This window comes from Sinocyclocheilus grahami, unplaced genomic scaffold, assembly GCF_001515645.1.
Source record: "Sinocyclocheilus grahami isolate Dianchi unplaced genomic scaffold, SAMN03320097.WGS_v1.1 scaffold55.1, whole genome shotgun sequence".
Lineage (NCBI taxonomy): Eukaryota > Metazoa > Chordata > Actinopteri > Cypriniformes > Cyprinidae > Sinocyclocheilus > Sinocyclocheilus grahami.
The window spans coordinates 3,055,224-3,126,106 of record NW_015505234.1 but is presented as its reverse complement, the minus strand read 5'-3'; the positions used below and the strand labels follow the sequence as shown (position 1 = coordinate 3,126,106).

Genomic DNA, 70,883 nt, shown 5'->3' with positions numbered 1-70,883 from the left:
GATTTTAGCAATCCTATAAAATCATTGCAAATCACATTGTGCGACATGGATCTGATAAACTTGGGTACGACATATGCAGACTGTACGATGATGACACCTGGTGACTCGTAGGCTTCGACGCATGTTACTATAGAAGAAAAATGTAATCAGCATGCGCTAGTGGTAAACAAAAAGAGCATAATGAATCACATTTTGGCAGTTGTAGTTTTTATGTGTGCTGAAAAAAATTGGAAGCGGCAAAAGAGGAAGGGATAAGAGCTTGAGGTAAGCAGTTTTATGTTTTAGCGCCATGTCGCGTTGATTTCATGTCGCATTTTTATCGGCTGTACTGTAAACATGGGTCGTAGCAGCAAACACACTGCGATTGTAATGTAGGGAGGTGTGACAACGCAGTAGTGGATCCAAGTGCAGACTTTATTCCAAGAGTGGTGAAAACAAGCAGGGTCAAACAACAAAAGAATATTCCAATAAACAGGCGAAGGTCAGGGCAGGCAGCAAACAATCAGAAACCAGGAAACAGTCCAGGGATCAAACAACAAGGCAAGGCAACAAGGAAACTGGGAAACACGGGAACTAGGTAACGCTACAAGCTAACACTACTGAGCACTGAATGTGTGAAAAAACAGGCTTTAAATAGGGTAAGACTGACAGAGGTAACAAGACACAAGTGAATGCAAGACGTGATGAGTCTGGCAAAGGATTATGAGAAATATAGTCTGTGAGAGTGGCAAGAGTCAGGGGTGGAGTGCCCTCTGGTAGAGTTCATGGGCACTCCAGCTGGAGATCATGCTGAATTTCTGACACTGTCAGAAAATGATCGTAGGCTATCTTTGATCGAAAGACTGTGACAACGGCCGTCTTTGAACCTCTCTCACTGTATGATATAGGACCACAATTTAGAAGCCACGAAAACAGAAATCGCCACGATTGTTTCACTATGCCAGTCTTTCGTCGGCTGAAATTGGTCACTTGTTCACAGAGTTAGTATTTTGTGTATGGTGAATGGCACGTAGTGCACTATATAGGGGATAGGGAACGATTCAGACAGTGTAAATATGCTTTCCATTGAGGCAAAATAAGTGTGGTTTCGCACTGTATCAAGCGAACCGCCGCAGCGTGCACACAGTCTGTGGTCCAGAGACATGATAGCACAGAGCGGATCATATGCGTGAATCGGCGCAGACCACAAAACGTATTAGACCGATATGAATTCAACACAGCATGCTATATTTTATAGCGATATGGATGAGATTAGGAGGAGAAAAGGTTAGACAAACAGCACTAACGTGTAGAAGAGATAACACCGGTGCAATATAGCAACAGCAATGTTTAGTAACATTGAATTCATATTGAATCTAAAGGGGTAATCTGTTAGACTGCGGCTGTCATAAACTGTCAAATGTGGCTTTACCAAGCTGTGATATAAACAAAACGCTATTGGCTATTTAAAAAAGGGGGCAGGGCTGCTCAATATGTCCTGCCCTGTCTTCCTGTTTCAGTTGAAATTACGTCAGCTTATAGAATAACGCTGCACGTTTCAAGGCACTTCAGTGGATCTTTAACAATATCAATAATGATGCTAAATGATGTCCGGTATAATATGAGTTAAAAGGAGCACTTTTGTGGTTTTATGTTGATATATAGATATTATGAGTCTTACTGAAGGGCCAGTTTATGTCTTACTGAAGGGCTGTGTACATAAGATTGGGAAACATTGATCTAAATTATTGATTATCCAAATGCTGTAAGAGACGAGGCCATTTCTGCAGCCTGTATGAGAAGAACAATACGATCATCATTTTTTTTAAAGATTTATTTTGGCTTCATTTGTATAATACAGAACAGACAGCAAGCAATGTGGGAGAGCGGGGAACAGGATCAAAAAAGACCACAAGTCGGGATTCAAACTAGGAATTGTGTCGAAGCGCTGCCCGCCATCTCTGAATGATAAGCTTTGTGACAATTAAGCTTTGTCACACATCAGTTGTTGTTTTTTACACAGTTTTTTTTTTCTCTCAGAATCGAAAGAGAGAAGTTTGACATTTCTGGACAATCACTCAGCCACACCCATCAAAATGTACAGGTGACATTTAACATAAGTGACCCTGGACCACAAAACCAGTCATAAGGGTCAATTTTTCGAAATTGAGATTTATATATCATCTGAAAGCTGAATGAATACGCTTTCCATTGATGTATGGTTTGTTAGGATAGGACAATATTTGGCAGAGATACAACTATTTGAAAATCTGTAATCTGAGGGAGCAAAAAAAGTTCTTAGCAATGCATATTACTAATCAAAAATTAAGTTTTAATATATTTACAGTAGGAAATTTACAAAATATATTTATGGAACATGATCTTTACTTAATATCCTAATGATTTTTGGCATGAAAGAAAAATCTATTATTTTGACCCATACAGTGTTTTTTTGGCTATTGCTACAAATATACCCCAGCGACTTAAGACTGGTTTTGTGGTCCAGGGTCACATAATGTGTCTTGTTGGTAGCAACTGGATGATGTCCTCAATTACTTCTGACCATAAAAGATAGAGGTATTTTCATTTGTTTGAATGTTATCAATGAAGATAGAAAATTGTCTTTTGACTCCTCAAGTCGTGTAATGATCCACTTGGTTTTCGCTTCTTGAAGGTTCGAAGTCGTCTACCCCCACCCATCTTTTCCTCTGCTTATCTCTTCTCCTTCTATTTCTCACTGACTCTATCCCTCCTCCACCTCTCCATCGTCTTTTTTGTCAGACATATTTTTGTGGTGGGCCTGCCAGAGTGCGGCTCAGCTCTTACTGGAAGTGCACTTACTGCCTGGCACTTTCCTCACCTTCCTCCCTGCCTGAATGTGTGTGTGGCTGAAAATCTCTTTAGCATTTTCAGAACAACTCTGATTGACTCTTAAGGGCTATGAGATTTAATATCTCCCTTTTGTTGAACTTGTGTAACTGCTCTTCCATTTATCATCTTCATTCTCGTGATGTATCTCCGCCGTTGCAGTCTCCAATTGAAAAGACGTTCAGAATCGCATTAAACCCTCTACTGAATAAAACAAAGATGCTGCAGGTGCCGTGCCCAGAATTGAACCATTACATTTGTGCCGAGACATCCAGATGTGCATGGACTCTGCGAGGTGGTGGCAGAGTGTATAAATTGTATATTGTGTGTGCTCCATAAGGCTCCCGAGCTGCCTGCCTGCCTGAAGACAAAGGAAATGCATGCTGCTGATGAGGCGTAGTCTCTTGCCTTTCTCTCGCCTTCTGCGTTTGCGTGTGTGGGAAAACGTGCAGCCTTCTACAACCTACATGTTTCCTTTATAAAATCTACATAAAATAATTTTTAATTTTAACATCACAACAGTAAGGTGAACAAAAGCAGGGATGTTTTAGGTGCTTATATTCTGTAGATGAAAAAGCAAACACTTTAAATGATGGACTGGAAGGAGATGCACTACCCGAGCAAAATGACGCAGAATCGGATGATGTATCTCATCTTTTTCTTTAACTCTCACTTCCGCTTACTTCTGTCTTTCCCGCACCATGCCTTCGCACTAGAGTGTATTATCTAAGCGCACACAACAGTAGGTGCAGGATACGTGTAAATAGCTCTACGTGAGGAGTCTGATCTCTGGTCAGTGCACTCTGCTCATTAATTAAACATGACTCTTAAGAGGATCATTAGCCCAGTTTCTGGACAGGATGTCGAAAGCCATCAGGAGAGTATGTGTGTGGTGGTGGTGGGGGTCCATTACCATAATTGCATTGCGCTAGCACAAGAGGAAAAAGGAAGGATGCAGAGATGTTTAAAAAAAGGAAGAAATGAGTGAGAGTGAAAGAGGAGGCTGGCAGGGATGCTGGAGGAGAGATGAGGAGGAGGGGTGGACGACTGATGGTGAACAAGCACATGGATCAGGTTGAATAATGACTTCTCCTCAGATTCCCCCCCGTGTCTCTGGGCCAACTTGGTACGCTCCGCCTCCGACAATAAAGCAGCCCACAGTAACCCTGCTCGTGGCTCATATCTAGGTTCAGACCACTGGGCCGCCTTGAGGTAAAGAAGAGTGCATGTGGCAGAGACAGTGTGGGCCTCTGGTGAAGGAAATCAGAAACGCCCTAAAAATGCACTGGCTCGCTTCTGCAAGACAAGGAAGACGGAGATGGCATGGGCAGTGGATGGACACTCTGCTCCCAGACACTTTCACCTCTCAGCAGCACTTTCCCAGCAGGTTAAACCAGAGCATAAGTGAGTATCGCCTACATGCACATGCATTGGACAGGCTCGCTATAGTATGTATGCCTCAGGTCAGTCAGTTTAGCCCAAAAGATGAGACTGTCACCTTCTCCAAAGGGATGATGAAGATGGCGAGGAGGAGGATGAAGGCTTGTCTGTCACACAGGAAGTGGTGGGGTTAGGGTGGGGTTCCTTCACTCCTTCTCATTGTTCAGAAGTATAGGAAAGGAAAAAGATGGATGTATAGATCTAGAGGGGGGGTGTTTGAGTTTAAATGAAATGCTGTGGGTTCGGTTAGCGCATGTATGCATGTCTTTTGTACAGCTTGCATTCAATACAGCGTGCATTCGATGCCAATCCATGTCATATTTCCTGCTATATGTTGCTAAAAATGCATTATACCTGATTTCAAAATGTATGTAAATCAACAAGAAGGTGTGTGCATCATGAACATGTATGAATTCTATATTGTTGCATACATTACAATGTCTTTACTGAACATGTATGTGCTTCCTATAGTAATGACGTCTTTTGCTCATCGTGATGCACCGTTTTTATCCAAATCAAACTCGCTCAATATTTGCTGCACCTTAAATCTTCCAGAAATACACGGTGCTTAATTGTATGGGATACTGAAACCTCCCCTTTCAACCTATGTTATCTGCACTTTATCTAGCTGCTTTATTGGCAGCCTTTAGTCACACATTTATTTTGCTGTGGTCAGATGATTCAAAAGATTCATCAGAAAAGATATACACGTAGTTTGGTATGAATTGCACATCTGATCTCTTCTGAGAAGTTTTTTTCTATTCGATGTGACAAATAATGTTAAAAAATGCCAAATGTGATGACACACTTCACAGTATGTAGTAAGCATGTTCTTTGTTAAGGCATGACCCAAATGCATCCATGTAAAATGTGTTCCTTTTGTCAGCTAGTTTATCTTGGGTACTTGATGCAGAGCGTGGATGCCTGAAGGGGACGCTGTTCTGTAGCTAGCAGTTGGAGGAAGGGTGACTGAGCAAGAAATAGTGCTGCTAAGTATAAAATGTTGGCTGCTCCCACACCTTAAACTCCCCCCATCCACCCACTTTCCATTTCCGTATCCATCAGCTCGGCTCTTTCATTCAGATGCGTCATTTAGACGTCTCGTTGCCCAAATCAGAATAAATCAATCCTCATTTACAGCTGTCAGTCAGAGTGTGAATGGGGTGATGGGGGTCGTGTAATCTCTGAGGGGGAAGGAAAGGAGCAAGGAGTCATTGGGGGGAAGGGAGGGCAGGCTTCAACTTGATCCTGAAGACTTGGATAAAAAAAAGGGTGTAAATGATGATCTGGATCTAAATTTTAAAAATAAAACAATTTTATTATGAAATTCAAGGAAACATCTCAAATCTATGTTCATTCTTTGACGATAACGTGGTGTGTTTTTCACGACATGACCTTATTCAGTAAAAATCAAACCTGGAAAATGTGCCTGATGCTTTTTTGACTCCATCTTTGTAATAATAAAAGCCAGTGGTTGCAGGTTCCAGTTCAGAAGTCGCATTTCTCTCCATCCTACAAATATTGGCTTTTGAGCGTTATGATGATCCTCCAAACCCATCAGAACCAGCTTCCCCTTCCATCAGTACCACTCCCTATCCCAACCCCCACTAAATGTGTGTGTGTTGCACGTCATTCCAGTGACTTCTCTGTGCTCAGGATCAGCTGCTGGATCTTTCTGTTCTGTGTTTAATCAAAACAAATGCGGGTGTGTGTGAGTGTTCGTTACCCAGCTGTACATCAAGTATGATCACTCCTAGTTAAATTCAATTCAATTAGTTGCAAAGCAACTTTTCAGCAAATTTAAGTTTCTACAATATTTAGTGGTAGCTTATCAGTGGTGACTGTCAGTTCTCCTAGTGCATTCATATAGGTTATTCGAGCTGCACACTCGGCATCCAGTCAGATAATGTAGCTTGTGTATCCGTGGAGGTTACTGATGTGTGCATTTTCCATCTGTGATCGAAAAAAAGATGACGTTTTAGTTGTTTATGGTCCATAATTAGATATAAGCAGCTGCTGGCTTTATGATTTCCAGTGGGTAACATTCTAGTCAGGGTTTAGTCTGGTTTTAACGGTCAGTGTCCTAGAGAGTAGTCCGAGAGCGGTAGATGGGTGGAAACCAAGCAGTTTGAAACACATTTTCCATACCTGTCCATGGACTTCTGTGTGAAGAAATGTGGTTCACAAAGTGTTTGCATGAATGTGGTGTTTCTTAAATGCGCAGTATATTTAGTACACTCGAGAACGTAGTGAACCAAAGCTTTGCTGATCCAGCTCTGACCAGTCGAGAGCGGCCATTTTGGGCGAGTGTTCTTGCACAGAGTCGATTCTAAGCATATTTTTAGCAGCGATTTCAATAATGATGTCAATTCTCCATCTCTGGCCTGTGGCGTTTGCGCCTTGGAGGAAGTATAGAGGCAAGGAGAGAGAAAGGAAGAGAGGGCATGTGCTCTGCATGCAGAAAAGAGGAAAGTAGGTTGCAGTACGTTTAACCTCCATGCCGTGTCTCTTGTTCCAGGGCTTTCTGAAGAACGAGAGAGACAATGCACTGCTGTCAGCCATCGAGGAATCACGCCGCAGGGTGAGCATCATCTTTTACCTCTCTATATCCTTTTACATCCATTTATTTAGACATTCATTAACCATGTCTTTTTGTCCAGTTTAGAGAAAATGAACAGGATTTTTAACAACATAAACTTCAGTGCAACTACATCCCATATTGGCCAGACATTTCAAATTTGCACAATTCATCTGAAAGCTCCTTTAAAACAGTCTCCTACTGAGAGTTGCCAAAGGTTGTAGCTCTTTTGGTTTTAGGTCAAATCCCATTTTCCCCTTGTTGCCTCTTCAGCCTCTGTCAGTGAGGTAAAGACAGGCTCTTTCACCGGTTATTATCCATTTCTCAGCAGCGAGCTGCTCTCTGCTAGGTTAATAATCTCCCATCTATCTATCCTCTCAGTCTAGTCATCAAACCTCTTAGGAGGAGGAATGTCAGCAAAGAGTTGGACAGAGGATAATTTGCTCACGAAAGAAGAGGTGTTACACTCACGACACAGATGGCCTGTGTGACAACATGTCTCTGGTGAAAGCTTTGGGTTATCCATTTCTCAGCAGCGAGCTGCTCTCTGCTAGGTTAATAATCTCCCATCTATCTATCCTCTCAGTCTAGTCATCAAACCTCTTAGGAGGAGGAATGTCAGCAAAGAGTTGGACAGAGGATAATTTGCTCACGAAAGAAGAGGTGTTACACTCACGACACAGATGGCCTGTGTGACAACATGTCTGAAAGCTTTGGGTCCTCAAGCACTACAGGAACATTTAGATTCCTCACTAGCAGGGTCAAAAACAACTTTTTGCAATACACTTTGTTTTTAAAATGATCTCTCTCTCTCTCTCTCTCTCTCTCTCTCTCTCTCTCTCTCTCTATATATATATATATATATATATATATATATATATATATGGGAATATTTCTTACAGGCCACTAAACTATGTTTTGCATGATTTATATATTTAGAATTTTATAACTTCAGTGAAATTATTTAGTTTCATATTTAGTCATATTTCTGATACAGCCAGTCACCATCTATAATGGTACCTGTCAGAAAAACAGATTATTTCCTGTTTTTGTGTTTTAATATGAGGAATATTCCATATATGTGACATTTTATTCTTTAGGATATATCTGTCACGCATAGAGAGCTGGGCAAAATCTAGGCTTAGCAACCTGAAGTTTTCTTTAGCAGACCATTTATACGGTTTTGGTTGGAATCTTGCATGTCACTTACATCAGCATGTGTCAAACAATCATTCTTAAAATTTGGCATAAACCATTTGAAACTGCAGTTCTTAATAAAGTTACCGTCCAACTGGCGAGTAATTCCTTCACTCTGCTCTCCAAAGCCAATTTTTTACTTGCATTTGTTTTTTTTGTTTTTTTTATTATGAGTGTTAATTTTAAACCCAAGTGAGAGTGAAGTAAATTGCTGGATGATTAATGGCTTTTTTGACCTAGCTAAATCATCTGGAGTACAGTTAGTTCCTGAAGTGCTTATAAAGCCATACACTATTGCTTTCCCCCAACACAAAAAATCCCTAAGTTTTTTCCTCTTGAAATTTTACCCGATTCACATTAACTTCAGCACGTCATACTGATAATATCTCACTCCCTCCATCATTACACTTGATTCCAAAATCTCTTCCTCCAGAGTTCAGAAGCCTTTTTAATTAGAATGCTCGCAATTATCACATGTCGATCCGCCGGGGCCGAGTAAAATAGACGAAAGGTCTTCGGATTCAATCAGGGTACGAGCTAAATCGGTAGTAGGCGTGAAGACAGACCCAGATAGCGGCACAGTTCCATTAGCGAGGCCTCCACGCATCCAGGCTTTAGCAGGCCAGACCCAGTTTGAGTCTCCCCAGGCCCAGCTCTCGTTCCTTGTCCCTTGGAGGTGGGATTGGGGGAGGGGTGAAGATAGTGATGGCCGTTAGCTTATTGTGCACAGCATGTTTCCCAGATCCAGGCTGCTCCCTTCTTACTCCGCTTGCTATTTTTAATGCGTCACGTGTTGAGTAACCTATATATTTGCTGAAGGCTTTGTAGTTTCAACTCGTTTTACTCTCATTGACCACATGCTTTTTTATGTGTGATTTGTACCTTGTCCCCGCTATTTCACTTGTTCTGTCTTTCTTGCAGACATTTCTTCTAGCGGAGGAGTACCACAGAGACTCTATGTTGGTGCAGTGGGAGCAGGTGAAGCAGAGAGTGTTGCACACCCTGCTGGGAGCTGGAGAGGATGCACTGGACTTCAGCCAGGAAGTGGAGGTCTGAGGAACAACATGCCACATGAAACACAATGCACACGCATGATAGATATGATATAACTCCCTTGTATGATATGTAATAGCTCACACTCACCTCACTTCACGCGTGGCGTATCCGTGAAATACACATGTTCTCATTTAGCATCTAAGGAGCTTTTTCAGATCTGTTGGTATGATACACCCAGCCTGTGGCTACATTTGGCCTGAATCTGAGTGTCAGTGAAATCTTATATCACTTCACTCCATTAGGTGATGGAGATTTACCGCTGATTACAGAATGGCTTTACTGACAAGATGCGCATTAAATATCGCATGCGATTTATCGTGCAGCCCTAATATTTTTATACTTTTGTACTTTATACATGTATATATATATATAGAGAGAGAGAGTTAGCTTTTTAAAAATTTATATAATATATTTTTAGCTTTAAATCTCTTATGTTATATTCATATGCTCACAGCATACTAAAGTAAAAAAAAAATCCATTAGGTGATGGAGATTTACCGCTGATTACAGAATGGCTTTACTGACAAGATGCGCATTAAATATCGCATGCGATTTATCGTGCAGCCCTAATATTTTTATACTTTTGTACTTTATACATGTATATATATATATAGAGAGAGAGAGAGTTAGCTTTTTAAAAATTTATATAATATATTTTTAGCTTTAAATCTCTTATGTTATATTCATATGCTCACAGCATACTAAAGTAAAAAAATTAAAAAAATTTTTTAAAAAGTCAGTCATGTGACAGTAAGATGGGATGACATTGGCTGCTTTTAGAGGGTATTATTCATAAAATAGATGCTCTTTTGGCAGCATTGCTCACTTCTCTGCTGTCACAAAATGGAGAGGTGAGTAAGAGGGAAGGATGTAGAAAACATCAAACATTGACGATGACAAGCACTCCTCTTCTAAATAATATATACCAAAAACCCCCGCATGTTTCACTTTTATGTCCTTAAGAGGAACAATAGTCTGTCTACGGCAAACAAAGACCGTCTTTTTGAGATGGTGAAACCTTAGAATATGCTTTTGTCTTTCCTTTTCTTTTTCTATAAAGGATTCAGGAAGAATGTTGTGTTTGTGTGAATTTGGACACAAACGCATGTATGTTTGTTCTCTAGGAGATTTTTGACTGCTGTCCTGCTACTTTAATTATTAAACAGCAGTTAAATTTTCCATGTGTGACCTGCTGTTCACTTCCTATGCCAGGAGCTCACTCTTCCTTGTACCACCAGCCTGGGTCGCCCCCTCCCCGCTACATAGTCACACAAACTACAACGCCTCAGTGGCTTTCTTGCCAGGCTGTTCATGGAATTTGCTACTGTGGATTGTGTTTGCGTGTGTGTGTGAGAGAGAGAGAAAGTGTTGAAAATCATTTCAATTAAAGCACCATATGCTTTATCTGTGTCAAATCTTTCTCAGTACATGTGACATTTTTCTTTGGAAGAGATAAATTCATGTCCACGTATGCAATTTAAGGTTTTTCTGTGTATGTCTCTCTCTCTCTCTCTCTCTGTGTATTTACAGTACTGAGCTGTGTGCTCTCAAGCGTGAGTTATGTTCTTCACAATAGCTTCACGCTACATTGATCGCTGCATTTAGATTAAAACAACTCTCCGAGATAAACGCAGCTTGTGCACTTGTCAAACCCACACTTTTACAGGCGCACAAATGCACACCTACACATGTATAGAATATTAATTAGGTCTTGTTGTGTAGACATCCTTGTTTGTGCCTTAACGACGGTTGCTATGTGCCCCACAGCCCAGTTTCGTGAGCGAGGTCGGAGTTCCAGGACGCAGTGCACTGGACAGTGTGGAAGCTGCCTACAGCCGACAGGTTTGTAGAAAGCCATACGTATATACAACATAAGCACACATATAATGAAAAATAAAAATAAAACAAATTAAAAATATCTATAAATAATAATAAATAACTTAATCAACATAACTATAATCTTTAAAAGAAAGTACTTTTGAAACATCACACAGAGGAGGAATTGGACAACATCAATCTGGTCACTAATAAATCAGCAATCTTAGTTATAAGACATGTTTAAAAAAGACTGGCTCATAGTTACTCAGAATACCTTTTTTGTTTAGTTAAGCTTAGCTTTTCTTTCAGTCAGTTAACTAGACACCAGAATAAATGTGTTGTGTTTTGCAAGCCTAGCTCGATTGATTGAAAAAATTGATTGACTGGAAAGCAGCATGATGGGTAAGCTCCCAATCTATCCATAAAAGGGAGGGCTGTCTCTCACTCTCTCCTCCTTTGTTCTCTTTTTTTGTCAGATCTCTCTTTTATTGCCTTTGTACTTTTTTTTCTAATCATGTGTCGCTACATCGCCTGCGGAGTCATCTTCCTGATCTTTGTGCTCTTTTTCGAAGACCTTCTAAACATTTTCATCCTGTTTGTTTTGTTTTTCATCATCCTACACTTCACTTCCAGATCGTAGCGGATACACCTATGGAGAACTCCGCCTTAGACAGCAATCAGTCTTTGACCTTCATTCTCCATTTGCATTTTTCCTCTTTCGTTTAGATCTATATCTTCAATGAGAAGATAGTAAATGGGCATCTTCAGCCCAACCTGGGAGATCTCTGTGCCTCAGTAGCCGAAAGCCTGGATGATAAGGTATGTCGCATTCGGCCTGGTTTCAGTGTGTGTTCCTTACTGTGCTTTTTGTCTCAGAAATATAGGGGAGTTATTGCTTTAATAGCGATTCTGTAAAGTTGTTTGTGCATGTGCTTGCAGAATGTGTCAGACATGTGGCTCATGGTGAAGCAGATGACAGACGTTCTGTTGGTGCCGGCAAAGGACACGCTGAAGAGTCGAGTGTCTGTGGACATGCAGATGGCCTTCGTCAGACAAGCCCTGCAATTCCTGGAGAACAGGTGAGAGAAAGAAAGTCTTTGATTAGAGAGATAATATTGACACAAACTAATTTTAAGTAGGGATGTAGCAATGTTGAAATTACCAGTATAGACGAAAATAGTTTTTATGCTATTGTCAGTTTTGTGATTGTCAGTGTTTTTCAACAGATTACAGAGTTTTCAGTTATTTAATTAATATTCTAATAATTATTGATTTTAAATAAATTGACATTTAAATGAAAAATAATGATTTAAAAAAAGATTTAAATAAAAACGATAACGCTTTTAATTTACTGTGTTTAGAGACTTTCAGTTTATTGTGGAAATTGGTTGTACAATTCAGAATATGCTTTTGCAAAGCAGTATTATCAGCACCCATTACTCCAGTCTTCAGTGTCACATGATTTAAAAAAAAATTTATTCTAATATGCTGATTTGCTGCTTTATAAACATTTCTTATTATCAATTTTAGCATTATTATTAATGTTGAAAACAGTTGTGCTGCTTAATATATTTGTGGGAACCATTATATATTTTTTCTTTGATAGGATTCTTTGATGAATAGAAAGTTCAAAAGAACAGCTTCTATGCATTCTATTATTCTATGCATCCTTGCTGAATAAAAGTCTTACTGACCCCACATTTTTGAATGGTAGTGTATGTTCAGGGTTCCCATGGTCATGGAAAACCTGGAAATATCATGGAAATTAATACAATTAATTTCAGGGAAATTTGTGCTTATCAATTCTATGCTCTCCTCTAACATTTTTAATGGGTTAGATTTTGCTGTTATGTTGATTAAAACTTGGTTACGGGACAGTGAGTTCAGGTTTGTGAACTAATCATTTTTTAGTCAATTTATTTGAATGAGTCGGTCAAACAGCTTCACAAATCAGTCAGAATTGACTCATTAGTGAGTCACTCTGAATCAAAACTATCATTATTTAAAAAAACTAAAACTTATTTAGTTGTCTATAACAGGGTTATAGGATAAACATTTAAATTCACTGGGCAGAAAGTTAGTAAACCCAGTATGCACTTTTATCCACTAGAAAAATGGACTGCTTGTGTCTCTCTTCTGCAGCTATAAAAATTACACTATGGTCACTGTATTTGGGAATCTGCACCAGGCTCAGCTGGGTGGAGTACCTGGCACTTATCAGCTCGTATGCAGCTTACTGAACATCAAGCTGCCGACTCCGCTGCCAGGCATGCAGGTACTGCAGTAGAACGTGTCCACACCACACAGCACAGGCAGCACTACATCATACAGACTAGATGCCTTCACTGCAGATACTCTCGAATGAACTGCACAGAGTGTGGCTTGCCATAGTTTAGATAACAGCAGTGGATTCTCCCTGCATGGGCCAATAAGCTGCTTATTCCAGACTTGAAAGTAAAAAGGGGGTAAGTGGACGCAGTGTGACCCAATGATAAACCCTGCTGTGTGTGTATGTGTGTAACAGGACGGCGAGGTGGAGGGACATCCAGTGTGGGCTCTGATCTATTTCTGCCTGCGTTGCGGAGACCTGTCTGCCGCCATGCAGGTGGTGAACAGGGCACAGCATCAGCTGGGCGACTTTAAGATCTGGTTTCAGGAGTACATGAACAGCCCCGACCGACGGTGAGACACCGACATAGACACACCCCAAAAACTAGATCACATCCTAAGAGGACTATTTCTCCTCTGTTTTTGGTAGCTACTTCTCTCTCTTGTGCGTTTGACCCAGCTTGCTCCCTTTTCGTCTCTCATGCACAAGTTTATCTTAAAACTGAATAATTCAGTACATTTCTTTAAGGATTCAATATATATTTATTCAACTGCACCATTTTTCTCAGTTTGTCTCCAGCTACAGAGAATAAACTGCGACTTCATTACCGACGTGTGCTGAGGAACAGTGCCGACCCCTACAAGCGTGCAGTCTACTGCCTTATCGGCAAATGCGACATCGGCGACAATCATGGAGAGGTGGCCGATAAGACAGAAGACTATCTGTGGCTCAAGGTCAGATATAGTGACAGATACAGACTTTATTGTATATCAGAGTTTATGTTATAGTTCATATTTTTTACTAATGTTTTGAGCAATGTTCTGTGTCCACTACCAGCTGAATCAAGTGTGTTTTGATGAGGACGGGAGCAGTTCCCCTCAGGACAGAATGACTCTAGCCCAACTTCAAAAACAGCTGCTGGAGGACTATGGTGAGGCTCAGAGTCACCATACATACATAAATATATATATATATATGTTTTCTTTTAAGTGTATAAAATATACTCAGTCAAAACTGATTTATAACAAAAAAGATTGTAAGATGTTCTGTGACAGACAGATTTCAGCTGGATTTGATCAGATTCAGAGAAAACAAAAAATTGTGTGCCACAAGGGAATCCTAACAACTTCTATTAAACTGGATTAAGTTGACTATACTTGTAAATAATATTATAGTTACAAAATCCAGGCAATATATCTTAAAAACTCAGGTCAAATTATTCCATACAGCCAATAAATCATCCCACTTATCTTTAGATTCACTCCAGTCCTAAAGGAAGATATTTAAATGGGCATTTGAAAGACTAGGAAGTTAGTCAGCATGCAAAACCCCCCTATTTAGTCTCTGCCAGTGTGCCTAGCCCAGATAAAAGTGTATGTCATTGTGCTGCTTTCTCGTGGCTTAAACTTCTCCTCGCCCAGTTTTAAAAAGGCATCCGCTTAGTTTCTTCCACCTGCCTGATGAGTCAGTCTTATCTCGCTGGCGCTCCTGCAGTACACCATATTAAAGACTCCCTCTATTGCTGATAAGACTCCTTCACTCCCAGCTGTGCTGCCATTACGCTCTATGCAAAGTCGCAGCAGGTCTTTTCAATGCCGTTTTAAGACGTCAGTTTTAACGGCAATTTAAATGAGAGGGGATTATTTCAACTCATGCAAATGGAAATGAAACAGCCTATTTAAGCACTTCACAGCTGAGGAAGATTTATGTGGAACATATTACTCGCTTAAAGAAGCATTCAAATTCCTTAAGTTACAAATCCTTACTGGCTGCATTTGCATGTGCACATTCCCAATATGTCGTTTATATTGTTCTGTAAGTGGTTTTGGATTATCCCAATTGCTCATAAAGGTGTTTGACATTATTTGAATTGTTTTCTGCAGGTGAGTCCCATTTCTCGGCCAGCCACCAGCCATTCCTGTACTTCCAGGTGCTTTTCCTGACTGCACAGTTTGAGGCGGCCATAGCATTCCTTTTCCGAGTGGAGCGTCTGCGCAGCCATGCTGTTCATGTAGCTCTGGTGCTGTATGAACTCAAACTGCTGCTCAAATCATCAGGGCAGAGTGCACAACTCTGTAAGTGCTGATCAATGTGTGATAATTAAAAATTGTATCCGGTTTCTGTTCTAAATAGGTTTCTGGTCTCTTCTCAGTGAGTCAAGAGGCTGGAGATCCTCCAATGGTGCGACGGCTCAACTTCATCAGGCTGCTTATGCTCTACACCCGCAAGTTTGAGTCTACAGACCCACGAGAGGCCCTGCAGTACTTCTACTTCCTCCGGTAATGGTTGACCTAACCCCAGCTGATGCTATTGGGTCATTTAGTGTAACATGCTGAAAGAACTGATCTCAAATCAGTCACGTTGAACAGCTCTTGAGCAAATCTGTACTTCAACACACAACACCTGTTCAAAAATCAGCTTGTTTCCTGTTTGATCAGTGGCTGAACTGTGGGTCATGTCTTTTTCTCTGAAAATACTGAGAGAAATCCCTCTCTGAGAAGAGATTAAAGTGTCATGAATAACTCAGAACCTTCCACGAATGATCCATGAATAATTAAACCTGTTCCATTCACACTGAATTCTATGCTAACTCGACCCATTGTTTTAAGAGACCTCACAGGCACCATTACAAAAAGGAAGCGATTGATCTTCTAAAGGCCTTTTATCTTGGGGTTTGCATGAGTATCACAAAGCAAACACGTTCCTTTGCATGTCCAAGTGCTTTCGTGCTACAAATGGCATAATCGCTGTACTTTACTGAGTGAAAACTCACAATCACTGTTCTCTGGTTGGCCACAGGAATGAGAAGGACAGTCAAGGAGAAAACATGTTCATGCGCTGTGTCAGCGAGCTAGTCATCGAGAGTCGGGAGGTAAGAAACTAGCTCATTGGAGGAAGCGTTTCTGCACACTAATTGCTATTATCATTACATAATTTCTGTTAATACTTAACTCTCTTCCTGTAGTTCGATATGCTTCTTGGAAGACTTGAGAAAGATGGAAGCAGAAAGGTATGTTGGAGGCTTTTGTTGTAATATCGCCTGACACCTGAGAAAACGAATGTGCCACTGTTCTTTCTCGCTAACTCATTGTGCACACGCTCGTTCGTTATTTTGTTTGTTCAGCCTTGCAGGGTTGTGTAGAATGTGCTATTGTCTCAAAGGCCTTTAAATCACAGTCTGGCCTTTCATGCTCAAAGCAATTTGACAACATTGTGCATTCAGAGTCTTCCTCAGCTCTAAGCAGTGTTTGTTTGAATCCCTTCAGCCCGGCGTGATTGACAAGTTTGCCGGAGACACGCGGGCCATCATTACCAAGGTGGCATCGGAGGCCGAGAACAAGGGGCTGTTTGAGGAGGCCGTCAAACTGTACGAGTTAGCCAGGGTAAGATCAGTTGTAATGTGCTGTTGGTTTCATTAATCTCGAGATGATTGTGCCTAAAGCATCTTTTCTTTCTTGCATCAGAATGCTGACAAGGTTCTGGAGCTGATGAACAAATTGTTGAGTCCAGTTATCGCTCAAGTCAGCGAGCCCCAGTCCAACAAAGAGCGACTCAAAAACATGGCAGTGGCTATTGCTGAACGGTGAGCATTTTGTACACAGATCTCTTTAAATTATGAAAGCCCTTTTCTGCCTAAAGTATGAAAAAAAAAATGTATCTAGCAATTGCAACTTTACTTCTCATAATTGATCATAATCCCGATGTCTATTACTACTTTGCCTCTCAATTACTACGTTGTCTCCTAATTGCAACTTTATACAGTATCTCAAAATTGTGACTAGATCTCTCAATTGTGACTTTATATTTTGCAGTTGCAACGTTGTTTCTTGTAGTAGTGATTTATATCTTCCAAATGTAACTTTATTTCCTTTTTTAAATGTTATCTGACAATAACTTTAATTTTGAGACAGAAACGTAATGAACCTCCATCATGGGTATTTTTGGTCTTGTAGATTGTGGTTTCATTGAACACCAAATGGTTTCTTGTATTTCTTGAGCACAGGTATCGTACTAATGGTATAGCTGGGGAGAAGACTGTGGACAGCACCTTCTACCTGCTTCTGGACCTCATGACGTTCTTTGATGAGTACCACACTGGCCACATAGACCGAGCCTACGATGTAAGTCACCTATAAGACCCCTGCTGACCTTGGGCACATGCTGCCAGGCATTAATCTTAATTTTTGTGCCATTCTGTGTCAGGTGATTGAGAGGCTAAAGCTGGTTCCCTTAAGTCAGGAGAGTGTTGAAGAACGGGTTGCAGCCTTCAGAAACTTCAGCGACGAGGTAAGAGATCTGAAAGCATTAGCATAAATTATCTACTTGCTGTTATTTCAAATCCTGAGCTGTTGTCGTTTCAGGTGACCCCAAATGTTAATACCTCTTTTCAAATCTTTGCTTTTTGGTTGAGTTGACTAAAATGTAGCCTGTATAATTTTAAACATTTAATTTTTTTTTTAATGACCAGAATAGAGACCTTTGTTCTCATGACATTCTCTCCATTGTGTCCTAATCTTTCCACAGATAAGACATAATTTGTCAGAGGTTCTGCTGGCCACAATGAATATCCTGTTCACACAATACAAGCGTCTAAAGGGGGCTGCAGCAGGTACGCCAGGAAGACCTCAGCGTACCCTAGAGGACAGAGACATGGTAAGACACATTTTCTAAGATAAAATGATTGGTTAATCAACTATAAAGCTAATAGTCCATTATTCACTGGACACACACTATGATGATACATGTTAATCCTGATTAGCTCTTCTCAAGTGTGTGTGACCACCTGCGGTTGCATTTGTCTACTTTCTCTGCAGCTGCTGCGCAGTCAAGCCCGGGCTCTGATCACGTTTGCGGGAATGATTCCATACCGGATGGCTGGAGATACCAATGCCAGACTGGTTCAGATGGAGGTCCTAATGAACTGAAACTCTCCACTTCACCCTTCTCCAGCAGCGGTCTTTCATTGTCCTCATTCCATCATTACTTTTGTCAACTTATACTTGTTTGTTTTTTCCATTGTTTGAAATAAAAAAAAAAGAAATTCAGTTTTGTTTCATTTTAATTTCTTTTATCATAAACCTCTTTTTTTCAGTTCTTTAATTTGATGTGACATTTTGTCCTGCATTTTCCGTTTTAGTTGATTAAATCTCAGTTGCATATCAATTTCATTTTAAAAGTTATAGTCTCCTTTAAAAGGCTATATGAAATTAATCAAATACACTATTACAGTTTATCCCTCATGAAATCCAAGATCAATCCAATACGAAATCCAGTGCAAACAATCATTGTGCACATCTCATGACAATTATATTCTTTATTATATTAAGAGAGATTAGTCACTTTGGTGAATTTGGTGGCAACCAACAATCTGTACTATATATACAGGGTTCTCACAGAAAAAGGTTCCGGGGCTGGAAAAGGCATGGAAATTGAATTAAAGTCAGAGATTTCTATAGTGACTATACATTTGACTAATTACAAGTTATGAAATATTTTATTGGCTACGCATTGTTGTTGTTAGAGCTTGTGTAGTGTAAAACTCAGAAACTATAGTGTTTTGTGAGCAAATCGTTCTTTTAAGGGGAACACTTTACAATAAGTTCCCATTAGTTAATGCATTAACTGACACGGAGCAATTATTTTGTTATTGTTAGTTTATAAAAATACAACTTTTGATTTTAATAATGTATTAGTAAATGTTGAAATTAAGATTAATAAATGCTTGAGGAATATTTTTCAATGTTAGTTCATTTTAAGTAAATGTATTTCAAATATTGTATTCTTTTATATTGTTTAAATCGTTCAAACTATTTTTTTTTAATATAAATGAATTTACAAATTAAGATGATTTCATTTACAAATCAGTCTGAATCAAAATTATTTTTAAAAATCTATTTTTAAATGACAAAGGTCATTGAAATGAATTGATCAAAATCTGTGGGAGCCCTGTATGTTTCTTGTCTATGTTTTGGTTGGGTCATGCTTTATTCATTAAAATGTATGTTGTGTAACAAACCTACTGTACAAACAAGTGGCTGGACAGGGAATGTTTAAAGCCCTATCAGAGAGTTATGAGAGCAGGAATGTGTCTGTGTGACATTGATTCTCTCAGCAGATGGTGGGTTATGGAGGAAATGCCCGTAGAGCACACAGATGGACATGTTGGCTTTGTCACGGCTGGCTGCAGTGTCTGCTCCAGCTCCCTCTAAGCTCTGCTTTGCATTTTTAACCATTAGCATCTGGAGCTGCTGCATTAATATTAGAGTGCACTGTCCTAAATTCAAGGTACTGGAAGCACAACAATCGGGCTGTTTCAACTCTATTTCACCCTTTGAACAATCTGGTCCTTGCATAATTTGTATGAAGTCTTCCAGCATCAGTACATCACATGTGTCAAATGGGAACTCTGTTTTGTTTGGAGCCTGGAGAAGACCTGGAGAGAAAAGATTCATCTCGACACCTCATGGACTGGTGTGAGAGGTGTGTGTGCTGCAGCTGGTGTTGTGAATCAGGCCGATGTCACACGTCCGCGATAACCCGGCTATTTCACAACACCAGGGTGGCACCACACCGCTGCCAACAAAGGAGCTCTACCTAAGAGATCATTCATCCCTCTCACAGACCTTACATCAATGTACATACGTACAGTAATGCATTATCCTCACTAACAATACAGAAGTTGTTCTTGAAATAAAACATTGTAACTAAGATGAAGTTTCTCATTTTTATTGCAGGAAATATTGCTACTGTTTAAAGTAACTCTTTTCTATTTTTATACATTTTAGAATATAATTTATTTCTGTAATGGCAACGCTGAATATTCAGCAGCCATTACTCCAGTCTTCAGTGTCACATTATCCTTCAGAAATCATTCTAATATGCTGATTTGGTGCTCAAGAAACATTTCTTCTCAATGTTGAAAACAGGATTGATTGATTGATTGATTGATTGATTGATTGGAAACCATGATTCATTTTTAAGGATACCTTGATGAGTAGAAAGTTCAAAAGTACAGCATTTATTTCAAATAAAAATGTTGTTTACTGTCACTTTTGATCAATTAAATGCATCCTTGCTGAATTAAAATATTCTTTCAAAAAAAAAGTAGTGTGTATATAATATTTAGCATTTTTTCTTAGTTGATGTTTATTCATTACAAATTATTATCATTATAAGAGGAGTGTCTATCTTATTTTATATGTATGTGCAATTGTTAAACATTACAATTGGTTTTATCAGATTAAATCTGTCTTTTGATGTAATTAAGAACGATTTTATGTAATATGACATTATGTCTGTGTTTCCTACAGTAGACTCATTGCAATTTCAATTTAAACCACTTTATACAGTCTTCTGCTCCTTGTTCTGACAGCTCCCCTCCGGGAGCATGAGGATTTCAAAATGACCATTTAGTAACTGTTTTTTTGCTTAAGCTCTCAGTGTCTAATAATAGAAATTTAATCAAAAAAATAGTTTCAAAGGAGAGCACCTGTGGTCTGCACTAATTACACTGAAAAGGCTCCCCCTTTGGGGCTTCCAGACCAATTTCTGCAGAAATAATCACTTAACCCGATGCTGCTCCCTGGGTCACATGCATTGGCGGACATCGGCCTTTTAGTTAATGAGGAACTGTTTCTGCAATGATCAGTCAATGCTTAAGGCAAAAGGCTGTCAGTTGGAACGACTGTGAGCTGCTGGCGAGTTAAAGAGACTAAAATGAAGGTCACTACAGGTTGGAAAATTCTCTGATCAAGACAAACGTGACCCTGGATCACAAAACCAGTCTTAAGTCGCTGGGGTATATAGCCAAAAATACACTGTATGGGTCAAAATGATTGATTTTTTTTAATGCCAAAAATCATTGATATTTTGTAAATTTCCTACTGTAAATATATTAAAACTTATTTTTTTATTAGTAATATGCATTGCTAAGAACTTCATTTGGACAACTTTAAAGGCGATTTTCTCAATATTTCAATTTTTTTTCACCCTCAGATTACATATTTTCAAATAGTTGTATCTTGGCCAAATATTGTCCGATCCTAACAAACCATACATCAATGGAAAGCTTATTTATCCATGATGTATAAATCTCAATTTCGAAAAATTGACCCTTATGACTGGTTTTGTGGTCCAGGGTCACAAATAAACGGTCTCTGTCAATACCATTTCTCATTACACTTTATTTTATTCTTGTTACATTGTAATTATACATTTAAGCACTGTTAATTAACAACATGTACTTATTATAGGGTTAGTATTAGAGTTTGGTTTAGGGTTAGTTGCATGTAATTATTCATAATTGTGTAACATGGACACTGTAAATTAAAGCATGGCCCATTTGTATCTGAACCAAATATTTAGAAGCTATTGTTCAGAAAGTTTTGCTAGTATTGTATTTTGTCCTGATTGCTATCAGATCAAAAATAAATAAATTTACCTAATAGAATAAAAAAAATTTAAATTATTTTTTATTAAACCAGAGAAATATATTGTTTCTTATGCATGACACAGGACTCTGAAAATTTGCAGTTGTCCTTGAGAACCAGTGTCAAGGATATCTGACATGAGATCTGAGTCATTACAGGTACTGATGATGTTTACAAGCCCCAGTACAAGCAAAAGGCCCTGCAGCAACAATTAAGAATTAATGACCGTTACAAAAGCTCCTGAATATGTTCTCACACTAATCATATGAATCATACGTCGATAAATGGTTCCTTCCGGCTCAGGTATAATATAACCCACAGACAGCTGTTGATTCAGTTGTGTTGGAGGTAGCCTACTGCAGGCCAATGAAGGGATGAACCTCTCAGCTGTCAGAAGCCCTTTCTCAGTCTCTTCATTGAGCAATGGAGATGACCGTAAATTCAGTCTGGGGGGATGTAGCAGTTATGATACCGACAGCGTAGCCTCCCGCAGCTCTGGTGTTTTTTCTGGATATGACACATTGGATATTCCGCCAAGTTATGACTTCTATACCAACACTGAGGTTTTTGGCAGAGCAAAGAAGTCAAGACCTTCTCTTTTTCAGCTTCACTCCAACCCACAGGTAGGAATGACATAAAACGAATCTTTTTTCCTTAGAAATTTCACAAATAAACGTATTAACGATGCTGATGAATGTCAAGGAGTTCTTTCAGATAAAATGAAACGTTGATGAGCTTCATTAGGATTATATAGGATAAGATTTATTCTAAATACATGCAAATAAATAAATCTTCAATCCAGGAATCCATTAAGAACTAGTCATGTTTTCCACTAGTTCATATAAGTTTTCTCTCAGGACGACCCTTCTCCACCTCCTCTGTATGAGGAGTCGAGTGTGGACAAACAAAGTCCAGATGAAGATGAACCCACTGAACCTCCTCCAGAACCAGCCCGCTTTGGATGGGCTCAGGGAGTCATGGTAAAGTCTGGGACACACTAGACGATTTTCAAATCTTAACCGATTTTAAAACCATGGGAGATCACAGATATGATGACAGTTTCAACCAATTTTTAGCCTTATAATCCTCTGAACGCGCACACACGAGTGCAGAACACGAGACCACCACACAAGTGTGATATTTATGATTTAAGTTCGGGGACGCTCCATCTCGATTGGGAGCAGTTAAATAATCGTAATGACATCACACAATAGATTTTTTTTTTTGGACAAAAAAACGTTTAGGACAAGCCTCGAATCGGGCCACACCCCCGATTGTTCAGGGGTGCAAATCGGGCTTTAAATCGGCCTTAAAAAATTCAAGTGAGTGGCAAGCCTAGGAATATTTAAGATTAGCACAAAAAAAGAAACACACCAGATATGTAAATGATATTAAAAACCAGTGATACCAAAAGGTGTTTTCCACACTTGAAAATGTATGAATGTAACTGAGTTAAATACAAAATATATAATTATGACATCTGCAAACAAATACTTTTGTATTTTTTTTTAAACTTTTTTTTTTGTTCTTTTGCATACAAATGACCTTTCTCAGAACAAACTTTTTTGGAAATATCTCCTCAAGTTCACATCATGAACATGTTCTACTAATTTGACACTCAAAAAGTACCCAAATATTGCCTTAAGTTTGAACAATATTTTTTTGTTTAAAATTTTTTTGTGCTACTGTGCTATTTCTTATATATGAATAATAAATATATGTAAGATATGATTATATATTTCATATTACACATATCATATCATAAAATACCATTTTAAAAGTAGAAGAATATTGTCTTATATTGCAAAGACATTCATACTTTTTGAAGTGTTTTAAAGTATGTCTTTTTCTGCATATGGGTACAAACATACTCATGTGAATCAAAGCAAGCAGAAAGCATTTGTGTTCCTCTGAATGGATTCTCCCTGTAGATCCGCTGTATGCTGAATATCTGGGGTGTTATTCTGTACCTGAGGCTTCCCTGGATCACAGCGCAGGCAGGGATTGGTATGTCAGTCTCTGTTGCTATATGTCTTGATCTCTTTTTGTGAGTGTGTGTGTTTACTGCTAAATTCCCATTTGAATTTTTGTAAAACCCCTTGGGGCTATTAAGTTACATATCACTGCACTGTGATGTATACTGGTGTGTCAGTGCTTCCTATTAAAATAAATGTTCCTCTTGACTTTAAAGGTCTGACTTGGATTATAATCTTGGTCTCCTCCTCTATAACGGGCATCACTGGCTTGTCCACATCGGCCATTGCCACTAATGGAAAGGTTAAAGGAGGTAAAGATAAACATTACACGTATATGCTGAATAGATCTGACTAACATGAGTAAAGAAACCATTATCAGACTTCTTTCCAGGATGCAATATTGGCTATATAGTAATGTTATTTAATAACCATAAGATATCAGCACTGATATGTTTGTGTTCTTTGTATTTCTTTCTCCAGGTGGAACATATTTTCTGATCTCTCGTAGTTTGGGTCCAGAACTAGGGGGCTCGATTGGGCTTATATTTGCTTTTGCTAATGCAGTAGCTGTAGCCATGCACACTGTGGGCTTTGCTGAAACGGTACAGGTGCTCATGCAGGTGGGTAATATGGACTAGTATACCAAAATACACTGAAAATCAAAGAAAAAATAACTAATTAATTATTAATTAGTTTTAATTATTAATACACAGAAGTTTATGGGTTTAAAGCAACATCAGTGTCAGTAAATGATGACAGGATTTTCATTTTTGGTTAAACTGTTCCTTTAATTAACTACTTTCCATGTTTGAACCATGATTTTGACATGTTTTTTCTGATGCCCATCAGGAGAGTGATGTTAGCATGGTAGACCGTCTAAATGATATCCGTATCATAGGAGTGATTACTGTCACCTGTCTGCTGGCCATCTCAATGGCTGGAATGGAATGGGAGTCCAAGGTACGTTTCTCAAACAGAGCAATTTTAAGCAATTTTGTCTGGTTCAGCTTCTAACAGTTTGCACTGGTTTTGTTCTTCTTCCAGGCCCAGGTCTTGTTCTTCTTTGTCATCATGATCTCCTTCGCCAGTTACATTGTGGGAACCATCATACCAGCCACTCCAGAGAAACAAGCCAAAGGATTTTTCAGCTACCGAGGTCAGAGAGCAATGCAGTCAATATGTTCCACAAATGTGATAATCATAACACTTCATCCTCATTTTCTCATTGCTAATCAGATTACACTACCATATGTTCCTCATAAAGTGTCTCATTTTGTGCCCAATAGCTGATATTTTTGCAACAAACTTTGTGCCCGGCTGGCGTGGACCGGAGGGCAGTTTCTTTGGCATGTTTTCCATCTTCTTCCCCTCAGCTACAGGCATCCTTGCGGGGGCTAATATCTCTGGAGATCTGAAGGCAAGTTGAGCTCCCGGTCTTAGTGATGTTTCTTCCAATAAAAAGATTTTTATTTGTGGGAACTCAAGCCTCTAAAAGCTTGTTTTTCTGTCTGTTGTTTTCACACGCACAACCTCCCATAGGATCCAAATGTTGCTATACCCCGTGGTACAATGTTGGCCATTTTTTGGACCACTATATCATATCTCTTTATCTCAGCTACTATTGGTGAGTATCAGAAATGCCTAACAAGTCCATGATAATGTCTGTTGATTATTATTTTATTCCTTTCTATTCATTTACCGTATGTGGGTCTTTTTAAAATTGTCAAATTGTATGAAATTTGCAAATGAGGCCCATTGTATCACACTTACAGCTGTGTTATTTCCCTGTTGTTCTCTTTAAATGTACTCCAGGCTCCTGTGCTTTGCGTGATGCTTCTGGTAATATTAATGACAACATATCGTCTTTGTCTGGGGAGTGTTTGGGAGTGGGCTGCAACTATGGCTGGAACTTCACTGATTGTATGACCAACAAGACCTGTACCTATGGAATCAGCAATTATTACCAGGTGACCATTATGCCTAAACGGTCACTGAGTAGCATTGTCAACAATGTGTCACTGAAAACATGTAAAATATGTCTCCTAAATATTGTATAACATTATTCCAGTCCCTAAAAATGAAATGTTCCATGACATCAGTCCAATATTAACCCTCTGATGATCACTGGTCATTTTAGACTGAATTTTTTTTTCAACTTCCATCAGAATGGTACAAAACTTGTACCAGTCAGTTGTGGACACAAAAGGATAAATGGTCTTAAAAAAATAGTCACACTTGTGATCTTTGAAGTGAAAAATGACCACCATAATAAAAAATACAATGAAAAACTAAAGAAAATAAAAAAGACAAAAATTACTGCAGTAACATTAATGGAATGTCCATTCAGAGTTATCTGGGCTTTAATAATGGTCTCAAGATGTTAGTACAAAAACAATAGTTATACATTGATGAGTGAGGAATACCAGAGGGTTAACAGAAATTATATGTTCTTCTGTCATGTATCACTTCAGAGTATGAGCATGGTGTCTGCGTTTGCTCCTCTGATCTCTGCTGGCATTTTTGGAGCCACACTTTCCTCAGCCCTGGCCTGTCTGGTGTCAGCTCCTAAGGTTTTCCAGGTAACGAATGAGCCCCTTAACATCTTTATACCTCTATTATAGAGTGCAAAACCATCTTCAGTGTTATTTACTAAATTAAACACTATTCTTACATAACTTCCATCCATTCCCCTTCTTGTTTTCTTCCATCTCTTTATAGTGCCTTTGCAAGGACAAGCTGTATCCAGGCATTGGATTTTTCGGGAAGGGTTATGGGAAGAATAATGAACCACTGAGAAGCTATCTGCTAGCCTACATCATCGCTATATGCTTCATTCTTATTGGTAAACCACCAAAATCAAAATTTACCCATGCAAGTTGTGAATGCTCTCAAAAAAAATTTCTTGATATACAAATGTTCTAATGTTTATTTCAGCTGAGTTGAACACCATTGCTCCCATCATCTCCAACTTTTTCCTCTGCTCCTACGCTCTCATCAACTTCAGCTGCTTCCATGCCTCCATCACTAACTCACCAGGTGAGTTACATCAAGCCACAATGCGTTAAACTAACATTTTATGAAGCAATATTTGTGTTTTTTAATGGTGGTTTCCAAATTGGTTTAATGGTGCATACTGTAACCACCGCAGGGTTGTTTTCTTGAGATAATGTATGATAACATGACAAATGCAAACAAAATATGTTTTACGGAAATAATTTAATACTCTATTTCAGCCATTTGTATTCTCATTACGCTCCATGCTACTGTAAATTCACAGGTTTCAAAAAATCCATATTCACATTGATGCTCACTGAAGCTTTTCTCATTTTCCTTGTGTGTGAGCAGGCTGGCGTCCAACTTTTCGATTTTACAGCAAGTGGTTGTCTTTGCTTGGAGCAGTGGTGTCTGTGATCATCATGTTTCTCCTAACCTGGTGGGCTGCTCTTATAGCCATCGGCATAATCATCTTCCTGCTGGGATATGTGCTGTATAAGAAACCCGGTAAGACACCTACCCTAGGGTGACCATACATTTTATAGCAAGTGGTTGTCTTTGCTCGGAGCAGTAGTGTCTGTGATCATCATGTTTCTCCTAACCTGGTGGGCTGCTCTTATAGCCATTGGCATAATCATCTTCCTGCTGGGATATGTGCTGTATAAGAAACCCGGTAAGACACCTACCCTAGGGTGACCATACGTGCCATTTTCCCTGGACGCGTCCTGGCCAGGATTTCTATATTGCCTAAAATATCTAGGTTTTGGCTTTGTTTGCATGTGCAGACCGATCGGTGTATGACATCAAAATACCTCGAGAGCATTTTGAAAGCATAAGGAACCATCTGTATGGTATTTTGATGTCATACACCGATCGGTCTGCACACGCAAACAAAGCCAAAACCTGGATATTTTAGGCAATATAGAAATCCTGGCCAGGACGCGTCCTGGGAAAATGGCACATATGGTCACCCTAACCTACCTGCTTTATAGCTTGTGGACACGAGTCTTTGTCAGAAATAATTTGTCTCATGAAGCTCATATTATTCCATTGAGCATTTCAGCTTGACCCGAATAATATTGCCAAGCTTTAATCATGCGCCTAGTGCATGCCTATTGTTTGTGTTTTGTACATTTCAGATGTCAACTGGGGTTCATCAATGCAAGCCAGCTCATATAGCATGGCACTGTCTCAGTGTGTAGGTCTTAACCAAGTGGAAGACCATATTAAAAATTACAGGTAAATAACATTAATGTCCATCAATCATATACTGGATTTTTTTCCATTTAGCTCCCTTGAAATGTTCCAGTTGTGTTTATCTTCTTCTCTTTTTCTCTATTCTTGCTTGTTCATTTTCGTCATTTCTTCCTGTGTCCTACTTTTTCCATCTGTTCTTTTTCTCAGGCCACAGTGTTTGGTCCTTAGTGGGCCTCCCTGTATGCGTCCTTCCCTGGTGGATTTCATCAGCACCTTCACCAAGAACCAGAGCCTGATGATATGTGCAAATGTCATAACAGTGAGTCTGCAAACAGAAACATTAAACAGGGTTATGAAAAGAGACGATGGCCTACATACAAAGTGGTGGTTTAATGTATTTAATTAACCTAAGGAACAGACATTTTTTTCACTGTTTTTCAAATGTCCTTTTCCAAAAAAATAGATTTGTGATTGTCATAGAAAATCTAAATGAAATATATTTAATATATAAGTCAGATTTCAAAGTTTTATAAATAAGTAAATAAGTGTTAAAAATTGATAGTATTTCATTGGCTAGAAATACCTATAGAAAAAAAACTATAGAAAATAAGTCATATTAATATATACGTATATATATATATATATATATATATATATATATATATATATATATATATATATATATATATATTATTATTTTTTTATTTTTTTTAAGAAACCCTGCAGAAATATTTATTCTCAAAACAATTGCCAGAACACATTTTATTTTGATTTTTTTTCTTGGTCATGCCAGGGACACTTCCAAATCTGTTTATCTAATAATAATAATAATTTATGCATTTAGCAGACGCTTTTATCCAAAGCGACTTACAGTGCATTCAGGCTATACATTTTTTACCAGTATGTGTGGTCCCTGGGAATTAAACCCACGACCTTTTGCACTGCTAACGCAATCTCTCACTGAATCTTTGAATTATGTAACAATAACTGTTTTTTGCCACTGCACAACAATCTTCATGACATCTGCTTTTAAAGTATTATTCTAATCACTATATCACTATAGTATTTCTCAGTTCTTTCCATCTCTGAGCAACTTTTAAAGGGGTCATCGGATGCCCATTTTCCACAAGTTGATATGATTCTTTAGGGTCTTAATGAAAAGTCTGTAACATAATTTGATTAAAATTTCTCAATGGTGGTGTAAAAAACACATTTTTTACCCTGTTAGAAACAATTCTTTTTAGAGCAAGCCGTTTTGTAGCATTTTCCTTTAAATGTTAATGAGCTCTGCTGACCCCGCCCCTCTCTTCCGAGCTGCTCTCTGAGGGACTGTTTACTTTAGCCGCATTCATCTGAAACTTGCTAATTAGCACATTATTAGTAAAGGCGATTTGCAAAGATTCATTAAAAAAAACCTTATACTCACTTCTTCTGTAGGTGAAGATGGATCACGAATGATTCGCGCGAACATAGACGCATTTATGTAGATCGGGGGGCGCATTCCCTTCAAAAACAAACGTAATCCACGGCATCTTCAGCGGCTCAGATGTCGGGAGTAAATGACGACTGCTATGTTCATTATTACATCCAACAACAGAACGCCTCAATCGCTTAAGAGTCATTCTTGTCTACATCTGCTCCGGCGGTGAAACAATGGCGGACTGATGACAGCTCACTCAGAGCGGGTCTAAGGTAAGACACCAGTCCAGTCTGTGCTGAAACGCTACTGTCAATCAAACTATCGTGGGAGGGGCCTGTTTTTGTGACGTAACACAGACAGGCATCTGAGATCGGCTCGATTTGAGAAAGGGGTAAAGATTTTAGTAGATAAAAAAAAAAACACTGGGTGGATTTTTATCATTATAGGGTGGTTGTGTACACACACTGCCAACACACATTTCAGTTCAAACAACTTGTAAAAGTGCATGTAGCATCCAAAGACCCCTTTAATCTTTTCTCCCAAACACCCATTCTGTCTCTGGCTGACTTTGTGTTATTGACAGGGCGAGCCCTCACGTGGCACTGTGGACACTGCTGCCAAAATCAGCACTCATTTAAAGTGGTTAAACAAGCGCCACATGAAGACCTTCTACCACACTGTAGTGGCTGATGACCTTCGCGCTGGCGTACAGATGTTACTGCAGGTCACCCATAATACACTACGCTTCATATCCTAACCTATAACGAACATAATTTATTTCAATTTTCAGCTTCCGTTGTGTACACACACTGCCAACACACATTTCAGTTCAAACAACTTGTAAAAGTGCATGTAGCATCCAAAGACCCCTTTAATCTTTTCTCCCAAACACCCATTCTGTCTCTGGCTGACTTTGTGTTATTGACAGGGCGAGCCCTCACCTGGCACTGTGGACACTGCTGCCAAAATCAGCACTCATTTAAAGTGGTTAAACAAGCGCCGCATGAAGACCTTCTACCACACTGTAGTGGCTGATGACCTTCGCGCTGGCGTACAGATGTTACTGCAGGTCACCCATAATACACTACGCTTCATATTCTAACCTATAACAAACATAATTTATTTCAATTTTCAGCTTCTGATGAAATAATTATAATATGCTGATTTGGTGCTCAAGAAACATTTCTTATTATTATCGATATTGAAAACAGTTGTGCTGCTTAATATATTTGTCGAAACTATGATGCATTGTTTTAGGATTCTCTGATGAACTGAAAGTTCAAAAGAACAGCATTTATTTTAAATAGTTTTTTTTTTACAATGTAAAAGTCTTTACTCTCACTTTTGATAAATGTAATGCAAATGTAATGCATCATTTATTAATAAACCTTTTAACAGCAGTGTCAAGTCAAGTCAAGTCAAGTTTATTTGTACAGCGCTTTTCACGATACAAATCATTGCAAAGCAACTTTACAGCAAATTAAGTTTCTACAATATTTAGTGGTAGCTTATCAGTGGTGACTGTCAGTCAATGTACATATGGCAGAAATGTACGGATAAATCAATTAAAGATGTAATCAAAAAGATGATGAACACTATTAACAGCAATTATTGAGTATATGTATGTACAGTGTGTATATGTATGTTTTATTTGAATGATATATTGACAAATTATATTACATTTTATACTAATATTTAATCACATGGTACATACAATTTATTAATAATATATATTTTTATTTTACTTATTAATATATACCTAAAAACTTAATATCTTAATTTATTTAATGAATTTTTACTTAATGTATTTAATTGGTCCTCAAAATTTCAATGTTTATTAAAAATAGCATGCATTTGTCAATTTACAGGCTCAAAGCTCTGATCAGCAGGTTCCGTCTGGGTTTCCAAGATATTCAAGTCCTTCCGGACCTCAATGGAAAACCACAGTCTGACCAGTACAGTTTCATTCATTCCTTCCATTCATGTTACAACTTTCTGCATTGACCTTTTAAACTAATGAAAAGTATATTCTTATGAAAACAAATGTTGTATTTCTGTCCCCAAATTACTGAAACAGCATTAAAAGATTTGAAGATATCATAGCTCCGTATAGAGTAAGTTCATTCCAAAAGGATGGTGAAGAAGCCGATAGGACAACAAAGGAATTCTCCTGGATGGTGTCTGATGAGGAAATGGAAACGTTCAGAACTAAGGTATTTCAAATGATGGTGTTCGGATACGTAGCCTACTTTCTTTATAAGCCTTGCATCATCTTTTTAAACATTTTGTCCCATGTTTGTGCAGTCCTTCCGACAAATACGCTTAAATGAAGTTATTCAAGATTACTCAAGAGATGCTGCACTGATTATTGTGTAAGTGTTATTCATACAGTATGTTGTTCCATGATGTCATTTAGATACAAATGATAGAAAACAAAACAGTGATCAACCAGTTTAACTATAAGTTTTTCTCTATTTTTTTGTTTGGCAGAACGATGCCCATGGCACGAAGAGGGGCGTGTCCAAGTGAACGTTCAGAACTAAGGTATTTCAAATGATGGTGTTCGGATACGTAGCCTACTTTCTTTATAAGCCTTGCATCATCTTTTTAAACATTTTGTCCCATGTTTGTGCAGTCCTTCCGACAAATACGCTTAAATGAAGTTATTCAAGATTACTCAAGAGATGCTGCACTGATTATTGTGTAAGTGTTATTCATACAGTATGTTGTTCCATGATGTCATTTCGATACAAATGATAGAAAACAAAACAGTGATCAACCAGTTTAACTATAAGTTCTTCTCTATTTTTTTGTTTGGCAGAACGATGCCCATGGCACGAAGAGGGGCGTGTCCAAGTGCCCTTTACCTGGCTTGGCTAGAGATTGTGTCACGTGACCTTCGACCTCCAGTTCTTCTTGTCCGAGGCAATCAGGAGAATGTGCTGACGATGTACTGCCAGTGAACACCACCATATTTTCCTGACAAAACTGTTCACACACGCACATCAGATGAAAAGAAACTCAACTTATTAATGACATGTTAAAATCATGACAGATTTACATACTTTCAAATTGTGTTTCATACTTGTTTTGATGTTAATAGAGTGTTTATCTTAATTGGGTTTTTTTCAGTATATATTCAAAAATATTCGTTTTAGATCTTATGTACTTTCTCCCGAAGTAATAATTCAAACAAAAGACTGTATTCAAACAATTTCCTCTTAAAACCACAAATTAAGTTTGTACTTAATTTACAAGAATCTTTGTTTATTCTGATTATCAATGATCAAACAATCTGCATGTATATACTTTTTCTTTTTCTTTTTAATGACAATTCTAATATTACTGAATATATTTAATAAATGACTACTTATGTAAATCTGTTAATTCTAAGAGTGTTATTTTACTTTATGGCACTTAGGTAAAGTTAATTTGTTTAGTCATTGAAAACAAGCTGTTTAACCTGCATTCAGTCAAAATCAACTAAATTAATTTTATTTAAATAATTTACAACGTAGGGTCAGGTATGACGGAGGACAGACCAAAACAATTATTTAAATAGGAAAGCAGACGTTTTATGTGTTTCAACTAGCTACTTTTAATGGTAAGTTAATTTTATGTTAGAAAACAGTTTATTTAATAGGTCTCGAATCAAAAAAACATGGGATTTGAGCCTCTAAAGTGCCTTGGAAGCCTATGTTTCATTCAGATTGGAAGCCAGAGGAAGAAAGTCCAAAAAGGACTCGTAGAAGTAATAACTTATGATGTACCAAGTGTTTGTAGTATACGAACAAGTCATAACATTTTCATTAGGAAAATATAGGAAAAATATTATAGAATAGGCCTACTAATTATTGGTTACTTTCCAGCAGTGTATTTGATTTCTTAGCCAATTAAGAGATAGGATAATAATAATAATAATTATAAAACCTGTCAAAATAAAGTATTATTAAATTGGACACTTCTGTCCCCTTCACTTCTGAAATGATGGCTAAGTCCCTGTGCATTATTAAATTACCATTTGCCCATCACTGTACACTGTGACAGTCAGTCACACACAGCAGTAGAGCTGTACAATTTTGGATAAATTGAGAACCACATTTTTTTGGTTTCAAATAGAGATCACGATTCTGAACAGGCAACTAAAAAAATAGCATGCTATTTACTAGAGGTTCTGACAAAATGTTAATTGCTGCAGTCTACTTAGTTTAGTTGAAATATTTATTGCAAAATCTGCACCTTGGCTTGTATTAATTTCATAATAATCCTTAGCCTACTTCATGAAGTCAAGCAGCAGAAGTTAAGTGACGGTGTGCAAATACTACTGGCCCATTTTGGGGTGAGCTAAATATGCAAGACCACATGTTTAACATGTCACTGTTTATAACACAGGGCGTTCATCCTTTGCTGGGCCGCTTAAAACAATGGAGGCATAAATTAAGAGTATGGCACCACTGCTTACAACATACATTAAAACCATGAAACATGCCCTCATATTTCTGTAAAACTGTACGTAACAGCATAGGACGTTAGACATCTGATGCAATCACAACATTTGCAGCAAACAACGTAAAAAAAATTCCGACGACTTTTTTCAGTGCGCATGCGCAGTGCGTGGGCCTTCAGGACAGGCTCCAAGTCCGAACACGAGCTCGTTTCAGCCAATCACAGGCGGCCACCGTGTGTTTAGAAACAACACACGCAAATACTTCATGGCTTATGACCAACCCGAAACTTCTTGAATCAGGAACCTCTCTCTACCTTTCACTATCGTATATTGTCCTATTGACTGGTCGAGTCGCAAAGTCTTCGAATATTACTGTAGATATTTTATGCGTTTCTTAATATAGTTCTAGCTGGTTTGACTAAAGAAAGAAAATGGAAAATTCGGAGTCCTCGGATAAAGCGACGATCTCGCTGGTCATTAAAACGCCTAATCAGTTTCACGGCGATCAGCTGATCGATGGAGTGCGCGTGGACTGGACCGTGAAAGACCTCAAATGTCATCTTTCCAAGGTTTATCCCACCAACCCGGTAGGTTTTGATTGGTTTCTTATGCTATAGATATCAAGTCTTACACTTAGAGAGCCGTTAGCATTCCTCAACAGACAACACAACGCCAGTATGGCTGAACGCTACTGGAAATAACTGACTGTCAATCATTTGCCTTCTATAAACAAGATGAATTTGCACTCCATAAGTCTCTAGGTTGCTTTCATATTGCTAGGTAATTAATAATTTAGCACATTATTTCTGTGCTGTGTAGCTATTTGCGTTACATGGACACAAATTCAGTAGGTACGTGTGCAAACTTTGATTGTGAAGAGATACACTGAATGTATTTCCTCTAAAAATGTTTTTACTTCTCACAAACATAAGATAAATATCATGGTGTAAATTGACTTTCTAGGCCATGTTTGACATTTGGACTCATTTTCACAGGCTGAGAAAGACCAAAGACTCATTTACTCAGGCAAGCTGCTTCAGGACAACCTGCTTCTGAGAGATGTTTTCTCAAAGGTGAGGGACTTTGCTATCTGTGAGGATGCTTTTTGTTTATTTCAGGGTTGACAAATGACTTCAACAACAGACCTGTAAACAAAGTTTGCGTGACGTTTTTAATTATCTTACACTAATAATGTTTCCCTTGGTGCATGTCGTTGCCACATGCTTCTGCCAAAAGTACTGAAAAAAACTACTGTTTTTTTCCCTACAGGTTCCTTCAGAGACAAAGCCCACTCTTCACCTGGTGTGTGCTGTGAAACCCCAGCCTGCTGCCCAACTTGGAGCGAGACCCAAGGTGTGTTACTCCCATCTACTATTTATTTTAGACTTTTACCAAGTGGCAAGACTTATTTAGTGGTACTTGTCAAAACAGACAATCCACTTATTAGTTGTCAAGTCCTGAATTTAGCTTCAAGGCAGTATGTTTGATCAGCTTGCAATATGTTGTATGTTGTACAGATATGTAGGCCTACTGTCTCTCAAGGGAAGGCTGTGTTTGTTTCAGTTGGGTGGAGATATCACCACACAGCTGCTTACTTCCTGTTCCTTTCTGCATCCGTTTTTGCATAAACCAAACACTGCAGCAGTTCTCAAATGAAGTTTCATAGTGTCTTGCACCTGTTCTGGTTTTCTTACTCAAAAATCAAATGTGTTTCTTTCTCAAATCTTGGGTGTAGGTGACATCAACACAGCAGCAGAGTTCCCAGCCCTCCCCACTAACTGCTAGCCAAAGATCAGAGTCTTCAGGACCATCCGTGGCATCTGTACCCTCCACGGACGGCCTTAGACAGCGAGGTCATGCCGCCTGGCCTGGCACTAGCATTAACACGTCTATGTGAGTTCCTGTCTTTTCCCTTCAAATTAAAATTCAGTGCAATGAGTATTGAAAGTGTATGAATGTTAATGTGTAAATTGTGTAGTGTTTTGTACTAGTTAATTAAATTTTCGCCTTCGTTTGCAGGCCTGTAACAGCAGCGATGGCCCACCCAGCCTTTCCCACGTACTCCCTTTACAGTCCACAACAGCTCCTGTGGTTGCAGCAGATGTATGCCCGCCAGTATTACATGCAATAGTAAGTACACCCTACGTAGACATTCTACGGTATTGGGCTGCACAATTATTGGGAAAAAATTGAATTGCGATTTTCCTGATTAAAATTGCGATTTTTAAAATGCTTGTTTGTAGGGCTTTACAATTTGGCCTGTTTTAACTGTATTATTATTACTAAACAGAAAAAGAAATGTATTACTATTCTAATATTTCCCTGTAAAATAAAGCGTATTTAGGAAAAAATTATGTAATAAAATAACTTGATTGTATATAATAACTGTAAAGGTACAGATACTAATATTTATAGCTTCCAGTTATTTTTAGCTGTTATGGTGCTTGATATTGCAAACTGGTATTTCTTATATTATTTTTATATTTAATTATTGCTAACTTGTATTTCCCTGTAAAATAAAGAGTAATTAAGAAATATTATATAATAAAATAACTTGATTGTACATAAGTGTAAAATTACAGTACTAATATTTATAGATTCCAGTTATTTAAATTAAAAACCAATATCATGATTTGGTTTATGATTAATTGTACAGGTCTACTAGAGTATTACACTGGTGTTCATTCTGCAAATTAACCGCCTGACTGTGTTTAATGCTGTGATGTGTCTTTCAGTCACGCGGCCATGGCAGCCGCCGCCTCCACTCCAATGGCCGCCCCTGCTTCCTCACTCCCTGTTGGCCCTCATCAAGCTGCTGTACCTGCAGCATTACCAAATCAAGGCCCCATCAACGACCTGCCAGCCAATCAGAATGCCCCAGCTCCTGCATTCATCAACCCAGAGGGAGCCAATCAGAATCTGCGAATGAATGCACAGGGTGGTCCTGTGATGGAAGACGAGGACATGAACCGCGATTGGCTAGATTGGGTGTACACCGCATCCCGATTGGGTGTCTTCCTGAGCATTGTGTACTTCTATTCCAGTGTGAGCCGCTTTATCCTGGTCATGAGCAGCCTGGTTATTATGTATCTGTAAGTTTGAACTTAACACCAAATGTTTTTTGTAAACAAACTTGTGATTATGATTTTTGAGTCATTTTTTGGGGGATTTGGATTACACTGGTCGTGTTGTAGGTTTGTGATTCTCTAAAAAGAACTAGTTAATTGCAGTCATTTTTTCGGGAATTGGACTACACCAGTCAAGCTGTATGTTTTTGATTCACTAACAAGAACCAGTTCATAAGAGTAATTTGTTTGAGAAATGGACTACACTGGTTGTGCTGTATAGTTTTGATTCACGAAAATGAGCACCTCTTAGAAGTAATTAATTCAGAAATCAGACTATTTGGTTTCGCTGTATGTTGTGTTGTGGTGCCACTGAATTGTAGAGTAGTATCTCTATGTGAGTGTTATAATACATAGAATGCAAATGTGGGATCTGTAAATGGGTTCTTGATGGAGTCTGTAAACAGTTACACCCTCAGTTATGTAGATTCAAGCTCTGAGCCATTTGTCAGCTTACAAACTCGCATGCATTCCTAAGCAATGTGAAAGGAATGAGTAGTTTATGCAAGCGGAAATGAGCAGAAGGACACAGGGTTCTCACTGATCAGAAAGAAAACATCTGCTTGTATATGACTGCAGATCGGTTGGGGTACACTGGAATTCATTTTGTTAATCTCCAGCTGTTATAACTGAGGTTCTCAGACTGGTAAAAATTAACGTCTGCTACTTCATCTCTGCAAACATGGCAGTTTGACTGCTCTGCAGACTAGTGCGTGGCACTCCAGCAATCATTAGCTTGATCTGAGGGTGTTCAGTGTGATGATCTGATCTCCTCCATGTTACAAACCTGACCCAACCTGCCCTGAAGTTCTGAGCCACCTCTCGTTAGTTAGTAATGTATAAATGAGTCTATTTTGTGGCATGTTGTCATTTTAATGGAAATGGAGTTCATGGAGGCCTGAATGCCTTTTTGGAGCTATTCTAATGGTTAATTTTCTCTCTTTCAGACACACAGCTGGCTGGTTTCCTTTTAGACGGAGACCCCAAGCCAGGCCCCACAATCAGCCAGCACCAGAGGTCATTCAGAACGAACAAAACCAAAATGAGGATAGACATCCAGAACCTGTGAGACATAGTTTACTTTTAAGAACGCGAATGAGAAAATAATTAGTTTTACTTGAATAAGTGGAGTGTGTAGGCATATATGTGCTTATTTATTCTCGTTTTGTTTTGAAGGTGCCGCCCCCTGCTGAAGTGGAGGGTGCCGGTGTTGTTGAACCGGCCATGACGGCAGTGCCTGTTCCCCCAGTTAGACCACCCATCCTATGGACAGCCTGGGTGTTTTTCAAAGCCTTTTTTGCTTCTCTGATACCTGAGGCTCCACAGGGTGTTGCAAACTGATGCAGAAAAAGTTGGACAAAATTGGACCTTGACCATTTAGACTGGACATTATAAATGAAGGCTACAAGTCCTGGAAATGGTAGCACTTTCCAGTCCTTTGACTGACTATGTAACCAATGGTTGCACATTCTGTATAGACAAGCTCTTGGACATGGAGTTGTACATTTTGCTGGACATTTTTTTTACACGGCACTTTAGATAACCGCAACGGCTGAAATCAATGATATCGGTCTCCTGGCCTGATCATCTTATATAGGCTCCTGTCAACAGGGCTTCATTTTCTTGAAGTGCTCTACTATGAGTGATCTGAGGACTAAACTCATGGGATTATCTTATTAAGGTTCTAGAATGATGGACAACAAAGGCCATATATTGATTTTGTTCTAAGTGCATGAATAGATGGAGGGTGCTTGGGAGAATGCATTTGTGGCACTTTGAAGTTAATGGTGTTTATGTAAGTAAAATATGCTTACGTGTTCTTTTCTAATTGTGTTCCACCTGTAAAATGAGAATTGTTAATATTTATGAAGGTGGTTTGGTATGAGTTCATTTATAGTGAGCAGTATTTGCAATTCAATGAGCACCGAAGAGTTTGTTGTTGACCTCTGAATGAAAAGGCGAGTGAACCTCACTTTGAATTTTGCATCTTCTTTACATGAAGGAACTGCACTTTGGTACTTGCAATTGACATGAACAGAAATTAATAGAGTAATAGTTCTGAGAGACTTAAAAATATGCTTTTAATCTGATATTTATCAACACTGTAGCATTGCTGTCATTTCATTTTATGGATTAAATAGCTTTATTCTTAACATTATTAAGATAAGCCTTTATTGTACCTGGAAATGAAAGGCAAAATAAATAAACACTTTGTTTCAATTTCACTTTAAAATTCCTTAAAGTCTAATATAAATGGGAGTTGAATTCTGTAAGGGTAGCTTTTTTCTCACCCATTTTAATTTCATTTAAGGTTTTTTATTATTAATTTGTCGGGGGTTTTTTTATCTTGAGCTATAAGCTGCCAGTTCCTTTAAATGCACGTTTTAAAATTTTAAGATCTTAAAATGTTATGTGCATACCTTAGTCCAACTGAAATCATACCAGTGAGATTTCTGTGATGTCACAAACCTACATAATGCAATTGTAGCTAGTTTTTGTTTTGCATTTACACACTCTATAGTTGTTACAATTTGCGTCTGCATTGTGATCTGTATGAACACTTGATCGCATGATCTATCAGAACAGAGATGCATAAAGTGTTTTTAATTCTTTAATTATTCAATAGTGCATTGTCACACTTGGACCTTCTGATGAATACAATAGCTTAATTACACAAAAACACGTCGCAACCTGATAAAATGCGTATCTAAATGTAATCATTTGACCGTTGGCTCCCATCTGGTAAGCATCAGACATGTTTTATGTGGCTTGTCAACAACATATTCCTTTCCAAAGTCTTTCCTGTGGTGATGATATCCCGGTGGATTTCTATTATTCATCTACATAACTGTCCATTTTCAGAAATTACTGGAATACTCTAGAACGGTGGTGTAAATAAAGGGTATTCTGTCTGCACTTTTCACCTCCTCATGAGCTGGTCCACTTACATGGACTTTGACCTGCTCCCGTCCACTGACTGTATCTTTTATTTGTCTTGTACAGCAGAATGTTCAGAAAAACACAAAAAAATGTCCCTGTGCACCGTTTACTGTCCTCCAGTAACATGTGCTAGTCGACCCCAGGGGCAGTCGCATGTTCTCTCTTGTTCTTCAGAAGAGGGACATGGCAAATCAGACATTACAGGGTCTGTCCACCCCCCTCTTCCTCTGAGGCTACCTCTGGATCTGTCCCTCCTCCTTGGATACTTGCTGAATGAAAACCGAGCTCTTTTGAAAGAGAAGCCCTAATAAAAGTAAAAGACAGGCTCACCTTTTTGTGTTTTTTTTTTCCAGACATTGTTGAGATGGAGAGAAGTGCAGTGCTGCTCCTGGTTCTCACTCTGGTCAAAATAAGTTGTTGTTGTCTGGATCCTCCCTCTGCCTATAGGTTTACAGGAGCTGTTTGCAGGCTCACCTATCCTGCCGCTGTAGTCCGTAAGTATGATCTTGTTGATTTCTGTACTATCTAGCCAGCCATTCCTTGTAAGTATATGTTTTGATGTTAATTACTTGGCAACATATTTCATTCAAAGCATCTGAAATGCAAATTATTGGTATAATATAACTGAAGAAAGAAAAAAGCCTAGGTTGTAGTCAATAAGCCTGAGGTTAGAAAAAATACACAGTCCATTAAATATGACCTTTTATTTTTATTGAAGTTATTTACAGTTCACCCCCACAAAAAATCTGACATTATCACTCAGCCTTATATTGTGTCAAATATGTAAGTCTTTCTTTAATCTCGGGAACACAAAAGGTTGTTTTAAAAATTGTCCTGGTCACTTTTTTCTGTGCTAAAAAAATGAATAGAAACAGGAGCTTTCAGGTTTCACAACTGTTTATGGACTTTACGAATCGTACATTGCTACTTTTCTCATGAACATGCTAAGTTTGAGCTAGACTACTTTAAACTCAAAATGACATTAAAGGGGTCATATGATGCTGCTAAAAAGAACATTATTTTGTGTATTTGGTGTAATGAAATGTTTATGCGGTTTAAAGTAAAAAAAAAATAAATAAATTTTCCACATACTGTACATTATTGTTTCTCCTCTATGCCCCGCCTTTTTGATTTTTTACAAAGCTCATCGGTCTGAAAAAGCGAGGTGTGCTCTGATTGGCCAGCTATCCAATGCGTTGTGATTGGCCGAATACCTCAAGCGTGAGACAGAAATGTTACGCCCCTCACATACTGTTGATGCCGTGTCCGGCCAGAGCGATGAGACAAAAACATTAAAACCCATTACAAACAAGGCATTTGTTGCATCCAGTGGGGACATAATTACTGATTATAATGACTTATACTGTCTTTTTACGCGTTGCATTGCATCGCATCGCATCGCGTAAACATAAAACTCCGTCTGCATTTGTGATTGGAGAAATGACAAACAACAAGTGCTACTCTACACTGCCCAAAACTCGCGTTTGAATCATCAGTGGCAAATCCTTTAAATGAAAACGTACTTACGTGAGTCAGAACTGCCGGCATTGTAGTCTAACGTTACTCTCCCAGGATCAGTAAACAGTCCTCCATAAAATGTGCTGCACACATCTGGATATTTGGGTTAAACTGTTCTGGAACAGTGTTGCAAATACAACTTAACCACTGATTTGTAGTCGTGTCCTCTTTTGGAAGACCAAACAAAGTAGCTTCTCTTTCACAACGAAAAACACAGCGGCCTAACGTGAGGGGAAGCCCCGAGCTGAGGCCGGGCTAGAGTGCGCTGAGGCCAAGCTAGCGTGAGCTGAGGCAGCGGGGTCGAGAACGGCGCGTCCGGTGGCTGTGACGAATGAGCGGCAACCACATGTTGCCCCGGGCTGGACTCCGCTTTGTCCACGGTGAAAGTTGATGTATTCCCTCAGTGACCAGCACAGATCAGCTCTAGGCATGACGAAGTGGATATCGTCCTCTTTTGGACGACCAAACAAAGTCGCTTCGATTTCACAACGAAACACAGCTCTTCACGATTTGGCTGCAGCGTCAACAATACTACAGTGAGAATAAAAGTTACACCTTCTTTCTTTGCGTGAACATTTGGGCAGCGTTATGCAAATCTTCCCACATAGTGAGGTAGATATGTGGGGGCGTGTTAGAACGAGGCGTTTTAGGTAGGTACTTTGACTCTGACTCTGAACTTTTATGAAGAATCTCTCTTTGGATTTGAGACTTTAGTCTTTGCAACTTTACAGATCTTCTTTATGCACCAAGAGCTTGTAACACTCCAAAGAGAAAGGAAAATTTGAAATCGCATCATATGACCACTTTAAGGAATTGAGAAAAAAACAAAAAACTGTTTGCACTAGGCCTCACAGAAAAACTTGATGGCAAAAGATGAGGATTTTATTTTAATGTGTTGTTAGAATTAATTTTAAACAATTTCAAGAGGCTAAAAGACCAGACAAAACTAACCTGATAAAACCTCTGACTTTGTTTCCATACCCTCTTCTCACATGCAGAATAAATTATGGTATAATTTTTAGTCTTGTGAAAATAGTTAAAATGTAGTCAGTTTTTATGAGCTCATATAAAGCATAGCATATTTATGTAATACATAAAGATAGTAAAATATAAAAAGATCGCAAATGACGGTAAGTAGCAAAAATATTCAAGTGCATAAAAATAACTGCACATAAGCTGAAAAAATGTTGATTCATGAAAAACAATCAAACGGAATGGAGACTAATAAAAAGCAACCTATAATAATAATAAAAAAAAGTTCTACAAGTAAAGACTTGAGCTGGGATTCCCAAACGTCGTTTTAATTAAAAAAAAATTTTTTTATGATTGAATTAATTATTTCCTTCTCATTAACCTGCAGTTCCCTGAACTTGGGAAACCCTGGAATAGTAAATAAATATTTCCCTTCCTTGACTCCTCAGTGAATGAGAAAACTATACTGAACTGATACAGGCTGCTTTTCAGCATGCCAGATATCCCAGCGTAGAGGGACAGCGATCAATATATAGGCATTGGGACGGTAAAATATGGTATATCGTCCAGCCCTACTTCAAACGTGTCTGCTGTATTCAAAGGGACCATCAACTATGGGTATGGCAGCTGGCTGTGAGTGTTTCTATTTATTACCACATATCAGGATCAGGTTTCTGCAATAGCACAGCTGTGGTTTAACCCCATGCTCTACATATGTTTTATCTTTTGTTTATATAGTATGAACTTCAAGGTTTCTTCTGGTCAGCCTGTAAAGAAATCACACACTTATATTTCAGTTACAGCATCACAATTAAATTATTTTTTTAAGTCAAAATGGTGAACATTTTTTAATGTATTTGAAAGAAGGTGCTTAACTCTCTCTCTCTTTTTTTATTTTGTAATTTTCAAAAAAAAATATTAAATACACATTAAAAAAACTATAGTCCAAAATCATTAAAAAAAAGAAACACTGCCAGAATTTCTAATTGTCACTAGATTTACAGTAGCTGTCACTCAACATAAACTACCTTGTTGAGACCAAATGTTAATTTATAAATATTGTTAAGCTTAATTGCTGTTTAAAAATTTTCATGAGTAAGAAAATATTTATTTGATCTGTTTAGGTAACAGGGTTGAACAAAACATTAAAATAAACTGAGAAAATGTAATGAGAGACTTTGTTGTATAAGGGTCCAAATTATGAACTTATTAAGAAATGTTACCTTTTAAATATAATTTTTTTAATATGGAATTTGTGACAATGTGTACCACTTTTTTTCCACAATAGTAAAACCAATGTCAGTTTGCATCAAATTAACATTGCCATGTTCTTTCTTATATACAGACTCGACCAGAAACAGTCAGTGGATTTTAAAGTTGAGTCACAAATTGACCTGGTCATCAATCCAAAACTATGTGAATGAATCCCATTCACGCTGAAGCACTGAAATAGCCTACAGGGGAGATGTAGAAAGGGATAGAAAGGGGGTAAAATCAATCATTAAACACTGCGTCGTCAGTGTTGGTATTGTATCAGACATTTGCACTTAACATTATATGAAAATCAAGCTCAAGTTGAGTTAACAAGGTTTTTGATTAGCTAATGACTGAGATGTTTGTCTGTCAATAGAAAGGCCGCATCTGAGGCAAGTGCATCGCATTATACGCTTTCATCAACTTTAACAGGTTATATAACGTTTATTGTAGCTATTTGGGTGCTTAGTTTTTCTTGTTGTTTAATACACTTGGCCAATATCTCATGATATAAATGATGAAGCGTGATATGCACAGGATATTTAAAACGTACAAAATGTATATTGGCTACAACTAGATGGAAAATAGCCTACTTCTCCACTCTTCAAACACACAAAAGCATTGGCCTTTAAAGACATAGTGTTTGAGTAAAGAAAACGCTGTACTATACAAACGTCAGTTATTTATTTAGCCCTGCATTACAAACAAGCGGAGATCTGTCTCATGTGCGCGTCAATCTGAATGGAGGTGGGGTGAAGTTATGAGGTTTTGCTGACAGTTTGAGGATCCAATGGCGTTATGAAGTTTTATTATTGGTTAAATATTTGTAAAAACGCTCTGATTTAAAATAATAATAATAATAACGAAATATAATAGAGATATTAAGTTTGGATCATTTTTCATGGCACAGCTGACTGGGCTAGGGTATGGCAACTGCCATCCCTGTTGAAAAAAACAGCATATGCTGGTTAGGTATGTTTTGATGCTGGTTTATGCTGGTCCTTTGCTGGTTTACGCTGGTCCTTTGCTGGTTCGACCAGCATAAACCAGCAAAGGACCAGCTCAAACCGGCATCAAAACATACCTAACCAGCATATGCTGTTTTTTTCAACAGGGATACTCTGCCATACAGAAACGCCGCCCCTGTATCAGACGGTTGCCTCACATTTCACAAACTGAAGCTGCTCCAGCAAGGAGACAGAGAGTGAGTTTAACATTTCATATTACTGAGATACAATAGAAGTGTTCACAACGCTTCAATCAACCTTTTTACAAAGTATATTTTGATTTATATCTAGATCTAGATCAATTGTCACATTTTCCATCTGTACGTGCTGCTCATTTGCAAGAGCATTTAAATGACTTTCACCTTGACTGTGCTGGCTGAAAAGAACAGATATTGTGACCTTCACAGTGAAGTTAGTAGTAAAATCACAGGTGAGTGTGTCTAGCATGTTGTTCTAGATGATACTGCTCTTATTTTTCAAATAAACAGAACATTAGATCATTAGTAGACTTTCCTGCCATTTAATAAAATGACTGGGTTTCCTTTCTCTAACAGATCTGTAAGGAAATAAACAATGTGGCTAACATTCTAGCAGACTTCACACAGGAGCAAGCAGGTAAAATGCAGAGCTCTCATATTCCACAGCCACATGCAGTTTTCTGGTTGTGTTATACCTGTTTCTGGTATGTACTAATGTAATCTGTTTCTTAGTGATGGTGACATTGGTGTGGATATCTCTGTGACCTCTTCCCCCTGATTACACCGATATTGTATTTAAAAACCGCATTCAACCAAATGCAAATCCATTTTTCAAATCCTTTGATGTGGTTACTGTTGTTTATCCGATGAACAGGGTTTGGTTATTTACAATAATACAAAATCAGACATCAACACCTCTGTGTTTAACCCGTCCCAACTGACTGAGAAGCGCATGCTGAACTTCTGATGGGCTTCTAGACCCGCTAATGGTCGCTGCACACCATAATGGACGATTTATTCTCAATATCTCTGGAACAGAACTCACGGTATTAAATAATTAGATGTGTTGGAGCCATTTATATTACGAAAGTTACATTTTTTTATCTCAAATCTCCATCACCTGCGGGCTTTCACATTGAGCAGCATTAACTACACAGAGCCGTTGTTCACTGACGAGCTGCGCAAAAAATCGCGCGAATATGAACGTGGTTTTGCGCAACTCTTACTGATAAGATGCGCGTTACATATCGCATGCGATTTATCGTGCAGCCCTACTTTAGATCAAAATGGTGTTGTCGTTTAATGGATTTACATTATTGTATACATTAAAAGCTTTACAATTATTATTAAACACAAAGTGCTAATTCCAAAAACGGAGCCTTGTGCAATAACAGGGAAGTTTTTCTGAACATTTTAGTGTTGGTTTTATAGTATAATGTTATGTAGTTAAATTGTTTATATGGTTTATTTTTTTTTTAGAAATTAAGCCTTGTGCAATGTAAAAAGGCATATGTATGTCTATCTGATTTAGTATAGGCTCAAAACATAACCGCTGCAAAGAGTTTAATTGGTATGAAACCGAATGTTTAAAGGGGAGATAACACACACAGTTTCACCCAATCTCATGTTAATCTTGAGTACCTATAGAGTAGTACTGCATCCTTTATATCTCCAAAAAGTCTTTAGTTTTATCATATTTATAAAAGAAAGATGCAGCTTTACGATTCTCGCCGGAAAAAGCCGAGCTCCTGGAGGCGCGCCGTGGGCGGAGCTAAAGATTGACGAGCACTTGAGCTCCGGCTGCCAACAAAACAGACATTTGATGCAGTTTCCCCTTTTTGCAGTCTATGAGTTTCACTTACCGTCTGCAGTTCTGAATCATGACCGGGATCTTTTATAGCTCGACCGCTCCATTTTTCAGTATCAAACGATGTGCAAATCCAGCGTCGAACTGGGCCTTGTTTATAAAACGTTCGTCAACAAACACACTTGCGAAACTCCGTTGCTGCCCCGGAAAAACAAACTGTAACAAAACTGTAACAAACTGTTTAACATTTTTCAGTATCAAACGATGTGCAAATCCAGCGTCGAACTGGGCCTTGTTTATAAAACGTTCGTCAACAAACAGTCCCGTGCAGCACCTCCGCCGGATGAAGGGCCTTGATGGGTGCGATCTCACTCTTACTCTGGTCGATGCGTGCGCAGGCGCACTTTTCCGGGAGAAATGCCCATATAAGGAGTTCCACCCTCGTCTACGTCATGACATGACCGGGATCTTTTATAGCTCGACCGCTCCATTTTTCAGTATCAAACGATGTGCAAATCCAGCGTCGAACTGGGCCTTGTTTATAAAACGTTCGTCAACAAACACACTTGCGAAACTCCGTTGCTGCCCCGGAAAAACAAACTGTAACAAAACTGTAACAAACTGTTTAAGCTGGGTTCTTTAGGAAGCTGAACAAAGTTATCTTTCCCTTACAACCAAAAACACACTTCTTTGGAGACATTCTTCCCGGGCGAGTCCCGTGCAGCACCTCCGCCGGATGAAGGGCCTTGATGGGTGCGATCTCACTCTTACTCTGGTCGATGCGTGCGCAGGCGCGCTTTTCCGGGAGAAATGCCCATATAAGGAGTTCCACCCTCGTCTACGTCATGAAGACCCACGATCGAAAAAAAACTCTCCGAAACTTGTACGAACCCGAAAGTAAGTTTTTTAGCAAAGAAATACTCCGTCATACGTTGTTTTTTGAAATTTTGTTCATGCTTAGCATTAGAATCTGACTCTTTAACAGTGTAAACAACTCTGAATGCATGAAACCCATTGTACCCCCCTTTAATGAATGTCAAACATCAAACTAACTTTACCGCCCGTTTTGTGAGCGCGCATCCGAAGCGCCAAACAAACCCGTGTCTCAGAAAGCGTGCAAATATTGAGTTCCTTTTCAAGTCGAGCTTGAAAGGACAAATTCACACAAAAATGATGTCAAAATGCCTGTCTTGGTGAGTATCCTAGCAGACATAGTCAGTCAGTTGAAAGTACAGTATCAGTGCATTGTCTTAAAGTGACAGCACTTTCTTAATGTTAATCAAACAACAAAAGACAAGGAAATGACTCACTGCTCTTGATTGAATAGCTTTTGTAACGTTAATAAGGACTAATCTTTAATTTATACTGTCAAATATGCAATGCTATTTTACATTTGATTACTTTATTCAATTTCTGTACCTAAAAACGGTTAGACCTTCCTAAAAACCCTGAAAAGCACTGTTTATTTTATTTGTAGCTTTGCTTGCTTGGGTTGTCTTATTTGTTCTGTTGCTTGTAATTAGATTGTTTGTTATTTTCTTTATTTTTATTTGACAATATAGTCCCTTTTTTCTCTAAACATAGCACATACAGAACCGTGAGTAACTTGAACCGTTCCACCCCTATCAGTGACAGATGTAGAGTTTGATTATAATTGATATTATGGATTAATTCAAATGGTAAAGTTTACTTATTGCACTCCTTCACAGCCTCAGTGGCAACTGAATGACTCAAGTGGGGGCACTGCATCTGGTTGACTCAATGAAGGCCTGTAAGAAAGTTATTGCTGTTGAAGTCAGGTAAAGGCTAACTCACTATCACTTCCATTCATTCCTTGTTTTTCACTGACATGAACAATGATTGGCTTACGTATTACATGTGTGTTTACTTGTTTGACTGTTTAAGTCTGAAGGTTAATGCTTTTCTCATCTTTAGTCTTGGAGTGGAAGATCAGTCTCTGATTAAGTTTGTGCAGGAACATGTCAATGGCAAAACTCCTAGGTAATTTCCCTGAATACATGTGAGGTATCACAGTCGAAACAAACAATCAGAGAGTCACACGAATAATATGATTTATTCACTCAAGTCAAAAGTGAAAGTAGTTTGGTGGTTAGCTTCCTCTTACAGTTGGTCTTGACGACAGGCTAAGGGAGTGCAGTTTTGAGGTGATACACTAGAAGAAGCTTGTGGAAATTTTGAACAGATGCCCTAGACTACTTACATTAGAGTGAGTATTTGAGCATAGTTATGTTACTATGTGTGTATTTTGGACATTTCTTAACTATTGAAACTCGATATTCTTTATTTTTCCTCTCAGAAAACTGCAATATCTTCTAGATTTATCTCCTTATTAATAGAGATAATGAGTACTGTCATTGTTTTCAGGGATGTGCAAACTGTACATATCTGTTAACATCTTAAAATGTGGGTTGAGGTTTCATGACTATGTAAAAAAATGTAATTGTTACTTTATTCTTTAGATTGTCTTCTAATTCACTGCACAGTCAAGGCCTTTTCTCTTTACTGGACAGCCTGGTTGAGCTGTCCACCATCCAAACTGTGAAGTAAGATTTTACAAAGATTATTTATTTTTAAAGATTGATCTCACAGACATAGTATCTGTTTCAACAGTGCTCATGCATTTCTTGGACATTTTTTAAACGCCATATTTGGCACATTTTTAATGCACATTTTCCTATTCCTTGGATATTAAGAAATAATGGTCTGAGTTCGGAGCAGATTGAGTATTTTGTTGAGCACTTAGTTAGCTGTCACCAACACAGAGACTTCAGGTAAGAAATGAACAAAACATCTGTTTATTTAAGATGATTTCTTCAACTTCTGGCATTTTAGAAATGTTATGTATTTCTTTATAGATTTTTGTTTTGTACCCTTGTCTCAGACCTAGACTATCAGTTTAAAAATAGAAAAATTTCACTGTAAAAATATAAATATTTTCAAAAAATAATATAACTAATAAAATGATAACCTAAACAAAGTGTGTAATAAACATTTCAGTATTTATTATGTGAATTGATTTACATCAGTTTTACACAAATTATGACTGTCCCTCATGCATCATTTTCATCATGACTAACAGATTTTAGCAAAGAAACAGCCATGTCTGAGACAACAGTGATATGAAATATAAGACATATAGAATATAAAGCAAAAATCAAGGTCTGGTAAATTTGGTAAAAAGTGTACCATATATATATATATACTAGCTATTAAATTAGCCGTAGGAATACATATTCCATTTATTCCACCACAAAATGTTAAACAAAAAAGATGATATGAGATTTGTTGGAAATTACACTGAGGTGGATATGTGGGGGAAAATGACAATTCTCCTGTAAGACATGTTTATACACCGTTGTTAGTATACAAACTTGTGAATGTGGGAAACATGTTTTAATGAGTTTATTTTCCAAAAATCTTAAGGTGCTAACTCCCTTAAGTTGAAGAAACAACAAAGGACAGATGTAATCATGGCATTTTTTCTGTGTTTAGTTGCTGCATTTATATAGCACTTACAATATGAGGATACTAATGTGTTTGGAATGTCTTTATTAGGATTGAAGAGCCGTGGCTGACAGGAAATGCTGTTTACGGTCTCATTACCAAATGCCTCAATCTGCAGCCACACATCAAAGAAATCAGGTGCGGTTCTGAGGCAGTAACCCACAATCAACAGACACACATCTTGTGACCATTGATGAATTCATGGCTGTGTATTAACAGGTTTATAAAACAGTAAATGTTTTCAAATGTTATGACAGAGACAAAGTGATATTAATAGCATTAACATCTTACCTGTTCTTTAAAGTCACTTGAATTAACCAAAATGTGTCTCTTTATTTAATTGTGGGTAGGTTGTGGTTGTATACCGAATGGTTTTCCATGTGGCGATGTTACTCTCATTTCATCCCAACTCACACATTCATGTTCAATGGCACGTCAGATTTTAATTTAAGTGTGTCCATTTGCAAATGGTCCTAATTTAATCTTAAAAGGATAGCTCACCCAAAAATGAAAATTCTGCCATTAATTACTCACCCTCATGTCGTTCTAAACCCATAAGACCTTCGTTCATCTTTGGAACACCAATTAAGATATTTTTGGTGAAATCTGAGCGTCGTGGTACTCTCGTGTATGGCGGCGGACGCTGACACGGAAGAGAAGAACTGTTGAATAAAGTCGTTATTTTTGTTTTCTTTACAAAAAGAATTCTCATAGTGTCATAAAATTATTGCTGAACCACTGATGGTGCATGGACTATTTTAATGATGCCCTTACAACCTTTCAGGGCCTGCATGGGAATGTTTAGTTGCATTGCTGTCTATGCAGGGTAAGAAAGCTCTCAGATTTCATCAAAAATATCTCAATTTGTGTTCCGAAGATGAATGAAGGTCTTGCGGGTTTGGAACGACATGAGGGTGAGTAATTAATGACAGAATTTTCATTTTTAGGTGAACTATCCCTTTAAGATTAAATTAAGACCATTTGCAAATAGACACATGTAAGTAAAAAAATATTGCTCTAGAAATGAAAAAACATCGTTTACCCAATATTTGCAGGGTCAACCATGCATCCATAAACATCATTACAGAGGGCAATTCATGTCTCAGCTCCACTTTTGTGTAAGTTTCTATATATTTTTTATGCTCATAGAATATGGAATGCTATATATATTGTGAATAAATAGTTTACAATATTACATATGCAAAGCTAATTTGGACCTTTTTCTTTCTTACAGAGATCCTGAAAAGTTTTCACCTGCCCTGAAGTCCATCAAGTGTGTTGGTATTTTGTTTGATTGTAAGCTTGTTGTTGGTTTTATGCTTTTATTGACTCTTATTTTTATGTGATATTCTCTGTATTTGATGTACAACACCACTTTTGTCACATTCTTTAGCTTTGATGACTGTGACATAAATGGACAGCATCTCGCTCCTCTGACACTTCCCTTTCAGAAATGCCACGCCTTGCAGGATTTAAGGTCCATGTCAATGAGAGTTTATGCTTATTTTGGTCTATTAGATGTTTTATTTTTCTGTATGAATTCTGCTTACTTCATTTTATGTCCAGATTCTCAGCTCGAAATGGTGGAGATTTTTTTTCTGCGGTCATTCTGTTCTTACGGAATCTCAGGAACTATACGTAAGTGTTTCATAATTAAGAGCAGATAATCATCTTTATTTTAAATGTACGAGTGTTTCTTTTAAAGGGGTCATATGATGTTGCTAAAAATAACATTATTTGGTGTATTTGGTGTAATGAAATGTCTTTATGCGGTTTAAGGTTAAAAAAACACATTATTTTCCACATACTGTACATTATTGTTTCTCTCCTCTATGCCCCGCCTTTCTGAAACGCAGCGATTTTTATAAAGCTTATCGGTCTGAAAAGTGAGGTGTGCTCTGATTGGCCAGCTATCCAGTGCGTTGTGATTGGCCGAATACCTCAAGCGTGTGATGGAAATGTTATTCCCCTTACCATACTGTGATGCCCCGTCCGGCTGGAGCGACTAGACAAAAACATTAAAACCCATTATAAACGAGGCATTTGTTGCATTCAGTGGGGACATAATTACGGATTATAACGACTTGTACTGTCTTTTTACGCACTGCGTTGCATCGTGCCACGTAAACAAAATCATGTCTGCATTTGTGATTGGAGAAATGACAAACAACAAGTGCTACTCTACACTGCTCAAAACTCACATTTGAATCGTCAGTGGCAAATTCTTTAAATATAAAAAACGTATACAGACTGTGAGTCAGAACAGCCGGCATTGTAGTCTACTCTCCCAGAATTTGTTATGCAAATTTTCCCACACCGTGACGTAGACATGTGGGGGCATGTTTGAACGAGGTGGTTTAGGAGGGCGTGGACCAGTCTTAACTTTTATAAAGATCATCTCTTTGAAAATATAACCTAATAAGTTACAATTAAGGCGTATTGAATGTTAAAATGCATTTTAAACAAAGTTAAGTGGTTATCATTACCCATTTTACTCTTAGTAATTTAATAATTTAATACATTTCATCATTTAAAGTTTAATTCAGAAGTATCGTATCGGTATCGACGATACTGCCTTGAAAAATATCGGTATCGTATCGAAAACAAAATAAGTGGTATCGCCCATCCCTACTCCAAAGAGAAAGGAAAACTTGAAATCGCATCATATGACCCCTTTAAAACATGCTTTTTACATAATGTCTAACAGTAAACATACATACATCACAGGACATTTGTGTAATTTTGCTCAAATATCAAATAATATATTGTGTTTAATAGCATACTGTGATAGAAATAGCAGTGGTAAGAATTAAATTTTTTACATTTTTGTGATAAAATGTCCAACTGTTTTTGTTGCTGGGGCTGATTCCATAGCATCTATGGATCTTAAATACACACAGATCTTTTTTTCATACTATTTGCATAATTTGACAAAAATAAAGCTTAATAGGAAATTAAGTATGATTAAAAAGTCTGCTCACAAGTGATATTCTCTTTATTTTCTTCATTATGTGTTTCATGTTTTTTTTCCCCTCAAGTGCTTCACTGACACTAGTAAACAAGTACACTAACTTTTGAGAAAAACATGGAATTTTTTTTTTTTACATGGAATATTTTTACTTTTTTGGTCTTGATTTGAAAAGGTGCCGATGAGGATGTGTTGGAAAAGCTTGCTGAAGCATTACCAAACTCTTTCTCATGATCCTTTAGTCCAAGTGAAGTTTAACTTTGCACTGAAAAAGTGGTCCTTACCGGGAATAATTATGTGTAATTTCATTCTGTCAGCTTATTTACCTTTTCCTTCCCATATGTTTCAGCATTTCCCTTTGCCTTTGGTTTTCCAGTTTGTCCCAGCTTGTTTTAGGTGACCGTGGAGCTACAGTACTTGGGAGAGCACTTCAAAGTGTGCCAAATCTAAAGTCGATCAAGTAAGTGTCTGATTTTCTTCATTATTTCTCAGTGCAGCAGAGTGCAACATTGCTGATTGGCCGATATCTTTTTGTCCAGTCTGTACCAGTGCTCTGGTTGGACAGCAGCTCGAGGGCGTGACCTGGTCAGAGGTCTGGTGCAGGTGCATCTTGCTGGCAGAGATACGGTAACATGTGTTGTAGTCTCAGCTTTTCATACACTGCACTCTTGAATTTAAGAAATGTGGCTAGTTTGTAATGCATTCACAGTCATTGACAGAATATGCTATATTCAATACTATCAATGATCAATTCTCAATGATAGACTGGACTCTGTGGTACTTGATGAGGAGGGTATAACCATCCTAGCTCAAGGCTTCAGCCATTTGGCCTCACTTAGAAGGCTCAGGTAAGGCTTTTACACCCTGAAATGTTCATTGTAGATTTCGCAAACACTCAATAAGCTGGTGTACTCACCCGAGAGCCCATCCTGTATTTAATTTTTACTTTGATTGGTTATTCTCCTCAGCTTGAACAACATTAGAGTGGTGACATCAGAGACGTTTGTGAATGGCACTGGCATACTTTGTCTTCTGACCTCTTTTAAGGTTTTTAGACTGATGGAAGAGATTGAGTAAGTATTGTGGTCATTAAAAAGCACCTGCACACACATGCTAAGGGTTTGGAAATATGTGAACATTTTTATGCTGTTTACAGGTTGGAAAGTTGGCGAATGGGAGATGGTGGTACTTATGAGCTTGTGAAATACATGAATTCGTGGACTGAACTAGTAAAACTAAGGTATGGCAACTGCATTGAGCATGAGAATACATGTATTCCTTACCTGAATAGTGCTTGAGCACAATTTATAAGGCTTATGATAGACCACCCTCTAGTGGAGATATGGTGGAAATATATTATGCCAAGTTGTCAATGTTTATTTAATATATACAAAATAGTTTGGGGTCAGTATGAATTTTTTTTTTGTAAGAAATGTGGAAGCTGTCATCACAGAAATAAATTACACGTTAATATATTACCATAGAGGACAGTTATTTTAAATTGTAATAATATTTTACAATATCACTGTTTTTACTGAATTTTTGATCAAATGAATGCAGCCTTGGTGAGCGTAGGAGAGTTCTTTCAAAAACATTAGAAAGACATACTGACCCCATACGTGTGCACGGTAGTGTCATTGTCTAGATTTGTTACTGCAGTAACATCATCTGAATCATTGCATCATTATTCATTTTCCTTGATTAACATTTTTGCAGTCTGTCAGACAACAATGTGACTGACCAGGCTGGAGAGAAGCAACTGGTGGCACTATCCCACTGCAGAGTTCTTCAGAAACTACAGTAAATCATTTATTTTATGTTATGTTACTTGCAAAATCAGTAGCTGACCATTCTTCATCATTATGTATTCACAGGCTGTCCAAAAACCGGCTTGGTCAGGCATGTGCTGCTAAACTAGCTCAAGTCCTTCCGTTACTGCCCCAACTTTCAGAACTCAAGTAAGTCCTATGTACAGTATTATGGTCTTCACAGTGAATTATTACAGAATTAATTTTAGATGAAACTATTGCTTTGAAAAGATGTCACTGACAGGGAATAAAATAGTTTTAGTTTTTATTTAGTTTGTCAGAGAATCAGTTTGGCCCACATGGATCCTTGGCTCTTTGTGAAGGTCTGATGAGCATGAAGGCACTAAAAATACTACAGTAAGACACTAAATACATTACAGAACCACATATACTGTATGAAGTGTAATGTATGGATTTGTTACATCACATGCACTACCGTTCAAAAGTTTGGGGTCAGTATGTTTTTTTTTTTTAATTTTTAAAGATGAGATCATACTTTTATTCAGCAAGGATGCATTAACTTGATAGCATAAAAATGACAGTAAAAACATTCATATGTTATTGTGAAATTTCTATTCATCAAAGAATCTTGAAAATTATATATTAAGGTTTCCAAAAAAAAAAAAAAGCAACAGAACTGTTTTCAACATTGATAATAAGAAATGTTTCTTAAACACCAAATCAGCATGTTAGAATGATTTCTGAAGGATAATGTGACACTGAAGATTAATGGCTGCTGAAAATTCAGCTTTGCTATCACAGGAATAAATTGCATTTGAAAATATATTAAAATGGAAAACAGCTATTTTAAATTGTAATGATATTTCACAATATTAATGCTTTATTGTATTTTTGTTTAAATAAATGCAGCCTTAGTGAGCATAAGAGACTTATTTAGAAAACATACTGTAAACCAGTGTTACTACTTGTCTCTCAGTTTGACTTCGATTGGGAGTTCAGATCTGGTTGGTGTGGCCTCATCCCTCAAACACTGTTCATCCATAGAGGACATCAAGACATTTTAGACTTCTTTTAATGCTGTAGCTGGACTGATGAATGCATGGACCCAGACATTGCATTGTCCCGGTCCCTGTGTTTGTGTGTGTTTGCAAAGCTGTCATTAGTTTATGATTTAATGTCTTCATCAGCTTGTCATGGAATGGATGTGGTGACAGCCTGGCATGGACACTGGCTGAGATTTTATCCCTATGTACGAATCTGAAAAGACTTGAGTAGTACTTGAGTGCTTGCTGTGAAGGTTTAGCTATTAGTGCAGTTACAAAAGGCTGATGCCATTAAAACTAATGATTGCAGCCTGGAAGCCAATAATGTAACTACAGCAGAAGCCACAGTGATAGCCAAATGCCTCCCATCATGCCCCTCCGTTGAAGTAATAAGGTATGACTAGCACATACAGTCTTGATCAGAAAATGTGTGATTAATACAAATAGTAGAACTGCTTGACATGCACATAAAAAGCTGAGCTTCTCTTCATTTAACACAGACTCTGGAGGAACCCAGTCTGATCTGAAAGATCAGAGACTGAATTTTTCATCAGTTTAATCACTTATGTTTTCATATTATTTTCTTTATTTCCTTTTTTATATTGTAAATATTGTTGTAGTAGGGGAGAGCAGGGCACAAAGTAACGCAGGGTTAGTTGTAACACACGTGGTTTGAATATTTCCACACATGCTATCATAACAACATTTACAGTATTTATTAGTTACCATATCAACATAATATAGAGAAAGAAGTGCGCCAAAATTCAAAAATCTTTTGAAGATATCGCTGAACATTTATTTTACCATAGTAAAATTTTAATTCTGGCTTAAGTACAATTTTCATCTCAGTTTTTATTATTAATTTAAAATTAGACAAATCTGCTATTATTTTAATCCCCAACCTGTTATTTATCAGTTTAGATAGTGTTTTTTTTTTTTAATGCTTTGATAACTACAAGAAGACACTAACCAGTTTTAAATTCCAGTTGCGCAGATGGGGCACGTTGTAACACTGCGTTACAGTGTGCTATTCTATGACATTAGCGATGTAATTGACACTATTTACTTTAATGAATTTTAACGAGAAACAGGTGAATTAAGACTGACAGTCAATGTTTAATGTTCAGAAATTATTATTTCAAGACATGTAAAGCATTTTTGCTCGTTTATATGGGCCGTCCCAAGCATGGTTTCAATGTGTTCATTGTCAAACTCCAAAATCAGATAATTTTTAATTCTTAACAAACGCCATAATTTTATTTGAAAAAAATAATAAATACATATTATTTTATTTTAACAACAAAATATTTTAGTTTGGCTTGTATATTTTTTTAATTTGATCAGATAACATTTTCAGCTGTCATATGGTCATGTTACAACGTGCCCCTCAGATGTTACAATGTACCCCACCTACGGGGCATGTTGTCACATTTCACTTCCATTTTTTGAGGGTAAATAAAGAAAAACGTAATTATCACTGTAATTATCAAACAAAGCGACATTTGTACTAAACAAGTGTAAAATTACTGTGGATAAAAAAATATATTCTGAACCCCATGTGGATTTACACAAAGTGAGAAAGTCAAAAAGTGTTATATTGTCTCCCCTACTATTACTGGATTGTAATATTGAGTTATTTAATCGGGGAACACATTACCTCATTAGAGTAATTCATTACACCAAACAACACTGTTTCCAGCTGTTCAGGGACTTGAATCATTTAATGTCCATCTAATGGTAACAGTAGGCTCTGGTCAATAAAGAGAATGAGCAAGTAACATGCTATGGCATTAAAAATAATCAACTGTATTACCTTTACAAGAGATTTACATTTTCTGTGGATTTTCTAAATTGCAAGAATTAGAAACAATGAAAATGTGACTAATTCGCACAGGCAGCTCTCTTGTAAAGTTCAGCACAGTCATGGTCTTTGCTTATGCACTGACATAAGAGCCCAGACCTCCATTTAGGGGCATCCATGCACTGATCAACCCTGGACACCCCCATGTTGTGTTCTCTTTAAAATTACCTATTTATGTCTGTATTTTACTTGGATCTATTCAACTGTTAGCTATAAATTGTTTTATTTTATTTATTTATTTTTTGTTATGCGCTTTACTCTGTGTTACCTGTAAGGTGAAATTGCCCAGTGCTTGTGTCACTGGTAAACGCACATCCACTCTGATAGCTGCGCTAATACATTTGCATTCTATACATCTACTGTGTTTTTAATGTGCACTTTAAATGTAAATAAAGGTAAATCATCATAAAATTATTTTTTATGATATTTTGGACAATAGTTATTCGGCTTTTTAATCACATCTTAAAATAGAATAACGATATAGGCTAGTGATTTAGTGTCTTATACTACTACTACTACTAATAATAATTATTATTTAATTAAAATATATTTCAAAATGGCAGGTAGATTGTGGTAGTCTGTCATTTGTAATGGAAAATATTTAAAAAATGGGCCCTGTTTTCAAACAGCTCCTTTGCACGGTGCAGTATTTCTGCTAGATGGCAGTAAAGCAACACGGTAAATCTGGTAAGGCTGTGGACCGCTGTTCTCTTCAATGTTTTATCAGGAAATACTGTTCACGTGAATTAAAAAACACATTCCTGTCGCTATGATGACACGATGTACAACATAATCAAGAAGAATACAAGAGATTTACATTTTCTGTGGATTTTCTAAATTGCAAGAATTAGAAACAATGAAAATGTGACTAATTAGCACAGTGAAGCATGCAGGCAGCTCTCTTGTAAAGTTCAGCACAGTCATGGTCTTTGCTTATGCACTGACATAAGAGCCCAGACCTCCATTTAGGGGCATCCATGCACTGATCAACCCTGGACACCCCCATGTTGTGTTCTCTTTAAAATTACCTATTTATGTCTGTATTTTACTTGGATCTATTCAACTGTTAGCTATAAATTGTTTTATTTTATTTATTTATTTTTTGTTATGCGCTTTACTCTGTGTTACCTGTAAGGTGAAATTGCCCAGTGCTTGTGTCACTGGTAAACGCACATCCACTCTGATAGCTGCGCTAATACATTTGCATTCTATACATCTACTGTGTTTTTAATGTGCACTTTAAATGTAAATAAAGGTAAATCATCATAAAATTATTTTTTATGATATTTTGGACAATAGTTATTCGGCTTTTTAATCACATCTTAAAATAGAATAACGATATAGGCTAGTGATTTAGTGTCTTATACTACTACTAATAATAATAATAATTATTATTTAATTAAAATATAGTTCAAAATGGCAGGTAGATTGTGGTAGTCTGTCATTTGTAATGGAAAATATTAAAAAAAATGGGCCCTGTTTTCAAACAGCTCCTTTGCACGGTGCAGTATTTCTGCTAGATGGCAGTAAAGCAACACGGTAAATCTGGTAAGGCTGTGGACCGCTGTTCTCTTCAATGTTTTATCAGGAAATACTGTTCACGTGAATTTTGAAAGATGAATTCAGGTAAAAAAAAAAAAAAAAAGGACCATCCCAGTGTCAAGAAGTCGTCAAATTGACCTGAATTCACTCTGTTCCTGTTGGGTACATAAATGTTTTGGAAACATTTATACATTTATCTACAAAATGTAGATTTAATTTATCAAAAACTGTCAAGTGGTGTAACTTTACTTGTACCTTGAAGACATGATGTATTTGTATTTTTTTTTAAATGCGAATCATATTTTAAAACAAACTTAATTGACTCTTTGTTTTAAAGAAATAATAATAAAAAACGACCTATGCTAGCATTTTTTTTTATTTGTTTTTCAAGCTTTTTATTGAGATTTTTTTTGTTTAATTTCTGGAAAATCACACAACAGACATTTTTGACTTAATGCTCCATATTAAAAAAAAAAATCTGTGTGACTTTTAAATCAGAAATTTAAAACATGTTCATCACAGAAGAGATATGTGCAAGCTTTTCTTTGTATGATTGCATGTTTAATGTAATTTTGAATAACTTAATGGATCAAGGCAAAAAGAGTGCCACTTCACTCCACTTCACTGACCCACTTGCTGTTTTTTTTTGTTTAGTTTTTTTTTTTGCTGTAGGAGAATTTTTAACTGCACCTAGACTACCACAACCTCCATTCATACTGTTTTACAGTTAGCCATTATAAACTTTTTACAACACTGTATGTCTCAACACCTTATCATAGAGTCAACAGGATGTTGGCGCTTTGTAATATTTAAGTGAAGATGTGGTTTGACACTTGAGCAAAAAGGTGATGCTTAAACTGCAGCACTAAGTCACAGATGCTTGAATAATGGTTTTTGAGCCCACAATGTTGGCATTTTCCAAAATGTATTTTCTTGACTTTCTTGAAGTGTAGCTAACCCAGAGTTTTAGTAAACAAATTAATGTGAATTGACATCAGATACTTCAGATCTTCCTCTTTGCTGCTGGTTTGCACACTATTGTAACATGAATTCACTTACAATGGAAGTCTATGTGGCAAAGCGGAAGTGAAGCTCATATTTTTTTTATTAAAATATTTATATTAATTATTCCATAGATTTTTTTTTTAATTTGAGCAGTAAAGTCATAGTTTTTTAAGCATTGGGACTACTGTTACATGCAAAAATAAACTTGTGTCCATATGATGAACTATATTTATCTTTGTAAATAATAGTTTTTTAACAAAAAACATTTTTTAGGTATTGTGCATTCTGTGTGAAACTTACTGCATTTACTTACCTGAACAAGACAAGAGTTGAAATATTGAATGCCATGTTGTCCCTCATAATATAATATAATATAACAGAACGTTTGTGCAGTTTTTCATGGTACAACAATGAAATATGGATGCAGATTTTTACGACTATGTTCTTTACAATTTTGCTTTAGCAAAGCTTTATTTTAAATGGTTAATAAAATCCTAACAGTTTACTCCATATTTGATTACAGCCCTACTCTTGTTTTCCACTCTTTAATGTCTAGCTGTGTGCTATCTGGCACTGAACCTTGGAGATAAGTAATGAAGTGTTGAGTTGATGATCACTTCGGTTAAGTCATCTCGGATATATGTTGCCATTTTGACCTCAAATGGGCGGGATAAGACACTGAATGATTTTATGGACATTATTCCCAGACAACAATGATTAAACTAGGAAGCAAGGTTAGGTGAAGGATTACTCATTTGTGGAGTGTTTTTTGACATTGCATGAATTGCACATGTGTTATCTGGGTGTGCGCTTGCTTGAGTGAGATTTAAGCGCTCAATGTTGAGACTGTATCCCGTTTTCCATGACGTCACAGTGGAACATGTCATTATTCTGGGAATGGTTACCAACACCGCTGCACTATATAATGCTAATTTAAATACAGAGTTCATTAAGAATCCGAGCAACCCTTGAGGTTACAAAGATGCCATTTTGGGATGGAAACTCAGGTCAGTTTATGTCTCATTTCCTAACTGTCTTAAGTCGCTTGGGTATATTTTTAGCAATAGGCAAAAAAAACTTATAGGTTCAAAATTATAGGTTCTTCTTTTATGCCAAAAATCATTAGGATATTAAGTAAAGATCATGTTCCATGAAAATATTTAGTAAATTTCCTACCGTAAATATATCAAAACTTAATTTTTGATTAGTAATATGCATTGCAAAGAACTTCATTTGGACAAGTTTAAATGGGTCATATGATGTTGCTAAAAATAACATTATTTTGTGTATTTGGTGTAATGAAATGTGTTTATGCGGTTTAAGGTTAAAAAAACACATTATTTTCCACATACTGTACATTATTGTTTCTCCTCTATGCCCCGCCTTTCTGAAAATTGTCGATTTTTACAAAGCTCATCGGTCTGAAAAAGCGAGGTGTGCTGTGATTGGCCAGCTATCCAGTGCGTTGTGATTGGCCGAATACCTCAAGCGTGTGACGGAAATGTTACGCCCCTCACCATACTGTGATGATACCCTGTCAGGCCGGAGCGATGATTAAAAAACATGAAAACCCATTATAAACAAGGCATTCGCTGTATCCAGTGGGGATATAATTATGGATTATAATGACTACAGTGAGCAGAGGCCGGGGGCTATGGTGAGGAATGGCCGGAGGGTTAGAGTGAGCAGAGGCGGCGGGCTTGAGAGCAGCGCGGCCGGCGATTTCAATGAAGGAGCATCCGGAAGGACATGTGACGACTCCAGGCTGGACTCCGCTTCGTCCACGGTGAAAGCCGATTCGGCGATCCACAGTGCAAAGTTGAAGTATTTCCTCAGCAACCAGCACGGATCAGCTCCAGGCATGACGAAGCGATATCGTCCTCTTTTGGACGAACAAACAAAGTAGTTTCGCTTTCACAACGAATCACACAGCACCTTCATGATATGGCTGCGGCAACAACAATACTACAGCGAGAATAAAAGTTACGCCTTCTTTCTTTGCGTGAACATTTGGGCGGCGTTATGCAAATCTTCCCACATAGGTTGATATGTGGGGGCGTGTTAGAACGAGCCGTTTTAGGTAGGTGTGGCTGACTCTTAACTTTTATAAAGAATATCTCTTTGGATTTGAGACTTTAGGCTTTGCAACTTTACAGATCTTCTTTATGGACCAAGAGCTTGTAACACTCCAAAGAGAAAGGAAAAATTGAAATCGTATCATATGACCCCTTTAAAGGCAATTTTCTCAGTATTTTGAATTTTTCTCACCCTCAGATTCCAGATTTTCAAATAGTTTTATCTCGGCCAAATATTGTCCTATCCTAACAAACATACATCAATGGAAAGTATGTTTATTCGGCTTTCAGATGATGTATAAATCTAAATTTTAAAAAATTAACACTTATGACTGGTTTTGTGGTCCAGGGTCACATATAGTGTAACAAGTTTGTCCAAAATGTTTTTTTTTGGCCCTTATTTTCTCAAAATCAAACTTTGTTTGTAAACTGAATTCTGTAGGGTTTAAAAGCTGAGATATGAGTCTAAATTAAAAAAAAAACACATTCATTAATTCTTCTGTCAAAATTTCTGTATTATTTAAGTTTAAATCACAATTTGTACAGTACTTTTAGAGTTTTATGGCTTTGTGATGTCAAAGTGACAAAGTAAAAATTAATATAACTTTACAGAGAAAAGGTTAGCAAGCAATTTGTCACACTAAAATCATGCGTGGAACAGTATTTTAATGTTTATGAATTTGCCCCATTTACTTCCATTATACAGTAAGTAACTCACTGTAACCCAGATAGTTTTTTTTATGTTGACAAGTTGACATCAGTACCACTGGAAATGATGCACAGTTCTTAAATTGATTGACTCCGATTGACTTCCTCTAGTTAACACGATAAGTTGTAATGCTAACGTTGATGTACTAGTCTGTGATTCTATGTAACGTGATTGTGAAGTCATTTTCTATCATGCTTTGTCTATGGTGGTCACAGCCTAATTGTGGTTTGTGACATTAACACAGAAAGAGACCGTGGTACATCAGTATCTAAGCAACAAGAGCCCTCACTGTATTCCTCATGTCCTGGTGTGACGCTCGTGTTCTGTGTGCACGTGTCTGCGGGCACTGATGTGTGTGGAAATCATAGGGTGTTTTCATGTTTAGTGTTTTTGAGGAGTTGTTTGCCAGGGGACCATGAACCCAAGCATCGCAGTCCCAGACAAGTTATTTTTGTGAGAAAAGGTCAAACAATTACGTGTAGTTCATTTCTTTACAATGTTGTTATATGTTGGTAATTTAGAGGCCTTAGAAATGTGCGTATCAAATATGATACAGTAGGTTTTATAGGGTTAATATTGCTGGGATATTGCTGTCTAAAAGAATTAGACATTAAGATATACAGTGGGGTCCAAGCGTCTGAGACCACTGGTGGAAATGCTTCAATTTTGCATTCAAATTATAGTAGCATAATAACAGTTTGAGTGAAAATTTAATTTGAAAATTGTTCAACCTTGCGGGAAGACCAGACCTTTTATTTAAAAAAAAAACAATTTACATGCTCATAAATGTGCTTATTTGAGTGTCATAGAAATAGTGCAGAATCTCAATATAATATCATTAAATTAATAATATTTAATTAAAGTAAAATATTAAAATATGAATAATTTTATGTCATAGTATGTCTTTGTTTTAAAATGTTCTGTTTATTTCAGGTTTAAATTAGATTCTGTTTTTACTGAATGAATGACACGTCGCGATGAGTATATAAGAAGTTATACTGAGAAGAGTTTTGTTGCCCACAGGGTGTGGGAGAGGAGGTACTCCCATCTCCATGGCCTATACTCTGGCCTCAGGCCCCGACGCGGGTCCTGCCATTGGGCCCCAGCACTGCATCACAAAGGTAGAGCTCTCTGTCTGTGGCTCCAACCTGCTGGACCGTGACGTGGCATCCAAGTCTGACCCCTTCTGTGTTCTTTTCCATGATGTGGATGGCAACTGGGTGGAGGTAAGAAGTGATAAAAAGTGTTCACTTTCCACTTTACCTTCACAGATTAGTGGAGTTATTGTGGATAACATAGGTTAACCTTTAATAAAATCTGACGCTAGTTAGGGATAGATTGGAGAAACCAGACTGACATGTAAATATGAAAGAAAAGAAGATGGAATTGGGCAGAGATCTCTTTGGGGATAGCTGGCAATAGCTGGCATGTAGGAAGCAAAGGTTTTAATCTCTTTTTACGCTGAATAAAAATTAACCGAGGATCAAAATAGGTTGCAGTGCGAGCACATGTGTGTCTGTAGAGTCTCTACGGGACTGTGCCCTCAGCGGTCCAATCATCACAGGCCAGTGCTGCTGGTCAGTAGGGCAAGCTGGCACATGAAATCACTCTTCCACAGCACACTGTAACCATGGAAACACCAAGGGACAAACAAAGGAATGTGTTTGTAGTATAAAAATGCATGGTTAAATGCATCTTAGAACATGATGTGTTTAGGAATTAAGAATGCTAATATTAAATGAATAGATTTACATACAGATAAATAATAAACAAAGATTCTGCCTAAGCTCTCTTTCATGTTCTCATGATCTATACACCATTAATGATGGGTAGTGATTGTGCATAAAAATAGTCTCATTGTCATTACTGTAATAATTGATAATATATTAAATCTAGTTTTTTTTGTATAGAAAGATTATACCGTTACTACAATATACTACAACATACTGTTGTGCTGCCTTTAATGTTTGATACCTTGAGGTTATGTATTTTTTTTAATAATTTTATTACACTAATATTTTGTTACTTTAAATGAAAAAACAAACAAAAACCATTACAAATGATTACAAAATAATTACCAAAAATTTCAATTAGAACTTTTTAAATTAAATAGTATTATGATGCCAAAAGAAATAATTATATTCCTAAAAAATGCGTCATTATTTTTTATGAATATATATATATATATATCTATTTTGAAAATAGTGTTACAATGCCAAACAAATCATTTTATTCCTAAAAAATATATTTTATTTATTTACTTTTCGATTTTAGGATGAGATCTTACCTGAGAATATTGGTAAATTAATCGGCCAGCCTAATATATTGGGCTATCATTAACTTTAAGCATTTTGGTTTACAGTTTATTTGCAAAACTTAAATCCACATCTTTGTTTTACACTACTGAAAGAGTAGTGTAATACAAGTTCATGTAGTTGCACCATAAGTGGTGTAAATCCTGATAATCACATGTCCTCTGCTTTGATCTCATTTCAGCTGGCTCGAACAGAGACTGCTGTGAATAACCTGAATCCAGTATTCGGTGTGAAATTCCAAGTAGATTACCACTTTGAGGAGGTCCAGAAGCTCAAGTTTGCCATGTTTGATGAGGACAAATGCAGCACCCAGCTTTACGAACACGACTTTCTGGGCGAGTTCACCTGCACACTGGGAGTGGTACGGTAGCACTTTCATATTTTACCTGCTTCCAGATCAATCTGTTATATGCTGTTTCACATCACTGTAATTAGATAATCTTAAGTAATTAACGTAAGCTTTTATGATCTTAGTAAGGATAAATTAGCTCTCTGTATCGCCTCTGCTTGTGCATTTTATCGGGCCATCTGTTCTGTTTTAGATTGTGTCAAATAAGAAGCTACATAGACCACTGATTCTGGCTAATGGCAAGCCAGCAGGGAAGGGGGCTATCACAGTAAGACGGCACATAATACACTATAACAGACATATGCATTAATGGAGTCTGTACTAGAGCATCATGAAATGCTCCGTTTGGTCTAGATAACAGCCCAGGAGTTATCAGACAACAGAATAATCACCCTAACCATGTGTGGGAGGAAGCTGGATAAAAAGGTGAGTTAAGAGGTTGTGAAAACCATTCAAGCACTTTAAAAAGCGCTCAGTGATAGAGGATGATGTTTTTGTTTGTGGCTGTTTTTCAGGACTTTTTCGGTAAATCAGATCCTTATTTAGAATTCCACAAACAAGGGGATGATGGGAAATGGATGATGGTTCACAGAACAGAGGTTTCTTATATTCTCATTTATAAACACTTTTGTTCTTATAGTTTTATCATTTGTTAAGCTTGTGTTTCAGGCTGTATTCATCTATTTAATGAAGGCAAGGAAGAGAATAATAACCATTTGTGTGTGTGACTTCAGGTCATTAAGAACACTTTGGATCCTGTATGGAAGCCTTTCACAGTGCCTCTAATCTCACTTTGTAATGGAGATGTGGACAGAAACATCAAGGTGTGCATTTATATTTGTCTTTGGCAGAAATCATGCATTTTCACTAGCATTCAAAGTAAGGTTTTTAATAAAGATATGAATACTTTATTGAACAAGAAAGCATTTTTGTTAGCTATACATGTATATTTGATCCAGATTCAAACTCTTTCATGCTAAACAAAAACTGTATCATTATTTTATCCCATCTTACACCTATTCAAATAACTACTAAGCAGTTATGTGTTTGATCTTTCTTTTGCTCATATCTTATCTCGTCCTGATGACCCAGAATGAATTCTACAAATTTTATCAGCATCAGTTTCCTTTAACATGTTCATACGTGTCACAACTCGCAGTAAATGTGTGATGTCACAGGTGCTGTGCTATGATTACGACAACGACGGAGGCCATGACTTCATCGGCGAGTTTCAGACCACCGTTAACAAGATAAGCGAAGCACAGAACGGAGTGGAGGTGGGCTTGCCTTCAATTAACACGGAAGAGTTTCATTATTTCCAGAATGTAGAAACTAAATGCGTGAAGTAAAGCTTGGCTCACACTAATGCCTGCCACTTTTGCGCCAGAATACTATGCGAGTACTAGCTATGCCTCATTATCTGGCATAATGAAGCTGAGAATTAGTGAGTGAGAGAGGGAGAGACAGAGAGAGAAGGAGAAAAGAGGTGGGAGGGAGAAACAGAGAGAGTAACTGGCTCTTTTGAGATGCAAATCGCTCTTATTTTACCGCTACCTTGTTTACCAGAACAAGCACTGTATGTCGCCAGTCACACTTAGGCAGAACATGTGTAAATGTTCTCCTGGAGAAAGAGTTTAGTGTACCAATAAACACCCTTTCACTCCTTTCAGGTACTGACATTCTTTTGCACAGCCTTAGCTAGGAGATATGATGTATTTTGTGCCATGTTGTAAACTAATCGAGCTCCCGCAGTGATTGTCACCCCTCTGTGTTCACATTTCACTTGAATGCTCACACTAGAATTCACAGATGATGCTGATACTTGTATTATCTTTTCAGAATAGACAATGTGGCAGTATGGTAGCTTTTATACAAAAATATCTGTCTCAACCTTGAAATTGCTTAAGAGAGACCTTAAAATAATGTTATCATTGATTCAAATAAAGAATGTTGATTAGTCAGCAGATTTATTATATTAGCAGAATTACAGCTACTAATATCAAGAGACCAGGATATATAATATGAATAACTCACAGCAAAGGAAAATGCAGGTATTCAAGCTTGCTGGAATAAAATGAATTATATTATTATTCATAAATAATCATATTTTACAGTGTTAATTTAAAATATTTTTCTATTTTTTTTAAATAGAATTATTTTTATAAAAATAGAATAAATTAAAGTGGACAATAACACAGTGCTCTCTGTTCACAGGTTGAGTTTGAATGCATTAATCCGAAAAAACAGAAGAAAAAGAGCTACAAAAACTCTGGGGTCATAATAGTGAAGTCATGCAAGGTAAGGAAAGAAAAAAAGGAAAGAAAATGATGACATTCGCTGTTCACAGGCAGCAAAAATGCAGCATTAAATACATTCTGCTTGCACATTAAAGCACTTTCCATGTTTCAGCTTATTTAATTACATTTATATTACGAATTTAAGGCATTTAATTGTGACTTCGCTGCAAGGACAGATTAGGTTAATAGTGCTAAATCCCCTTTAAATAACATGTTTTAATATCGGCACAAAACACCTGTCACTCTTGCACCGTCACCATTTAATCACCTCTACTGATGGATTCAGGCATCAAAACGGAACATGACTCAGTTATTCTCCCTAAATCTCCTTTTGAACTCACATTAACAACCATTTTACAACCTTTAGCTTGAGGGAATGTGAAAGGGTGGTGACGTGATCTGTATACTGTATGTGAATATAAAACATTTTGCTGTGTCGTTTCTTTGTTAGATTACGAGAGACTATTCCTTCCTGGACTACATTCTGGGTGGCTGTCAGCTCATGTTTACTGTGAGTATGATAACGTCACTGCTGGAATTGAACGTCTGTTTTTTTTGTTTTTTTTGTCAGTGATTTGAGGGGAGGGGGGTTCATGCATGCAAAATGCAAAAACATAATTTGTATGCAGATGATATTTAAAATATACTCTGCCACTGAGAAAAATTTTAGCTGAAAACCACAATGGCAGAATGCAATAAAGACGATTTGAATGGTGGATTCATTCGATGTTTTACATTACTGAATTTTGCACGAATGATTGTTAAAGTCAAATTGGTTGAATCCAGTAGTCTAAAAGCTTTCTTTCCATATGCTGTCCAGTTGAGCAGGCTCTATATATGGTTCCTTTATGTGACTCAATTGCCTTCACCAGTGTGATTGGTAAGAAATGATAAAGAAAGTGAGTGAAATTCACAGGTTGCTATAGTTACAGTGTGCTGCAGTGTAGAGGTCCATGTCTCTCATTTGAAACTAAAGACAGAGAGAGACACAGGGATGTAAAAAAGAGAGAGGGAGAGAAAGCAAGAGAAGCTGTGTGAGCCTCTGAACAAAGGAAAGTGATTCTGATATCTTGTTTGCATGACGCCACCTTATGATGCATGCATGTTGGTTGCCCTGCAGATTATGATAAGCCATCACATACCGATTTCACCAATGCACTTTTTCTGTATAGATTTTTTTTTTAATATATATTTTCCTATAATCTGTTAAAGGATTAATTCATCCAAAAAGAAAATTTTATTCACTCTGATTTTGTTCTAAACCTGTTTGATATTCTATCTTTTGCAAAAAAAAAAAAAAAGGAGAAATTTTAAAGACCGTTGCCCATGCTCTTTTCCATTCAGTTACAATAAACAGGGACTGGTCATTTTAAGCTTCAAAAAGGAAGTCAAGGAATCATAAAAGTATCCTAAAAGTGGTCCATATAACCATGACTCTCTTCTGAAGCCATAAGAGGTTTCTTAGTTCACTCATCCTTCCAGTGAGTTGTTAACTGCTTTGACCAGATAATTCATTCAAGTCATTGATCAGTTTGATTCATGAATTAATCATTCTGAATCATTCAGGTTTTATTAACTGATTTACTAAAAAAAAAGATTCAAAAGAATGGTTCGTTCATGAATCTGACATCACTACTTCTCTTGTCAATGCACCAATAAGACCATGTGAGAGCGACTAAATGATGTTTGAATTTTTGGGGTGAACTGTCCCTTTAAGCTTGACAGCTGTTAAAAGACACTGGAAACATCTGTCTCCAATTTCTTCAGCATGTGGTTCCAGCATAGATTCATGGTTAAGGTAATTTACTTTCACTTTCCTGCTTTCATTCCATCATTCTTAGAAGATCAAGTGTGCTGGTAGTTCTTCTTCTTCTAGTATCTTCTTCAGTGCTGCAGCTGTGATCTCAGTTCTCTGTCCTCGTGCATCTTCAGTGCAGCTGTTTACCAAATGCTCACAGCATCTTTATAAAGTCAGTCGAGCACAGGGTACAGCAGTGGGCAAACAGATTCATGAATGCAGCATTCAGAAGAGATGTCAACGTAGTAAAGGACATTGCAAAATTCTGGAGAGGAGAATTGTGCAAGGTCTGTTGGTTATTTTATTTCATTTTGAGGTAGAAACCTAAATTTTTGTCTTCCGTTGTGCCATCTCATTTTAAGCTGTACTTCTTAAAGAAGCAGTTCACCTAAAAATGTAAAATCATTCATTTATGGTGCCATGGTGAAGGAGAAAGCAAAATATCTCCTTTTTTGTTCAACAGAAAAATGAATGTTATATGAGTTTGAAAGGAGGCTGAGTAAACGATGACAGAATTTTAATTTATAGCTGAACCCTTTCTTTAATTCAGTGTGAAGGGTGTATTGTACATTCCACGACTGCATATTTATCTACTGCAAGACAGATAGTCTCGTAAAGAAACAGTTGTAACAACCACACCAGAGAAAATATAGTAGACATCACTTCCGTTTATATTCATGCGCTAAACTTCACAGCTCGGTCACCCGTAGGCCATGACAGGCAATGTGAGGACGACTACAATAAAGGGCACCCTCATTCTGTCACCTCCTATTCCCCTCGTCCTATCATTTCCACCCTCTTCCTTTTCCTTTGCACCAACAATCTGTTTTCAGCCTCGGGGGGGTAGTGATCATCCAGTGTTTAGGTGTGCTATAGCGAGTGTGGTGAAGGTTAGACACAGGGTCCCCCTGCATTGGTAAACATGTTTTGTTGTAAGCATGTAGTTGGAGAACATGTCTCCTGGATCTTGACTGCCATAGGACAGAACTATCAGATCTCAGCTTGAGCAGATTTGACAGTTCAGCCTCCCTGGGTGTTAACATCGCCTTTAGCTATGAGCTTTGATGCCCCACTAACTGAGGAAAAAGCTTATGAAATGCATTGTACTAACAGCTGCTTGTATTTTTTATTTTTTTACACCAGTCCAATTGGCATGCATTAGCGTATTACATTGCGAATGTGTGTTTCTCTAGGTTGGCATCGATTTCACAGCGTCCAATGGCAACCCCAGGGAGCCGTCGTCTCTGCATTATATCAACCCAATGGGCAGCAATGAATATCTGTCCGCCATCTGGGCT

At 37.5% G+C, this 70,883-nt stretch overlaps 4 protein-coding genes and 2 long non-coding RNA genes across 6 annotated transcripts in view; all 6 read left to right on the top strand.

The window, feature by feature from the left end:
- The window catches only part of LOC107583877 (nuclear pore complex protein Nup93-like), a 20,923-nt gene extending 2,669 nt beyond the window's left edge, over positions 1-18,254 (top strand). Inside the window, exons 3-22 of the mRNA XM_016270230.1 lie at positions 2,020-2,083; positions 6,806-6,868; positions 8,984-9,112; positions 10,886-10,960; positions 11,663-11,755; positions 11,876-12,015; positions 13,079-13,211; positions 13,461-13,618; positions 13,834-13,999; positions 14,103-14,196; positions 15,149-15,340; positions 15,418-15,544; positions 16,065-16,137; positions 16,231-16,275; positions 16,532-16,648; positions 16,730-16,848; positions 17,269-17,386; positions 17,469-17,552; positions 17,790-17,918; positions 18,080-18,254. Coding sequence (XP_016125716.1) covers positions 2,020-2,083; positions 6,806-6,868; positions 8,984-9,112; positions 10,886-10,960; positions 11,663-11,755; positions 11,876-12,015; positions 13,079-13,211; positions 13,461-13,618; positions 13,834-13,999; positions 14,103-14,196; positions 15,149-15,340; positions 15,418-15,544; positions 16,065-16,137; positions 16,231-16,275; positions 16,532-16,648; positions 16,730-16,848; positions 17,269-17,386; positions 17,469-17,552; positions 17,790-17,918; positions 18,080-18,190 — 2,230 coding nt within the window. The 3' untranslated portion in view covers positions 18,191-18,254. The remainder of the gene's footprint in view (positions 1-2,019; positions 2,084-6,805; positions 6,869-8,983; positions 9,113-10,885; positions 10,961-11,662; positions 11,756-11,875; positions 12,016-13,078; positions 13,212-13,460; positions 13,619-13,833; positions 14,000-14,102; positions 14,197-15,148; positions 15,341-15,417; positions 15,545-16,064; positions 16,138-16,230; positions 16,276-16,531; positions 16,649-16,729; positions 16,849-17,268; positions 17,387-17,468; positions 17,553-17,789; positions 17,919-18,079) is intronic.
- A 3,814-nt stretch (positions 18,255-22,068) lies between these two features.
- Positions 22,069-32,244, top strand: LOC107583876 (solute carrier family 12 member 3-like). Its single transcript, XM_016270229.1, has 22 exons — positions 22,069-22,317; positions 22,552-22,674; positions 23,626-23,701; positions 23,886-23,981; positions 24,151-24,290; positions 24,520-24,630; positions 24,715-24,826; positions 24,957-25,087; positions 25,210-25,294; positions 25,483-25,637; positions 26,142-26,249; positions 26,389-26,512; positions 26,605-26,706; positions 27,016-27,171; positions 27,804-27,903; positions 28,069-28,180; positions 30,210-30,369; positions 30,680-30,698; positions 31,150-31,236; positions 31,359-31,494; positions 31,586-31,653; positions 32,103-32,244. The coding sequence occupies exons 1-22, from the start codon at positions 22,069-22,071 to the stop codon at positions 32,242-32,244; spliced, it is 2,592 nt and encodes an 863-aa protein (XP_016125715.1).
- Positions 32,245-33,950: 1,706 nt separating this feature from the next.
- LOC107583788 (homocysteine-responsive endoplasmic reticulum-resident ubiquitin-like domain member 1 protein) lies at positions 33,951-38,825 on the top strand. The gene is made up of 8 exons (XM_016270105.1): positions 33,951-34,315; positions 34,724-34,801; positions 34,998-35,081; positions 35,464-35,621; positions 35,748-35,858; positions 36,464-36,820; positions 37,801-37,918; positions 38,030-38,825. The coding sequence occupies exons 1-8, from the start codon at positions 34,160-34,162 to the stop codon at positions 38,192-38,194; spliced, it is 1,227 nt and encodes a 408-aa protein (XP_016125591.1). The 5' UTR covers positions 33,951-34,159; the 3' UTR covers positions 38,195-38,825.
- A 10,218-nt stretch (positions 38,826-49,043) lies between these two features.
- LOC107583915 (uncharacterized) lies at positions 49,044-51,438 on the top strand. The gene is made up of 6 exons (XR_001609082.1): positions 49,044-49,121; positions 49,906-49,992; positions 50,910-50,972; positions 51,089-51,150; positions 51,248-51,331; positions 51,421-51,438. It is a non-coding gene; the product is annotated as an uncharacterized lncRNA (long non-coding RNA).
- LOC107583914 (uncharacterized) lies at positions 51,432-54,773 on the top strand. The gene is made up of 8 exons (XR_001609081.1): positions 51,432-51,492; positions 53,199-53,282; positions 53,362-53,449; positions 53,587-53,670; positions 53,791-53,895; positions 53,979-54,062; positions 54,539-54,622; positions 54,697-54,773. It is a non-coding gene; the product is annotated as an uncharacterized lncRNA (long non-coding RNA).
- Positions 54,774-63,853: 9,080 nt separating this feature from the next.
- The window catches only part of LOC107583787 (copine-2-like), a 25,420-nt gene continuing 18,390 nt past the window's right edge, over positions 63,854-70,883 (top strand). Inside the window, exons 1-10 of the mRNA XM_016270104.1 lie at positions 63,854-64,052; positions 65,323-65,502; positions 65,684-65,758; positions 65,845-65,916; positions 66,006-66,089; positions 66,225-66,314; positions 66,669-66,767; positions 67,705-67,788; positions 68,239-68,298; positions 70,779-70,883. The exon at positions 70,779-70,883 is cut by the window's right edge and continues 29 nt beyond it. Of these exons, the coding sequence (XP_016125590.1) occupies positions 63,879-64,052; positions 65,323-65,502; positions 65,684-65,758; positions 65,845-65,916; positions 66,006-66,089; positions 66,225-66,314; positions 66,669-66,767; positions 67,705-67,788; positions 68,239-68,298; positions 70,779-70,883 (1,023 nt within the window). The 5' untranslated portion in view covers positions 63,854-63,878. The remainder of the gene's footprint in view (positions 64,053-65,322; positions 65,503-65,683; positions 65,759-65,844; positions 65,917-66,005; positions 66,090-66,224; positions 66,315-66,668; positions 66,768-67,704; positions 67,789-68,238; positions 68,299-70,778) is intronic.

What these genes read in the sequence shown, in the direction of transcription:
- LOC107583788 (XM_016270105.1), top strand. Translation starts at nt 34,160, where the DNA reads ATGGAAAATTCGGAGTCCTCGGATAAAGCGACGATCTCGCTGGTCATT. An exon ending in TGAGAGATGTTTTCTCAAAG is followed by an intron (nt 34,802 to 34,997) that starts GTGAGGGACTTT and finishes TTTTCCCTACAG; the next exon opens with GTTCCTTCAGAGACAAAGCC. An exon ending in AACTTGGAGCGAGACCCAAG is followed by an intron (nt 35,082 to 35,463) that starts GTGTGTTACTCC and finishes TCTTGGGTGTAG; the next exon opens with GTGACATCAACACAGCAGCA.
- LOC107583876 (XM_016270229.1), top strand. Translation starts at nt 22,069, where the DNA reads ATGAACCTCTCAGCTGTCAGAAGCCCTTTCTCAGTCTCTTCATTGAGC. An exon ending in GATGGGCTCAGGGAGTCATG is followed by an intron (nt 22,675 to 23,625) that starts GTAAAGTCTGGG and finishes TTCTCCCTGTAG; the next exon opens with ATCCGCTGTATGCTGAATAT. An exon ending in CGGTACAGGTGCTCATGCAG is followed by an intron (nt 24,291 to 24,519) that starts GTGGGTAATATG and finishes GATGCCCATCAG; the next exon opens with GAGAGTGATGTTAGCATGGT.